The sequence below is a fragment of the Leuciscus leuciscus genome, assembly GCF_965113295.1.
Source record: "Leuciscus leuciscus genome assembly, chromosome: 21".
Classification (NCBI taxonomy): domain Eukaryota; kingdom Metazoa; phylum Chordata; class Actinopteri; order Cypriniformes; family Leuciscidae; genus Leuciscus; species Leuciscus leuciscus.
This window is the reverse complement of record NC_138745.1, coordinates 18677961-18738908: the sequence shown is the minus strand read 5'-3', so window position 1 is coordinate 18738908 and position 60948 is coordinate 18677961. Positions and strand designations below refer to the sequence as shown.

General features: G+C 37.1%; 6 protein-coding genes across 9 annotated transcripts; 3 read left to right on the top strand and 3 right to left on the bottom strand.

The window, feature by feature from the left end:
• Positions 1–11488: 11488 nt before the first annotated feature.
• Positions 11489–12671, bottom strand: ch25h (cholesterol 25-hydroxylase). Its single transcript, XM_082151811.1, has one exon. It carries the CDS (start codon positions 12631–12633, stop codon positions 11878–11880), a length of 756 nt encoding a protein of 251 aa, XP_082007937.1. The 5' UTR covers positions 12634–12671; the 3' UTR covers positions 11489–11877.
• Positions 12672–13825: 1154 nt separating this feature from the next.
• Positions 13826–16327, top strand: ifit9 (interferon-induced protein with tetratricopeptide repeats 9). Its single transcript, XM_082151699.1, has 2 exons — positions 13826–13939; positions 14561–16327. The coding sequence occupies exons 1-2, from the start codon at positions 13935–13937 to the stop codon at positions 15957–15959; spliced, it is 1404 nt and encodes a 467-aa protein (XP_082007825.1). The 5' UTR covers positions 13826–13934; the 3' UTR covers positions 15960–16327.
• Positions 16328–18101: 1774 nt separating this feature from the next.
• ifit10 (interferon-induced protein with tetratricopeptide repeats 10) lies at positions 18102–20479 on the top strand. The gene is made up of 2 exons (XM_082151590.1): positions 18102–18394; positions 18950–20479. The coding sequence occupies exons 1-2, from the start codon at positions 18264–18266 to the stop codon at positions 20379–20381; spliced, it is 1563 nt and encodes a 520-aa protein (XP_082007716.1). The 5' UTR covers positions 18102–18263; the 3' UTR covers positions 20382–20479.
• A 2325-nt stretch (positions 20480–22804) lies between these two features.
• Positions 22805–28359, top strand: LOC309485766 (interferon-induced protein with tetratricopeptide repeats 5-like). Its single transcript, XM_082152796.1, has 2 exons — positions 22805–23426; positions 25692–28359. The coding sequence occupies exons 1-2, from the start codon at positions 23413–23415 to the stop codon at positions 27133–27135; spliced, it is 1458 nt and encodes a 485-aa protein (XP_082008922.1). The 5' UTR covers positions 22805–23412; the 3' UTR covers positions 27136–28359.
• Positions 28360–30709: 2350 nt separating this feature from the next.
• On the bottom strand, positions 30710–38154 carry slc16a12b (solute carrier family 16 member 12b). 3 transcript variants are annotated; one of them, XM_082152783.1, is made up of 7 exons: positions 37971–38154; positions 36815–36977; positions 36435–36683; positions 34717–34820; positions 32830–33679; positions 31550–31809; positions 30710–31281 (listed from the first exon to the last, which is right to left on the bottom strand). In XM_082152783.1, the coding sequence occupies exons 3-7, from the start codon at positions 36542–36544 to the stop codon at positions 31049–31051; spliced, it is 1557 nt and encodes a 518-aa protein (XP_082008909.1). In that variant the 5' UTR covers positions 36545–36683; positions 36815–36977; positions 37971–38154; the 3' UTR covers positions 30710–31048. The 3 variants fall into 3 exon arrangements, with proteins under 3 accessions (XP_082008909.1, XP_082008911.1, XP_082008910.1); XM_082152785.1 differs by having other exon boundaries at positions 32830–33424; positions 33536–33679; positions 36435–36977; positions 37971–38149; XM_082152784.1 differs by lacking the exon at positions 36815–36977.
• A 6717-nt stretch (positions 38155–44871) lies between these two features.
• On the bottom strand, positions 44872–57636 carry pank1b (pantothenate kinase 1b). Of its 2 annotated transcripts, none has more exons than XM_082152818.1 (7): positions 57120–57636; positions 54967–55319; positions 54516–54769; positions 52499–52675; positions 52277–52400; positions 51722–51847; positions 44872–47785 (listed from the first exon to the last, which is right to left on the bottom strand). In XM_082152818.1, the coding sequence occupies exons 1-7, from the start codon at positions 57379–57381 to the stop codon at positions 47726–47728; spliced, it is 1356 nt and encodes a 451-aa protein (XP_082008944.1). In that variant the 5' UTR covers positions 57382–57636; the 3' UTR covers positions 44872–47725. The 2 variants fall into 2 exon arrangements, with proteins under 2 accessions (XP_082008944.1, XP_082008945.1); XM_082152819.1 differs by lacking the exon at positions 57120–57636 and adding an exon at positions 56223–57099.
• Between the last annotated feature and the right edge of the window lie 3312 nt (positions 57637–60948).

Sequence of the window (60948 nt, the reverse complement as noted above, 5' to 3'; positions counted from 1 at the left end):
GGATATCTATGGCCGCTAACACGACACCGTTTTAACAGGAAACTCTACACAGACTTTAAACGTGAAACCTGTGAGAACTTTGATGGCGTGCACATGCGTATTACGAGTTCAGTCTATTGGTATGCGCGTTTGAATATATGTGCGCAGGTTTGTAATTCCCTACAAACCAAGCCTTAAAAAACTACTTGTCTGGCCTTAACATTTTGATACAGAATTTTATCACTTCGGGGTAGATACGCAAAACGAATTTTCCCGACAACGCTTTATCTGTAGAGTGGTAAAGGGATCCTCCATAAGGAGACACTAGTTGGCACTTCAGCACCCCGCTATGACATCGGGTCCAGGCGCAGGTCCTTCATCAGATCTGGATACAGCCTGGATCCGGCAGGCTGTGGGAAAACCTTGGGATAAACAAAAACACAAAAATTAGCGTAGATGCCATTCTTCTTATGATGTAACGAGTACATTAGGATTTATGGGGAGTGTTCCCGGTTCCGGCTGACCTGATCTATGCAGCCTAACATTGAATTATAGAAGTCTATAATGTGTTATATGTGTGATAACATAAAACAATACGGGGAAACCAGTAATAATTATAAATAAATTAATGAGTAAATTAGGTTTTATAGTGACACAAGATGTATATAAGTTCAATATAACCAGGTTGACAGTCAGAGTGAATGATGGAGAGAGTATGGGTTGGAGTGGGTTGTTGGTTCGCAGACATTGGTTATTACATATCTTATATGGAAATTTGTAGTCTAATAAACTATTGGAAAGTTTGATTCATTCATTTAATCAGTTAAAAGAATCATAAAGGTTTCAGATTCGATGTGTTGAAGTCCCCATAATGTATAGTGTTCTAGTTCAGTTTGCTACTCCCACCCTAATTAATCCCCTTATTGTGTTTGTCACATAAGTGATGGAATATTTGTACTGGTAATTAAGAAACATGACAAATAAGTTGTTTTTTTAGAGGATTGATGGCTTTCACAACGATGTTTGTGAAATGGCCGCAAAAGATTCAGTTTTTCTGCAGTTAAAGGTTAAAGGTTGCTAAAGGTTGACAAAAAAAAAAAAAAAAAAAAAACTTTAAATGGAAGTATTTGGCCTGGGCGATGTTACATGAACCCTACATTCATATTTTGTACTAAAATAAAAGCCTCTTTAAGCAGACTGCTGACTGACTGCAGCTGCTTTCACATGCCTGTCTTAATTTTCTACCACAGTAATATATCTGAAGTTTTTTGCAGAATTATTTTTGTTGGACCACACCTCAGTTTAAGTGTTACATGATTTCCCCTTTATGTCTGTAAAAATGCTGGATATACAAGACTTGGTATGTACTGACATTGTACTGACAGGTCACATAACCAGTTACAGGGGATTATCGTGGGTTTTTATCATTACACATGTCAATCTCATTAGCTTGTAGAGAAAAAAATCCCCCACAGCTGCGAAATGGTTTCAATCATTTTAACAAGCCTTGCACTGTGAAAAGTTACACTAGTAGAATTTTGCATAAACTGCTTAGAATAGTCTTATAAGTTAGTAATAATTTTCCTTCAAGACGAATGTGGGAAAGTACAATTTTAATATTTCTCTATTTTATTAATATTCTTTGTAAATCCGTTACATGAACAGGTAGATTGGTCAAATTTGTATCAGAAAAGTAAGACCGATTAGCCCTAACTAATTTCTAGTTAGTCAGACTAGTTCTTAGACTAGTTTAGTCTTAATTAAGGAGCTATGTTTATGCAACTGGCCCCAGGGTATTACAGGCTGTTCCAATGACTAACAGGGGCCTGAGGGTCCAGGGTGGTATAGAGGGCCCCATCAACAATGACAGAAATGTCGGATAAGGCCATTGGACAATGAACACCAGGGGCCCAGATGGAAAATTGGCTCCGGGGCCCTTTCATGTCATGATTCAACCCTGAAATGATGTTTGGTCATGGAGTGAGTTCATAGTAAGCATCACACTTCAGTCAGGGGCGTTTTCTCTGAGGAGGCAAGGGAGGCAGTGCCTCCTCAAAAAATTGAATGAGACAATGATCCATATTACAAAAATAAAACCATGCAAATGTGTACAAAATGTATAAAATGTGTATAAATCACTTGTTTTTCTAAGGTAACGCTGTCCAACAGCGACACCAGCAGGTAAAGTTACAGCAGGAGGCGTGTCACTCTTGCCTCCCCTGAGCCCATTGAGTTTTAACAGACCCCCTAAAGCGTGAATGGGGGAAAGTCACATGAGAGGAGGCAGTTCATCCATTGCGCTATATGATTGGATATGATTTTTTTATGATTGAACATGATTGGTTAGTGTGATCATATCCAATCATAAAAATTCCCCCTCTTGTTATCATGCGCGATTTACGAATCGGTCTGAATAAACAAAATTACGGCAATAATGGGATGACTAATTAAAAAGTAAGTAAAAAAACTCATATCACCGTCACATCACAATCAAACTCGAAATGGCCTGAAAAAACATGATGACTGTGGGGTTTTTTTTTGTGTGAGAAATCAGCTTGGGGAAATTAAAGGTCCGTGTCTGTTATCTTCATGTCTGTGACCAGTGTTAAGCTTGATGACTGATGAAAATAAGTTGACTATTAAAAAGAACAGGTGAACATCAGTTCACAAATAAAATATATAGGTTAAATTGTTATTGCCTTTAGTTATTATTTTGGAATGAATGTAAACATGCTTAAAGAAAAACTAACTTGATGAGATTTATACTTGATTTGATACTTGAAATACTTTAAATATAACTAATTGCATAGTTAATATATAAACTACAAATATTGTATTTGGTTTCTCTCTTTTTTTGATGTAATGTTTATTTAACCAGTTTTACCGGTTTACTTGGACATACATTTTTCATGTCATATATAAAAAAACTTTTATAAATGTATATATATATATATATATATATATATATATATATATATACACACATTTTAAAAAGCTGTGAGGACTTTGCCTCCTCATTTCAGAACACCACTGCACAGCACTGACTTCAGTATGACAAATACAGTGATTATTCTCTGTGAAAGTAAAAATAGGTCCTAGTGCTGACAACACTCAATATATGTCAGTTAAGGAGTGTTTCAGTAATTTTGATTTAGTGTTGTATTTTAATTAAACTGGGTGTAATATCTTGTTGTTTTCAAGTCACCCACGCTATTTATAGATTCCATTGGGGTTAAAAGCTCAAGGCTCTTCCACCTCACTCTCATTGTTTTCCATTTTCATTTGTGGCTTGCCAGTCATTAGGTTCCCCCTTTGAATTTCCTTCTTCAACTTGCCATTTCCTTCTGTTTTATGAGTTCCTAAAGAAAAGTGTTTATTTTTGCTGGCATTTTACTGACTGCAGAAGGCATTTACCTCAGGAGTGCATTAGATCCACACTTATATTAAAAGGTTTAGTCATTTATTTTAGGTTTAAAAACATTCCCTTATTCCAGTTTAATAAAATGCAGAAAGAAACTATAAGTCGGCTTCCAGGTTGACTAATCGCAAACTCTGCTTCTGTGGCATGATCGAACAGTCCTTATTTTTCTGTGATTTGAGAATCCAGTGGACACGGTCCAAAGCATGACCCACTTAACCTGCCATTAGTGCATGCCTTTTTCTGCCCATGCGCTATATCTGCAGCCTCAGTGTTTCAGTGTTTCACCTGTATAACTGTTTGCTATTTTTATTTTCCATTTAGAGGGTAGATTAGCCTATACTTACAAATTGTAGTCGGTTACTGATTCCAAATTACATGACAGAAATTGTAGTTAGTAACATAATCCAATACATTAGACATTTAAGACAATATAATCTGACTACCTTTTGACCTAATTTATCACCTAATTTATTTTTTTGACCTAGTTTATCACATTGATCCGAGTAGGATAATCTTGTACCATATTGATATAAAAATACAAAGAGAAAGACAATCCCATTCTTTGTTAACAACATGAAGTACATTATTACATTACTTCAGGGCATCCCAAACTGGAGTTCGTGATGGAGCAGGGGTTCATAAGTTGAATAAAAAAAAAGCTAAATTAAATCATTAAAAAAATTAAAATATTAAAATAAAATACTTAGAGATGAAATATTTTAATTTGTTTACCTGCGCATGTCATGTGACTATTAACTGACATCAGAGAACCATTAACTTTTTTTATTTATTAATTTATTAATAATTAATTTATTATTTTGTTATTAACTTAATGTTATTATTGACCTAACTTATTAACTTAGAATTTCAGGAGGTACTTCAAGTAAATGTATTTCTGTTTGGGTCTCATGACCAGTCACATGACCAGTGGCTGGTCTGTGTGTGCAGTTCCAAGCCTGAAAAAGCAACATGGTTTTTTTTTTTTAGAGATGTCATTGGGAATTATTTTGATTAAAGATTATGAGGGCACATGATTTAAAAAAAAAAAAGAGAAAAATGCAGGGATAATTTATAATAAACACTGTGATATTCCATTAAAAATTGTCATTTTGTTTTCGTGAAGACTTTAATGTTATATTGTGCATTTTAAAAAATGATCTAAAAAATACTGACATCACTTTACACTTTAGCGGTCACGGAACAGAAGGAAACAGACAGGTAAATAAGTATATTAACAAGGTCTTTATTGAGCAGAGGGACGGAGTGGGACAGCAATTGAGACTGGTGAGTATGTAGTAGAGAGAATCACTGTACGTTCACACCGCCGCCGACTTGAGCTTCCAAAGTTACCGGAAGTCATTCATTTTCAATGGAAGCTGGCTTCTCTCAGCTGCAAGGAGCGTCAAATCCATCGGCGTCGCGTTTTGGGCGTTTTTCAACTTTATGGTAATGAGCTATGACGCGGTTCAGCGGCAAGCAGCGGCAAACGGCAGCAACCAATCGGAATATAGACGTCCTTCGCGCTGGCTGATTCCGGAGAAACATACGATGTAAACTTTCGTTCCTACCAAAACATTAGTTCCGAGAAAATGGAGGAGAAACTGATAATCGCTGTTGCTGGGTTTCCTATCATTTATGATATGACGTTATTTTCATATAGGGACCAGTTACAAAAGAGAGAGAGAGCCCCGGCCGCGCGCGCGCACTCACCTTCACCGTTTTCAAACAATTACATCTCGCTCTCTCTCCCTCGCGCATATTATAAATATTTTTTTTCCCGACCAAATCGGTTATAAAAATGCTGTCATTATAAAAGGTTCCTAGTGTCAATGTATTGCTTGTTTGTTTTTTTCTGTTTACATTTCATGGTGTGACACAGACTTCAGAGCGGCCAAAGCGTCAACAAACTTCCCCGTACTTTTTTGACAAGCGTCCTTGACAGGGCGGCCAGAGCTTCTTTGCAGTTCAAGTCGGCGGCGGTGTGAACGTACAGTTAGAGTTGTTTGAAGAACTTAGCTGAGTGTTAATCTTGGTTACTTGATTGTAGATTGTCGAAGAGGAGGGGGCAGGGGGCAGGGGGCAGGGGGCAGGCAGAAGGCAGAAGGCGTATCATGGAGTTCGGTAAAGGAATCCTTGAGGCAAGTATACACGGGTAGGTGGTAGGTATCATCTGTAAGTGTACATAAGAACAAGACCAGACAAGGAAGTGAAGGAGAAGTGCCTCTGTATAGTGTGTGCTGTTGATGATGTGCAAGTGCAGTGAATCATAATTCCAGGGAGAGTGAACGAGTGGGCGGAGCGTGCTGATCTGGTGACTCTGTGACAATAGCCTTATCTTCTTTTTAGACTGGCACTGTATTAAGCAATTTCATGAAATAAAGTGTTTTTAGTTACTGCGTGTAAAATGTAAATGCCTAAAAACATTAATAATCTAAGATAAAGACAGCAATTACAGCGAAAGCGGCATACGACACTCTCTCCAAATCCTTAGGAGAGACTCAGCAACACATCTTGCCGGACACACCTTTTCTCATTCCAAACATCCAATCAAAATTTATGTGAAATTATGGTGTGTTCAAGTCATGTCGGAAAGATCGTATTTACTGTACGAGTTGAACGCACACGAATGCCAAAGTCATAAATAACTAGTTGGAATCTCTGGATTTTCTTTGAGCCCCGAGTTTATGGTTAGGGGCTTGTCAGTGAGAAACATGGTGGAATACCACAATAGGCCTACTCATAGGTATTTAGCAGTGACAGTCTCAGGCTTTTTTATTTACAACAAAATAAGCTATAATTGCCTGCACAAAATATAGTAGTATTGTAATATAACAATATGCATATGTGGCCTACCGATAAAGTTTACAGTGGCTTCATAAATTAATTAAAAACAAAAAAGCAAAACACATCTGATGCAAATTTGCAAACCTAAGCTGTGCTGCCAAGTTCTTTTTAGAGAGAAGAGGCTTTCTCCTGGCATCCCTTCCAAACAAGCCACACTTGTTCAGTCTTTTTCTAATTGTACTGTCATTAACTTTAACATTTAACATGTCAACTGAGGCCAATTGCTTCTCTAAGATCATTGCTGATGTCCTTCCTCACATTGTGTTAACACACACCTGAAGGCTCCAGACCTGCAAACTGCCAAAACTTCTGCTTTTATAGAGGTGATCACACTTGAAGATGATCAATAAATCAAGAGCATTTGATTAGCAGCGCCTGGCTGTTACTTACCCTGTTCATTCCTGTGGAAGCAGTAAGGGTGCACTTAGTTTTTCTCACATGGCTTCTCCATTTTGGCCCAGTTTTTGTTTAATAAATAATGACACGGTGTAATATGGTGTGTTGTTGTTCATCTGGGTTGTATTTACCTAATTTTAAGACCAAAGAACCAGATGATTTTTTATAATGTCCTGATACGTAAACCCATAGAATTAAAAAAGGGTGCACTTTCTTTTTCACATGACTGTAGTGAGACTATGGAGCACCTCAGTTTTATTTAGAGGCCCAAACTGAGCAAAAACATGCAATTTTGTGCAGTTGCTGTTATTTATACGGTCAAAAAGTAAGATGAAATTCTGATGTAATACATCAGTAATGACATCTTTATAACAGTGTAACAAACTATGTACTTGCATAAAAAGTATAGAAAAAATCAGCTCTGTATGTCCCAATAAATATCTTATTTAGATGAAATTTAATTTCTTAGTTGTATGATCAATGCTCCGTATTTTTCATTGTGGGGAGCAAAACATCCAGTGTAATGCAATGCAATATAATGCAATACAATAATGATTGTGAGATATAGAAATAAACATTCCTTAAAATGTTTATAGAATGTACAGCTATGACGCATTTATGATGATGATGGCATCCTGGGAAACTCTAATCCTTCACAATGAACAGCTGGTGTATGGAGTTCATTAAACTGGTGTAAAGATTTGGCATGGCCTACATCTTTTTAGTAGGCCTAGACTTCACTAAAGAATTGTGTTGTGACAGTGCTCACTAAGCATGAAAAATGCACAAAGTGGGCTCAGATATTTGTGTGAATATCTTAGGATCAGACTGCCATTCTCCGGGTTCATCTGTTGTGCAATTTGAACACTACTTTATCCATTGCATCTGCATGTGCTTGTCCCAGGAATGCTGTTTTAAATGGCTCAAAGCATCCTTTTACAATACTCATAAATTTTAAAAGGGTCAAACGTTTCTCAACAAAGTTTTCAGTGAAAGTGTTTTTCATTACACAGAATTGGAATAATTTGACAATTAAACATGTTTAAACATTTTACAGTTGATACCTCCGTCAATCAGTCCACAAATGATTTATTTTTTAAATGATAAACTGCCTGTAGAAACTTGATATGCGGTTCCTGATATGCTGCCAAATTAGAGCAAGTGAAATGTTCTCGGGCGTGGAAATTTGTAAAAAAAAATAAAAATAAAAAAGGGTGCTGGAGCACTTTCAATTACAATGAAGACTTTTGGCAGATTTAAAAAAAAATTTGTACAGAAGCATGATGATTCACCTTGCTCACGTCACAAGTTCCACATTTCACAATAAGACCTGACAGTCAGACATGTGGGGATAATTGTCTCCACACAGAACTTGAACATTCCCTGGCTGAAAGTTTAAACTCAGTTCAGTATTCACCTCATTTTTAACACAAGAGCGAATGAGGCCATTTTTAACTTGAATGTGCAAGACTTCTGGTTTCAGCCACTTCTAGTTATTTTAGCTGTACGAAACAGCCCGGTATGTTGCTGGCCCATAAATGCCTGATGCAAGTGTGTCCTGATTCTGGAAACCCCCTTATGCAAGGACATTACTTAGACGATTGATTATTGTCTGAGCACAAATAGGCTACCTTATTTCTGTTAAAAAATTACCCTCACTGCACAATCTGGAAACCGCTGTTTTATGTCTGTCTTCATTTTCCTCAAGTATTTAATGTAGAAAACTTTTGGTTTTTCATCAGATCAAACCACAGTTTAGTAGGAGTTTGGCTGAGAACCAGTGTTTTCCCCTGTGGTCTTTAAGTTATGTTTCCTGCCCACAACAAAACCCCAATACTCAAGAATTCTGCTCTGACATTTTCTGCAAGTCACATAACCAGATGCAGGGGAATCTTTACCCATTACCATCAACGATCCCTATCTTACAGTGGAAAATGTGAGAGATGTTTGCTCTTTCTTTGCATCACTGTACACATTAGATAAGGGGTCACTAACCTTTATCAAGCCAAAGACCTCTTAGATGGAACAGTTTAAACCTGACCTATAATAACATATGAATATCATATTCATGTATTTACAAACTTTGTCAGGATGCTTGCACTGTCATTAATTCAAATAAAATATTTACATTTTTGGCAGGGGCACGAGACATTTAGCTGAATTTTAGCTTCTTATCTACGCTTTAACATTAGCTTGGGTTGAACCTAATATTGCCTGACGAATCTTGGTTAACATTAACATCGCTTATATGTATAGGAAGCACAATGCAATTGTAATCAAAGTATGTGTTTGGCTATGACTAAATGTCAAAATCCCCCCCAAAAAAAATAGAATGCATTTCTTTGTGTCCAAAAAAACCAAAACAAAAAACGAGTAGAAGCCAGATCGTCTTTTACAGAACTTTTACAGACTACAGAGTCTGTCTGTACTTGCACAGGAAGTTGCACAATGTGTCGTTTTGATTCAGCATCCCCTAAGGCAAGAACAAAGTCCAACCTTTTGTTCTCTAAGTACTATGCAAGTTTCATGATTAATAAGGATGTGTGTTTTGTGCTCAGAGGAAACTGAATTTTTAGCATACTCTCATTTTTTTGCGGTTTCTTCTTGTTGTCTTTCCTCTTTCACTTTTATCATCTTTTGGACACTTTGGATAAGAATAGCTGTTCGTTTCTGTCTGATTTTTGAAATGTGTCTTGTAGCAGACTCAGTGACTGTTGGTGCTAGAAGCATCAAACTTTTCACACGCATTTGGCATATTAATTTTACAGTTTCACATTCTCTGATAAGTCATCAGAACTGATTTTATCTTTTTTTTTTTTTTCATAAAGCTCGGGGTTTTGTCTTCTAAAAAGGATGTGCGTCGGAGTACCCCATACGTCTGAAAACCACACACCTGGGTCTATACAGATACAGATATCAGACGAGACATAGGGCCAGTTATCTCTTTTCTTTTATATTGTAGACTTTTTAATTTTTTTTATTGAGTAGGCCTATTCCAATTTTTTTAAACTACACCTATATAAAAATACTATTTCAAACCATGTATTCTATTGTACGTTTTAATTTTTTTATGTTGTTGTGTACTGAAAACAATTAGCGATAAACTACACTTTAAGTGCTTTTAAATGAAAAAGAATGCATACCTTTTCAAGATGTTTGTTAGCACTTAATTATGTGTCTGTATCATATTATAGAAGGCAATACATTTACAATAAAATATTGTTGATATTGTTGAAGTAAAAAATATGAAACCCCCTCATTCATGGGGAAAGGGGCATTCTGAGAAATTCTGTGCATGACACATCACATTTATTCAGAAGAATAAAAAAAAAGCCTTTGTTTCTTATTTTTTATCATTTACGTTTATCAGGGTGTTTTCTATTTTATTAAGGTATTCAATAAATGTTGATAGCATTCATTTCCTTTTATGTGTGTTTCAGCAATGGTGCTTTATCTTTGTGTTGGTAACCCCATGCTCTGTCTGTTATTATTGGCCACCAATGCTGGAAATTAATCACCAAAGCTAATCTGATGAACTTTAGTCCTTCCATTATGTTATTAATAGAACATTTTACAGCTAAAACAGATTTTAACAGAACAGAAGTTCAAATATGTAAACATATTAACATTAAATTATTAAATGACATATACAGGTCCACCAAAATTCTATCTAATAATGCCTGTATTTCTATTTTTGTATGATAAATTAAAATGTTCACTGCATTGAGATCTGTTTCAGGTTACTGAAATCAAGAGTTTACAGTGATGATAATCTTGACAGGTGTACATGCTGTATAAACCTGCTATTTCCTCTGAAATTCGTGGTGAGTGATAAACTTGAAAGCATTCAATGTCTTCTTTCCATACATGAAATGCTTTCTAAGGAGTGTACAAGATAACCAATTAGTTAAAGGGTATTTCACAGGCCGCTAGAAGAATAGGGCAGAAAAGCATGTATGAAGATGAACAGGTTCCACAAGGCTGATTGGAAATTCTGCTGATAAAAAATGTGACTGCTTAATGCTTATACATGCCCAAAAAAAAAAAAAAAAAAAAAAGAGTGAGAACATTAAAGTGTTGCTGTTTACATGGAAAACAGATGGATTAGAAGCGAGTAAAAAATAATAGTCTATATTCAATGGCCCAGATAAAGTAATTGGACACTTTAACCTTAGTTAAAAATCTATGTGTGTAAAGGTATCTAAATACTGTTTTGGGCCATCCATTTATTATCCAATCAAATACTAAATATTAACTCCATCTACCTAATAATCAAAGGCAAATAAATGCTTGGAAGTCAAGTGTATGACGGGAATTATGGAAGTTATGGGAATTCTCACTTGACTTGGGAAATTCTCCATTGTCTTTTTCAGGATGTACGTTCACCGTCAAGGGATATGAGCGGGATCTGGAGTTAATGTGAGGAAAATTACGACTCAGTCACTGATGTTTATCATTTCAGAAAGTTCCATTTTAGTATTTTAAGTTATGCATCTTCTTTGCGTCACTGGGAATTTTTTGTAGCAAAATTAAAGTGTATGGAATCTGATAAAATATTTCTTTCTTTTTTTTATTTCTTTTTTTTCTATGTATGGTGATAGAAACAGTTCTAGTGCCACAATTTCTAGGACTACGATGTCTTAATTGAAGTTATTAATACTAAGTTATTTTAATGTTGAGTTATTTTAGCTAACTTCTTTTTATTCTCTATTATTCTCTATATATTCTCTAACGTCTCTTCCCTTTATTATCTATATTATCACTTTATTCAGACTTTACTACTGCGCTATACATTTTTTTATTAAAGTATTCTTACTGTGCAAAATGAAAGTAAACACAAACACTGTATTTATAGTATTTACTTCATAGTTTTATTTCCGTTAGTTTCGTCAAATCTGTTCTTCATGATCCACACACATTGCATGTTCCAAAACATTTAGTATCAAAACAGGCTTTAAAAAAATAATAAAAATAAATAAAAAGCAGGTTGAGGTTAACAAATGTGCTTCATATAGTCCTTACACATAGCATTTTCATATCTCTTATAATTTTTCTTACAGTCACACTTAAATACAGATGTTCAATAAATAGACAGTTTCATTAATTTAACACATAAACTATAATGCAACTTTTATAACAGTTTTAGAGTCAAAGGTATTCATTCATGGAATGATAATGCACTTTTTACAAAAAAGACAAATGAAATCAGTTCATGTAGCTTGTTCCAGTTATTCAGTTCATTCAGAGTGCAGTGTCCCAAAGAGCTTGTCCCAGTGAGTGAAGTATGGAGCGTAGTTGGACTTGAACTTCTGATGGTGGACATCATGGTGTGGAGCTCCTCCATACAGTCCAAAAGGCACCAGTCTGTGTGTCGCCCATGGCAGGTCATAGCCACAGTGGTCCTCAACTGACAACCACATGTTCAGCATATGGAAAAGCATCTCTGTCATTGGATGAACCCCCAGTAACATGGGATTCACTGCAGCGAAGAAACCCAAAGACAGAGTCTCCCAAGCTCCTGAGTACTCAGTGGCCAGGGCGAAGGTGGACGTGTATTTGTGATGCACCTTGTGGAAAGTGCGGTAGAGCCAGGGTACTTTGTGATGCAGAAGATGCCATACAAAGTACTGGAAGTCAAAGAGAAGCAGGCAGGCAGCGAGGTCCCAGATGACTCGCAGGACCCCAGGTGCCATCGCTGGGTAGCTGACGGGTCTCCAGTACCAGTTCAGGACGCTCAGCGGGAAGATGTACACAGCATGGTTGTAGAGGGAGAGCGCGAGGCAGCTCCAAATCATAGTCCAAGACACGTTGGTTTTCTGTTGAATCTTGTATCTCCTTATCAGTGCTACCCTAGGAGACAGGGCATCCAGAATGACAAAAGGCAGGCAGAAGCTCATGTAGACTGTAAAAGAGAAGAGCACAGGGAAATATGGAGACCTTAGCATGGCCTCGTACTGCATAATGCAGCCCCAGATGTGCTGTAGTCCAAACATTTTAATTTCTTTGGCAGTTCTGTGTCTGAATGGCAGCACATGGCTTCTGTGGAGCTTATGTAGTCTTGTAGTATTAAAGAACCGCCCCTTTACTCTACGCTCTCTGCCCTAAATGGTTCTTCCTGTTGGAATTTCCAGGAAATTTTGTGGTAGTGTTTGTGTGTGTGTGAAGATCTAAGAGAGGTTATCTGCTTAGCTCACATTAATCAGATAGGTAATGATAAACCATCATTTATAAATATAAAAATCCTGAAATGCTGTAGAGACTGAAAACTACTTTTTTTATACAAAAAAATAAAAAAATAAAAAATGGTTTACTACAACAATTGTATAATTGAAAACGAGGATGGAAAGACAGTGTATTTAATTCACAGTACAGACATAATAGCGAAACAAACAAAAAGAGTAAGTTAAAATTCAGAACCTGTAAACGAACTTACGATTAGTCAATGGCACAGCTACCAGTTATTCTGTTTAGAAAGCAGCTCAAGGAGTAAATATCGCCCAGTCCCACTTCATATTCATATTCCACACTTTGGTAGCCTACTGTAAACCTGGCGAAATATTCATTAATCCTACGAAAATATGAATTTACGTGCGTCACCTTAACGTTTGTAGAGTAGCCTACCTAGAGGAATAGCAATGAGACAGTGGGACAGTTATTTTAGTTTTACCATGTAACACCGCCTCCTGCTGTTTATAACAGGCTACTGCAGATGCTGAAACGAGTCCAGATTTTTGCTACGTCAGTTGGAGTTGTCACACACGGACAGTGTGTGCTTGTGAAAAATGTGTAGGCTAATGGAAAGACAGACAAACAAACAAACAAACAAACAAATACTATAGGCTAGTTATCACATTAAAATATAGCCCACTAAATGCGAGAATGTAATTTATTAAGTTGAGTTACTTATTGATAAAATTGCACAGGCTATTGCCCACAGGGGAAAATTTGCAGTGTGCCTATAGCCTAATATGAAAAATAAAAATGTATGATATCCAAGTGATTTCTATTTTAGATTTATCTAGGCTATTTAAACAGTGTTTAGCATCCTACTTTACTTCATTCATTTCATTCATTCAACATGATAACCGACAACCGGACAATAAATGGACAATATAGGCTACCGTCATTATGGGTTTATGACATAAAAAAAATCAAAAGTGGTTTAGAACAACAATTCTTTTACAGCGTATCACGAAAGCGAAACTTATCTCTCTTTTTTTGCTTTCGTTTTCGTGACGTCGAATCTTTCAGAAGGCTATAGCAGTTTCAACAGAAAAGAACACATCCTCGTGACATGAGGTAGGAGAAGCACCTATTGCAACATTTATCAACTAAACGTGTAGTTAAAATGTATCCTATTGCATTTGCATGTGCTAATAAAATAATGCTGTCTAAAACACGCCTACGAAAGACCGAATAGCAGAATGTCAACATATAGCCTAATTTCTATGTTCTTCGATTAATATAGGCCTATATATCGTAGTTATTATATGGGTAACACTTTGCAATAGCCTAATGTTCATTAGTTAACATTAATGTTTTTGTAATTTGTTACAGTATTAATCTTTGTTAATGTTATTTAATAATAAAAAAAAACTGTTCATTGTTTGTTCATGTTAGTTCACAGTGCATTAACTAATGTTAACAAATACAACCTTTGATTTTAATAAGATATTAGTAAATGTTCAAGTTAATATTTACTGTGATTAATAAATGCTAAAGAAGTATTGTTCTTAGTTCATGTTAACGTAGTTAACTAATGTTAACTAATGAACCTTATTGTAAAGTGTTACCATTATATCTTTAGCATATCTAAATTAGTTTGCAAAATAATATGAGCATGGCTATGCTATTGTTAATCCTAACAAATTCCTCAGTTATGAAAATATTGTTTATTTCTTTTTCTCATGTCTCCTCCAGCAACGAAAACATGGAAGCAAAGCTCAGGCAGCTGGAGTGTCTTTTTACATGGGGTGTAGAAAAATCAGACATAAGGGATTTGAACAGCTTACCAGACAAACTCCATGACAGGGTCAAATTTTTTCCACAAAAATACCATGCCACGTATTTCAACCTTCTGGCTTTTATTAGCCACTTGGAGGGTAAAACCGAGACTGCGCTGGACTACCTTCAGAAGGCTGAATTGGCATTAAAGGAAGACAAGCAAAAGGAAGCTGAGTTCCTGGTGACATTCTCCAGCTTTGCATGGGTGCACTATCACTTACAGAGGCTAAATGATGCAGACGATTACTTGAACAAAGTGAAAAGTATCTGCAAGGACATAACGGGTTCATCAGATTACACCTGCAGCTTGCCCGTAGTACATGGTGAGAAAGCCTGGAGCTTTCTGAGACTTGGAGGAACATTCTATGAGCAAGCAAAAGAGAGTTTCTCTAAGGCTCTTGAGGCAGAACCAGACAACATTTTGTTTAATGTGGGCTACGCAACAGTGCTTTACAGGATAGACGGCATAAACAAAGCAGAAGACACTGGAACAGTCACCCAACAGCTTAGAAAAGCTCTCAGCCTGGATCCCACAAACACTGAGATCATGGTACTTTTGGCTCTGAAACTCCAGAGGTCAAGAAGACAGGAAGCCCAGAACCTTATAAAAGCGGCCCTCCGGATGTCTCCTGGTGTTCCACAAGTAACCAGATACGTTGCCAAATACTTCAGGGCTGAGGGATCCATTGAAGAGTCACTGTCTGTCCTCAAGATGGCAGTAGAGCTAGCTCCAAACTCCTCCTTTCTGCACCATCAAATTGGCCTTTGCCATAAACAACAGCTTATTCGGATGTCTGAGGAGAGGAGGGCCGGGAGGCACATTCCTGAGGCTCAAAAAGCCTCTAAGGTGGCTGAATGTATCCATCACTTCTCAAAGGCTGTCGAGCTGAAGCCTAGCAATATTTATGGCAAAGTGAATTTAGCAACGGCATATGGGGAGAACCGGCAACTTGGAGAGGCAGAGAAGATCTTTAGCAGCCTGATAGATGACAAAGCTCTCAGTGAGTCTGATAAGCAGCACTGCCACACATGCTATGGTTCGTTCTTGCTTTACCAGAAAAAGAACGAAGACAAAGCAATCGGTCAGTTCAAAGCAGCATATATGATTCCAGCCAACACCTATGAAAGGAAACAAGCTGGCAAGAAGCTCAGACTGATAGCAGAGAGGAATCTCAAGGCCAAGAAGAAAGTCAGAGAAGCATCTGAGATTTTGGCCTTCATATCTTCTCAAGACAAGCAGGAGACGCAAGCAAAAAAGGATTTGCCCAGCAGCAACACTACTCATAATGAGGAGCTGTCAAAAAACTTGTGCTAAGGCACTGAAATCTTAACTAATTTCTTGCTTGTACATATATTTATAAAAAAACAACAAAAAAAACGTATATAAGGCTATTAAAATATAAGGCTACTAATATTTACTTATTCATTTACATTTATTTATCAGATGCTTTTATCCAAAGCAACAAATGAGGAACACTGCACACTATTCATAAGAGCTAACAATATTTGCAGGACACAGTGTCATAAGTTAGAACAGTACAAAATAGCAGAAATAAAAGTAAAAAATAAAACATTACTTAGTCTTACTAACCCGACTAACTCTACTAACACTAACCAATCTCAGACCAGCACTGCTTCTCACTCAAACATCAAAATAAACCAAATTATCAAACAATCAAAAAATACCAACCCGTTCTCATACCCAAATCGTCACTTTTTCGTCACTTTCAACCATGCTTCAATATCCGACGCACAAAGCACCCTTTAGCGTCCATATGAGACGCATAACCCTACCACATACCTAAACCTACCCATAACCGAAGTGTCACATATGGACGCTAAAGGGTGCTTTGTGCGTCGGATATTGAAGCATGGTTGAAAGTGACGAAAAAGTGACAATTTGGGGTGAGAATGTGTTGAAAATACATATCTGGAACATTGGGATCAGGAAACTAAAACACAAAGTAAATTACAATTGACGAAACGCACGGAACGTTCTTAAGAACTTCCGCAATTATATAAGCTAGCTTGAAAACTTGAAATGTCACTTTTTGGTGTGTCGTTATCTTCAATGTCCTGAGGGAGCTTTAACAGCATCAATAATGTAATACTTAGTTTATAATCAGAATAAAGTCACTTTAATATTCAGGCCTAGCATTACTAGCATGAATAGTCAGGCCTAGCGTTACTGTGGAAGCAGAGCAGGGCTGAGAGCCAGAGACACGTTGCTGTTTTTACTACGCATATATAAGTCAGCCTCTGCCGCTCCTTTTGCTTTGTTTTTTATGCATATTTTATGATCAAAGTTACGATTAAATAATATCTTATTATCAAATTACCTTTATGATTGAACTAGAACTTTGTTACAGTAAAGTGCACTCTAAAAAAATTCGTAAAAATAGGGCACAATGTACTGTATTAATTTATCAGAATTTTCCGTATTTTTTTTATTTATTTTTTATTGGTGTTTTACCTGTATTTTTTTTATTTTGCACTTCAATTACGTTGTGTTTTAGGGATAACTAGGGAGATACTTCTGCATGTGACACAATTCCGAGTTGTACTTAAAAGCTGAGGTGTACAGGGTGAACAAGACTGGGGAGAGTGATGCAGTGCTGTTTTACTTGGTCAAAACAATCTAAAATATGTTTGAGTGTGGTGAAAGTTGTTATAACGTGATTAATTTGCATTAGCTTTGTGGCTGGTATGAGACACTTGTTGCACACATTGCAGTAAGCTAGATCGATATTAGAATATATAATAATAAAAAAAAAAGCTGCATGGCTTGTGTTGCTAAATGGAATGCAGTTCATTGTAAAAAATATATTGTGTGGTGGAGAAAACTCTGTATTACTGTTACTACAAATAAAGCTCTTTCTGATTATGCTATGTTAGCCACTTGACAAAATAGTGTTGTCTCTAAAGCATGGTACAAACATGTTACTTGCGCTAAATCAAGTGATTTAAACAATATGACTTCCGCGTTGAACTATATAACAATGCATTTTTTCTGTCTATAAAAGTATCCATAGTTGCTAACCTGTCTAATAAAATGCATAACATATAAAGCGTCTTTGTTGTTTCCATGGTTTCTACGAAAAAATCAAGGGTAGCATGGATATGACATCATTGACAGGCGATGCAATGACACAGGCCGTTACACTGGTTAAAATAGCTGATTTCTCTGGATTTAAACATTGTAGGAAACATTTGGGATAATGTAAGTACACAAGTCAACAAAATAGCCTATATAACATTGTTTGTGTTTTCTGGATATTTTAATCCAAAAATATTTTGCCTTCAACAGATATCAGAAAGTAACAAATAAAATATACAGTATCTATATTATATATATATATATATATATATATATATATATATATATATATATATATATATATATATATATATATATATATTTATCTGTTACTTTCTGATATCTGTTAAGCCTCATATCTACAGTATAGCTGAACATGACAGTAAATGAGAGAATTAGATATGTAGAAAAAGCATGACACCAGATACCAGATGACTGAGAATGGTTTACTTTAGACCATCCTTTGTTTAACTAGCAAATATAACACATCGCCTGCGGCAGCCTTTAGCTCTCTCTTTCCAAATGTATTCAGCCAAGGTTTCAGTTTCATTTCTGAGTTTGACCCTCCCATTTCTTGGAGAAGACAATAAAGCCTGCCCGCACTATCCTCATCAGACTTCTGAAACATTTCTCGCACAGACATCGATGTTGAGGTAAATATGCCTACAATTACAAAGTTTTTGCAGTTGTTCAACACAAAAGTTATTTATTTAGGCTACGTATTGTTGCATTATTTTCCTGTTATCACTGTAAAGACGCTATGAAACAATATTGTAAAAAGCGCTATTTAAATATAGGTTACATTGACTTTTGATTTCATATCTGATGCCATAATAAGTAACCCATTTATTTATTTCAAATCTATGATACAAATCTGTAGTAAACCGCACAGCATATAGAAATATACTTTTGCAATTTGAAAATACAGTTTGCTTAAGCCCTAAAATGCCAAAGTTTAAAATGTACTTTAAGGGGCAAGAAAATGTCCAATTTAAAAACTTTTGAAAATATTTTGGTGAAAAGAAATATATTAAAATAAAAAATATATTAATAAAAATAGCCAAAATACATGTGGAAATACAAGTAACTATAAATAATATACTTTAAAATCGATATTAGATCTCTATCTATATCTATTTTTGGAAAGTTTTTGCATATTTTGAATATCTTTCCATATGGGAATTTACTTATCTTTTAATTTTTTTCAGTATGGAACCTGAGAGAACTTTGAGAACAAAACTTCACCAGCTGGAATGCCACTTCACCTGGGCTCTGATAAAAGATGATATAGATCAAAAGGATGTTCTCAATAGACTGCAGGAACAGATTAAAATGGACCTTGGCAAGAAAGAAAGACTTGCCCGAACTTACACTGCTTTGGCATATGTCCAATTCCTTCTGGGGTTTCACGAGGAGGCACATAACAACCTCATGACATCCGTGGAGCTCCACATAGAATGCCAAAGGGATGAATTTCACAAGACTCTAATTGTAACTTATGGAAATCTTGCCTGGTTAAACTACCACATGAAGAACTACACAGAGTGTGAAAGTTACCTGATGAAGCTTCAGAAGATTAATGAAACATTTCCAACCGAGTCTTCATCTGTTCCAGGGGTGCTTGGTGAGAAGGGATGGACTTTTCTTAAATTCTCACAGAAATATTATAACAGAGCCAAAGAATGTTTCAAGAAGGCTTTAGAATTGGAACCAGATGAAGGCGAGTGGAACACTGGTTATGCCATTGTTCTGTATCGCACCGAATTTGAGAGTACGGAGTACACTTCGGAGGATTCGCCAACAATCAAGCAACTGAGACGGGCCATTGACAAGAATCCAGATGACGACGTTCTCAAGGTCCTCTTAAGCTTGCGACTGATTGTTTACAAGAAGAACAAAGAAGCTGAAAGATGGGTAGAAAAGGCTTTAGAAAGATCTCCAGATCACCCACATGTAAACCGATATGTTGGGAAATTCTTCAGGAATCAAGGGTCTACGGACAGGTCGATCACTCTGTTGAAGCGAGCGCTTGAACACTCACCCAATTCAAGTTTCATACATCATCAGTTGGCTCTCTGCTATAAGCAGAAGAAAATCCAACTTCTGCAGGAACAAAGTCACCATGCCAAGGGTTCAAGAATTCAACAGATTCGTGATCAATGCATCTACCATTTAGAAAAGGCTACCAGCCTGACGACCTCCTTCGTTTCTGCAATGAGCGACCTAGCGCTGCTGTACGGAGAGAACCACGACATGCCTCGGGCTGAGGAGCTGTTTCAGGTCACTTTCAAAACAGCTGAAGAGAAAAACGATAATTTACATGTGGTTCATTTTTATTATGCTGAATTCCAGCTACATTGCCACAAATGTGAGCCATTAGCTATCAAACACTACATGAAATGTCTGAAGATGAGCCCGAATTCAATCGAAGGGAAGAGAAGTGGCAAAAATTTGAAGTGGATCGCTGAGAAATGGATTCGGAGAAAATCGCAGGAAGGGGAGGCTTATGGGATACTAGGGTTCCTTCATAAGGAAAAAGGAGAGACACGTCAAGCCATTGAGTGCTATGAGAAAGCTCTGAGTTATGAAGACAAAGATGAGTTCCTCAGTAACCTTTGTGCACTCAGGTTGTCCTTATAGTAAAGTCCTCACAAATTATATGATTATACAATTATGCAATATGCATTTGTGTGTGCTTCATGAAATGGCACTTTATGACTATTTATGACTGTATAAGATTAAGAAAAATATTGTCAGAATATATATAATATAATGTATCTTTATGTTTTAAGATTTGACTAACATAGGCCTACATAGTTGTAAAATATTAAACATTATGTCATTGGCTACTTTTAACTGTCATACTTTATTCAAAAGGCACTTTAAACTAAGAGTTTGAAAGTTGAAATAAAATAAAATTAATAATGTATACAATGCTTGTTTGTTTGTCTGTTTTTTTATTTATTGTCCATACAGATCAAAACCTATGCTGCAGTTACAAAGCTTAATAGTTTCCTTTCAAATCCCAAAGATAGTGTAACGTAATGATTGCATTTCAATGTGGCATGCATGTTCTTCCATACATCAGAACACCCTGGAGCAAACAAGTAAAAAAATCATTAATTTAATGCTATTACGTGCCCTCCATAAAAGAAAACATAAATCAGGAGCTGGTAAAAAACAACATTTGCTTGCAAAAAGCTACCTTTAAAACTACCATCCAGACCTCGATCAATCCAATCCAAATGACAGCCTCACCCACGGATATTCAAACACATCCTAAATATTTAATATTTACTGAGTGTAACACAGTGCTGTATTTTGATTACATTTTGAGGTGTAGATTGAGTGGATCATATTTCATTCTGGCACAAATTCTACATTGTAAACTCAAGTGTTGCTTTTTAATTGTGGCACAATTTCTTCAGGTCCTTAATGAAAAAGCAATGCCATAAGTCTATTGCATTTAACATTGTTCTTTCTAACAATATTTACATGTTTTATCACTGGCAAGTAGGCAAGTTGTATAGCTCTGCTTCCTCAAATGTACACAAAAATGATTTTAAAATCATTCGAGGGACTAAAAAATTAACCGGAGAAGATTTCAACAAAAAGAAGGCAGAGCCTCTGAGCACACCTACCTATTACGTAATCGCCAAGGACCAATGGAGGTGTTTACTAGCCAGAGCAAACTTTTCCAGAAAGTTAGCATTGGCAAGCTGTTTCGAACTCCTGAATGAACACAAAACAAACTTGCCTTGCCCTGATTTTGTTTGAAATGACGCAACACAAGTTTGTTCTTCGATTTCGCTTGAAGTAGCCTATTGGGGTCTTTAGGGTAAAAGGATTGGGATTATAGGTCAATATAGAGCCTACGGTCACAGAATTCGGTGGGTCACAGAATTCGGAACAACACCGGTATTCCACACACAAATAATAATTCCATGAAAACTTGATAAGGACCCAAGCCTTCTCATCAGGCACATCGTGATTAAAGGACATTTGCAATAACAAAGAGTTGCATTTGTGAGGTCCTGCCTTCATCCCGCATCATAGTTGTGCTGAAGTTTAGTCAGATGAGCTATGTTTGTCTGATTTTCTTATTGCATGTGATCCAGCTGGGCCAGTTCATTGAGAGATTTGTCCTCTGTACAACTGCATTGGGTAAGAAGTTAAGTGACCCAGAATGCTGGCTTCAAATCATGATCATATTAGCATTTTTACATAAAGAAAACAAATAAAAAAAAACATAACTAAGTAAGATTTATAAGCTGTTATCATGGGGACCAAAAATGTCCCCACAAGGACAAGCATGTGATCAGTTGAAGTTTAAAAAAATAAATAGAAGAAAAACCTGAACCAAGCAATTATTATTACAAAAAATGTTTTATATTATTAAATTAATAAATAAATATCTTACTATTGCAACATTTTACAGTAAAATAAAAAATAGAGAATTTAATAATAATAATAGTAATAATAATAATAATATTTAATAACAATATATGTTATAATAAAACTAACATTATTATTTTATTATTATTAATAATAACAATAATTATTATCGCAATTATTATTATTTTATTATTTTATTTTACAGAACATCATTAAAATTACAATACTAACATTTAAAGTTGATTTAATTTCTCTGCTTTCAAACGTTTGAACAGATTTCTAAACGATTCTTATTACGAATTTGGGAAGATGATTTGCGCATGTTGTGTTCCCAAATGCAAATTATAAGCGACTCAAACACACTGTGAAGTAGCATTTACTGTGAATTGAAACTGAAAATGAACATGCTGAAATATGCAGCGCGTCACCCTATGTTTATGATTACAACAGCGATTTGATGATCGCACTGAGCCATATCACATTCCCACAACCACGCAGTGTCAAAATTCATTAAAAAGGGTGTCGCGCAGATGACGCCGTTTTCAATACTAATCTGCAGCGTACCCTCACATTTTCTTGCGTGCAATTAAACGGATAATCACCATACAAGCAGAAAGTTCACACAAAAAAAAAAAAAAAAAAAAAGAGCGAAAGGTCGATCTATAGTAGGCTAGGCTATTATATCTCTCTATATTAAAACATAGCCTATAGGCTACTTTAGGCTATTTAATCCACAGGAAGACAAAACTATCGATTATTTAAAAAAAGGTATAGCTCTACAGGCTATAGGAGCTACACTCTTCCAGCCTAGGGTGGAGTCATGGAGCAGCTACATTAACAACGTTTTGGGATAAATACAATGTAACTTAATGGAAAACTATGAGAGCACTCTGGCGCTGCATAATTTTGAACAGCTCTGCGTTTTTTCGTACAAGTGTGACGAACTTCAATCTTAAAATAGCACGGCACGCAGCGGTCGCAAGTCAAAATATATGTGTGTTTTTTTTCCAACAAGAGGTTAAATTAAATTTCACACAGCATCAAACTGCCAGTGTATCGAATTACATTTTGAGGTGACATCCGGGGTGGCCAATCAGATGTCAGGAGCGTCCAGTGCCACTATTGTCTGCTCTGCCTCCAAAACTGCTCGGACACAAGCAGGAAACTGATCGAGCCTGGCTGACGCTTCTTTCAGGAAACGAAAGTTATACGCAGCATACTGAGCTTGTGCAGCAGAGCTGTCCCGTATCATTTCCCGCAAGCTACAAGAAAAAGGATGTCAGAGATGAGGTGAATATTGTTTCTATATATTATTTGTCTTGATTATGAAACTAAATTACAATGGTTAATGCTATATAACAGTCTGGAAAGCTTTGAAATCTGGTCGAGGAGACCGAGGGAGAGAGACATATTTACACAAAAATGCATAGCCTTATTTGACTTACAAATACGATTTACAGGACAAAAACCAAATATGTGGTACGAAATTATAATTTATTTTCAAGTTTAAAAGGATGTTGTTAAATTGGTTAAATAAAGAATGGTAGGCTATCATCTGAATCTTATGTTGATATAACCACATAAACTTTTCATCTAGGCTCCATGTAAAAAATAAAAATAAAAAAAGGAAGAAATGTAATGGCTATTCACACAGACTCTTTCCCATAATCAGCAGCTATGACGGTGCAGCTTTCTCTTGGTTTCTACTGAATATAAGCAGGGCTGGGCCAGGTAAATCAGAGGCTGCTCACTGCAGAGCAAATGGGTGGAGCTTATGTCTAGCTCCCCCTCACTAGACGTCCAGCGAGGAGGAGCGAATGTAATTTGGTCCTAATAGGTGGAGATACAGTATCCAACCACACCCTAACCCCTACCCACAACTCTATCCCTCCACCCCATTAGACGTCCAGAGAGGTGGAGCTGGGTGACATTTGACTCTGCAGTGAGAGCCACTTGGGTAAATCCCTTGATGGCAAACTTCTTGCAAACTAAGGCCACTGCTGGAAGAAATATTCCTACGGTCTGCAGGGGGCGCACTCTTTGCATCCACATTTACTAGTAGAGTGGTGGGATATACTGATGAGCCATTATGAGTCTATGACCTGTCAGAGATAAAGCGAATATCGTTGATTATCTCCTAACAAGGCCACATATTAAGGTCTGGTTAGATTAGATGGTAAGCAAACAATCAGTTCTTGTAATCAACGTGATGGATGCAGGAGAAATGGGCCTTTAAAGTACTGAGAAAAGTTGACACAGGCAAGAGTATCTCTGAAACGGCAAGGCTTGTGGGTTGCTCCCGGTCAGCAGTGGTGAGAATTTACCAGCAGTGGTCCGCGGAGGCATAAACCACAAACAGGCAACAGGGTGTTGTGCGCCCAAGGCTCATCCATGCACAAGGGCAACGACGCGTATCCTGTCTGGTCCGAGCCAACAGAAGGTCTACTCTAAGGTCTACTAAATCTCACAAAATTGTATTAATGGTTATGGAAGAAAAGTGTCAAAACCATATACTGTAAAACAATATGGACGTAATGTCCATGAAGTCACCCGTAGTTTTCTGAAGAGCATTTTTGAAGCCCAAAGTGGGCGGAGCCAGCCATCGCCATCGCCATCTTGGCAGTGCGTCACCGCGCGTCATTCCTGGATAACCGAAAATGGGCAAAGGGGCGAGAATAGCTGAGGGCTAACTGACAGCAGACAAACGGCTAGTAGTGACAGCAGCGGCAATCCACCTGTCACTCGAGTGGCCACGCCCTCAATTATGCAGAACTTTAAGGCTTAATATAATTTAAACGGATGAGTTATATATTAAAAAAATCACCCCCCTCACAGTTGTCATGAAGGGCAGAATTAGTTATATAGACCAAAAGCACTTTTTGTACCAGGCTGTAAACATATTTTTTGTGCTGTAAAGTTGGGCATAATAACATGGGGGGGGGGGGGGGCTATGGGATTGACTCTCTTTGAATTCATTTTCCTGTTTTCACTGTAAAGCTGCTTTAAAACAATCTGTATTGTATAAAGTGCTGTATAAATAAAGGTGACCTGACTTGACTTCATGACAATGGTGTTCCCTGGTGGAAGTGGCCTCTTTCAGCAGGGTAATGTTTAAAACTAGATTAAAGTCGCATCTCTTCAGCCAGGCATTCATATAATCCTACAGTTCAAACTACAATCCGGCCTCTATCCAATGCCAGAGGAGAACTGGCCCCCGACTGAGCCTGGGTTCTCCCAAGGTTTTTTTTCTCCATTAAGGCACCTGATGGAGTTTTAGGACACCATTAGGTCACTTGATGGAGTTTTTCGGTTCCTTGCCACTGTTGCCTTTGGCTTGCTCAGTTGGGGATATTTTGGGGATATCTAATTTAATTTTATCAATCAATAAATTCCTCTTGAAACAAACTTTGTTGTATTATTTTAATTTAATACTGTGAAGCTGCTTTGATGCAATCTGTATTGTGAAAAGCGCTATACAAATAAACTTGACTTGACTTGACTTAATGAGTTGTTCATTTCATAATGAGTTTGCTAATTCATTTGTTTTCTTGTCAGTTCAATCCAGGAGAGTTTACAACCAAAACTGGATCAGCTGGAGTGTCACTTCACTTGGAACATTAAAAAAGTTGATCTAGTCTTAACAGATATCGTCAAGAGGCTTGAGGAACAGGTCGAGATGGGTCTAGGAGGGGAGCTAGGAGTCGCACGAACTCACTGCTCTTTAGGATATGTGAAATTCCTTCTTGAGCACAAAGAAAGGGCCCTTACCCACCTGTTGAAATCTGAGTCACTCATTAAAGAAAACCTTGGAGAGAACTGTGACAAGACTCTAATTGTCACCTATGGAAATTTAGCCTGGATAAACTATCACATGAAGAACTACACAGAGTGTGAAAGTTACCTGATGAAGCTTCAGAAGATTAATGAAACATTTCCAACCGAGTCTTCATCTGTTCCAGAGGTGCTTGGTGAGAAAGGATGGGCCTATCTTAAATTCTCTCGCAAATATTATGACAGAGCCGTAGAAGTTTTCCAGAAGGCCGTGGAACTGGATCCAGAAAATAGCGAGTGGAACGCTGGTTATGCCATTGCTCTGTTTCGCATTGAATCTGGTACATCTTGCACTGTGGATTCACCTGCGATCAAACAGCTGAGACTGGCCCTTGACGACAACCCAGATGATGATGCCTTGAGAATTCTTCTAGGACTTAAACTTTTGTTATGTTCCAAAAAGTTGATGAATGAGTCTGAGAAACTAATGGAGACAGCTCTGAATGGCTCTCCAGAAGATCCACATGTCATGAGGTATGTTGGGAAATACTTCAGGAATCAAGGATCTGTAGACAAGTCCATTGAACTGCTGAAGAAATTACTTAAAAGATCACCAGACTCAGGTTTCATACATCATCAATTAGCAATGTGCTACAAGACCAAGAAAATTAATTTACAGAAAGAAAAACGACTAGACAGAGGAAGCCAGACTGAGGTAAACTATGCACGAAATCAGTGCATTTACTACTTAGAAAAGGCAACTTCTCTGAAAGCTTACTTTATCATTGCCATGTGTGAGCTTGCACTTCAATACGGAGAGAAAGGTGAAGTGTCCAAGGCAGACAGTCTGTTTCACAGAACATTTAAGACAGCTGGAGAGAAAAATGATAGTGTGCATGTAGTGCATTATTACTATGCTGAGTTCCAGCTGTACAGCTTTAGATGTAAGGACTTAGCAATCAAGCACTACAAGGAGTGTTTGGAAATGAATCCACATTCTAGTGAGGGGGAAAGAAGTGCAAAGAAACTGATGAACATTGCCCAGAGATGGATCAAGGTTCGCCCAGGTGATTGGAAGGCCAATGAAATACTGGGATTCATTTATAAAATAAAAGGGGAAATGTTTGGGCACACCAAAAGCTATTCGGCCACTTCAGATAGCGAAGAAGATGATGAATACCATAGTAATCTTAGTGAGTACCTTAAAGGATGCACAATTAATGATTAAAAAACCAATGGGCCTTAATTGCGCTCAGAAAACATGTGCATAGACACATAAATGTGTTCTTACTTTCGCTCTAATGAAATCCTGGTGAATCCTCATGATGAATCCAGGTGATTCCAACTGAGGGTGTCCCCGCAGCTAATTTGCATAAAACATGCCCAAACTATGTCCATATAAAGGCATTGTGTCTCACATCTCTCTTTTTCTTGCTAGCTTGCTCCCTCTCTCATGCAAGCTCACTTCCGCTTGAGAGGAAGATCTTTGAGTAAAGCGTTGTATTTTCAAAACCAGATAAAGACATATGGTGAATTCAGGTAAAGTGGGCTATTTAACCTCTAGTAATTGTACACAAATTCATTAATAAATTGACATTCACTGGTTATTTTATAATTTACCATGTATAAAAAATAAAAATAAAAATAAAACCGCAACAAGTGTCTAATCAGAGTCAAAGAGGATGACTCCAACTGTAAACTGTGTTTTAAGAAAATGTAGAATTCATTAATTCATTAATTCACATATTCATTAATTTTGTTAGCCTATTTTTTGCATCATATGTTATAATCCATTTTTTTACATGTTGTAGAGTTAATTTTCATCAAAATTCTGTTACACTTATGCATGTTCTACATTTATGCATTTCACAGATGCTTTAAAGGTATTCTCCTGCATTCTCTTACGACAGAGCCCATGACCCTGGCATTGTTAACGCCACGCATTTGAGCTACAGTTGTTTCACAAAAGCCAGATATACTATACTTGCAAATAAGTATACAAATTTAACAGTCTGAAGGGTAAAAATCCAAAACAGTTCACGTCTCTGTAAGAGCAATTCAATATCGCCCCCTCTTTTAATCTTTTAAATTCCTAACCCGTTTATACACAATCAACGGAGGATGCTGAAAAATTTTGCTCATCAGAAGACAACAAATGCCAGTGCTTTTTCATTTTGAAAATGAAAAGTTTCATTTGAATATGGTGTTCAGTAATGAGTATTTTAATGTGTCATTGTAGGGAACACATTGTAGGAATGTTGGATGTGTCATTATAAGTGCAATTATAATTTGTGTTAACATGTGGGCTTTAGTTATACATTAAACTTGTATCACTTTTACATATACACAACAGAAAATATTTGATGCAAAATCTTTTTGTGTGCTTTTTGTGTTTGAAAATTTAAAAAATGACCTGCCTGTATTGATTTTACCAATAAATAATGTCACTTGATGTCATGTATCATTCTGTAAGTTCATTTGAGCAAAAGGGTTTGTTTCACAGGATACACTCATCACAATCATGTTGGTTGTCAGACTGATGTTGGTATTGTATTATTAAATTAAATTGAACATGACACATTACTGACAGTGGCGTATTTTGTCTCTGGTACTACCGTGAACCAGCTAAAGTATCACTGAAGAACTGTTAAAGTGTAGCAAACTCATGATCATAACAAAAGGCATTACTGAGCAAAAATACCATACGATTTTAAAACCCTTTGAAGAACAGGAGCAAAGTCCTCTGGAGTTTTATAGAGTCCCCCTCAGCATTAAACGATATAATGAGGCGATATAGGAGCACATGGCTACGTCATAAATCTTTCCACCCCATGATAACAGCACAAAAATACTATTCAAATTATAATTTGAAAAATACTTTAATTAAAAAAGCCTTTATATGAACTGCCTGCAGCACAGGTATTTGACAACCATCTGTGGTTCCCAATGGTTTACAACACACAGTTTAGAATTATGTAATTAATTTACAACAAAACAAAGGAATAATGCCTTTATCTCAGTGCCAATTTATTTTCTGCCAAATAATTTTTGTAAATTAGAATGTGTGCAAAGGATTGTGGTGATTGGAGGACACAACGGACACACATGTGAAATACATTTTCATACAATTACAGTAAAATTATTTTTAGTGAGCAATTATTGATTTATCATAATTTTGATGTGAAAACGTTCATACACAGATTTAAAGTTGTGCAGAGTGAAGGAGACTCAATAACAAGTGACGATAGTGGTTAGTTACCTCTGATATTTTTCTTTTTACTTTACAGATCTGTTTAATTTATTCAGTTAGAATGGTAGAATTTGTGCATCTGTGGGGAAAACAGTTAAGTCGGTTGTCTTACTGAACAGAATGTTATAAAATATATATATATAAAAAACATGTCGCCAGATCTTTGTTCAAAATGGAGAATCTCATTTATTGTTAAATGAATTGAAGGTGGTCTTAATAAATTTGTTTTTCAGTAGCTTCATATAACATTGTACACATAAGGATGTTGCATGTTTAAAGGGATAGTTCACCCAAAATGAAAATGTTGTCATAATTTTTCATTTAAGAATACATATGGAAGAATGTTGGTAACCAACAGTGGTTGACTAAAAAATAAATAAAAAAAAATAAAAAAATGTAATGGGTTTTATATAAAACCCTTGGGTTCTGGACTCAATTTTAAAGAGTCATTTATGCAAGAAGGAGAAATGTCTTAAACGATTGCATAATTTTTCATGTTTAATGGGCTATTTAAATTTTTCTAGAGGTAAAGTATGTTTACAAGCTGTTAAATTCATAAAAGTTTATTAAAATAAAAAATGGATACAATTTATTTTATTTTTTTATTAAATTGATGGGAACCCCTAAAAGGTTCTATATATGAAGCACCTGACAGAACCCTCTATGGTTCTGAACCTTCTCTTCAAGAGTCATGGACAAAGAAACCCCACAGACTGTCATGTTTATGGACTTTCAGTTGGTTGTCATGAGTTCTCTTTGTTTTTAGTTTGTCTGTCTTTACCTAATTTCCCAGTTTGTTTGATTAGTCATTTTGTTCACCCGTTTAATTAGCTAATTTCCCTGGTGTATAAATACTTCCTGTTTGGTTCAGTTCAATATCGGTCATTGTCAATGTTAGTTGTGTTTATGTTACTGGCTACCTTCCTATTCAAGTTTGCTATTAAAAGACTATTTTGCAAGATATCCTGTTTCAAGTATCTTTGGATTCTAAGACCCGTGACACAGACAGTATAGCTATACATTTTTAAACCTGTATTTCTTTGAGAAATAAAAACACTGCTTTTTGTGTGCATTGTGTGTTAAGAAAATTGTTTTTACCAGTAACTAATATCAATTGTGAGATGATGCAAGCAACACTTTATACTCTTGAAAATTAAAAATGGAACATTACCACTATATTTTTTTATGGTTTTATATAGTCTAATTTTTTAACCCAATGAAATCGATGAAATTCACTATTACTAAAACATTACTAAACATTTAGTTCAGACTGTTGACATCAAGTTCTAAAGGTTATAAATTAGTCCCACGCCTTAGTAGCATCCGTTATATCTTCAGTCTCTTGCAAAAGCGTTGAAGAACTGCTTGTAGCAAACTCATGATCATAAAAAAGGCATTGCTGAATAAAAATATCAGACCTTTACAAACCATTCGCAGAACAGGGGCAAATGTACTACCCTTGAAATCTGAATTATACAGCAGCTCAGACTGTCCAGATATCTAGGGTTCAGCACTGTCCTCTACTGACTTAAATAACGTACTACAACTGAGCTTCAAGTATAATAACCTACATTTGTAATTTCATGTCCACAGAAAAAAAAAATGTCCACAAGAAATACTGACACATTATTATAAAATATGAGACACAAAAAAATAGATAAAATGTAAGTCTTGTGTTGTAACCCACTTTCTTTAAAGCATGCAATTGTAGATGAGAACAAATGCTTTTGAACAAAAAGTCAAAAAAAAGGCATGAGAATTTTTTTATACACAAACAATTATTTTCTCAATTAAACATTATTAATGACTCTATATATCTAACAGTATTTCATAAAATTGATTAAACAAAGAAATAGTCGTTTAAAAAAAAATACAAATTGTTATTCCGATGCTATGAAGTTGCTGGTATAATTATCATCAAGTCTTTATTTTTAGAACTATAATAGTCCACTTGTTTGCCTTCGCATGACACCAATTTTGGGTCTTTGCTCAGGCTGTTCTTTCGGTTTCTCCGGCAATGCCGAATGACGGCAACTGAGAACAGCAGGAGAGAGCTTGCGATCAGGGCGAACCCACTCAAAAAGAATGTCGCCGTGTAAGTCCCTGTGGTGTCAACCAACCAACCTATATAACATCAAAAAAAAAATCACATGATTACCTCACAGCTTTTTTAAAGTAACATTTATCCTACCAAGAAAATAACTGTTTTTAATATGGTGAATTGGAACAGTTTTGTTGGGTAACATGTCTCTGTACATTAACAGTTTACCACTTATTGGGCTATTTTAATTTAGGCACGTCATTACAAAGCGACAATTGTGGTTAATGTTTTTTTCTTTATAATTCCAGGTAGTTTTTAACCTATCAAAATAAAATAATTTGAGGCCTTTACCTCCAATGGGTGGGCTGACCAGATAGGGAAGAGCGTGGAGGAAGTACACAACCCCGAGAGCTGAAGAGAGGTATGTTGTCCCTACAACATCTGATGTTACCACAGGAATAAGGGCAACATAGGCTCCATCAAAGTACCCATAGAGCACAGAGAAGGGTACCAGCAAGACAAATGTGCGTAAAAGGGGGATAAAAAGACAACATAGTCCCTCCATTCCCACAGCAAACATGTAGCATATATTCCTGTACTTCTTTAAACACCTGGGAGAGATACAGAAAGGGTTAGTCAGCATGATCTGGCCGGTTGCATAAACATAGCCATTATGTTAAGACAGTGTGTTAAGTTCTAGTATGACCCACTAGCAGTTAATAAGGGGCAGTCAGTCCTAGTTTTAGGTATCAAATTAGGCGAATCTACGTTTTTATGTTACTGATTTAAAAAACGAAGAACAGTCTTAAAGAAAAAAAGGTTATGTCTAACTTGTAATACTAGTCTTAGAGGTTTATGCAACCGTCCCCATAAGCAAACGATCAACATTCTGTTTGGTTTCCAAAACCCTGAGGGTGTTTTTACACAACTTTTTACACCATTTAAAAAGGCTTCAATTTAATGAATGCCAAAAATGTCACCATAGTTTCCTCATTCCTTGAATACATGTATACACATCTTAAACATTATAATTAAACTTTTAAAAGTTTAAAATATTTTTTAAAGTTTTTTTTTTTTTTTTTACAAATATGTATTGTTATTTTAATTTATAATTCATAATTCATTACAAGTTTTTGGGGAGTCACACAACATGACATTTTACAACCTGATATTTTAAGAGACTTATTTACATAATCATGAGGGTCTGCAGGGGTCTTCTCTATGACATAATTTCCTGTTATGTATTAATTTCTGCTTGTTGGCCGTACCACATGACTTTGATTAGGCAATTAAATGTTTTTCAAATATAAAAAAGAAGTGAAGCTTTTTTGTTAACTTTAAAAAAAAAAAATAATAATAAACGATGATGCTAAACTACTAGGCTTATGACCCCCAAGAATTTAATTAATCTTAGAATAGGTGTATTAATGTCACTGTATTGAGATCTGGACAAAAAAAAATAGTGTCATGCCATTGACCCAGTTGTTTATTGGATAACAAAATCGGTTCTTAGAAAAAAACAGATAATTAGATCTGAAGAAAAGAAAAAACAAACATTTGCCTTAGTCAATAAATGACCTATTCCTGTTTTTGACTAATGCAATATTAACACAGTTCACAAAACAACATACCTCATGTCAGTGAGCCAGCCAAATGTGATGTTGCCAACGATGTCAATGACCCCTAGTATGGACATCAGGAACGCAGCATGCTGATGACCGACACCTACATCCAGCGCGTAGGGCACTAGGTACACAAATGGAAGACTGCACCCACTGGCCAGCAGCAGGAAGGAGCCTGACAACACCATGAAGTCAGGCATAAGGAGGAAGTGGTATTCTTGCATGGACTGAAGGCAGCGTTGTTTAGCATTCACTTCTAATTTATCGCCTGCAGCATTCCCCGTATGTACACCATTTACTGCATGCGACTTAATGCTATACCCACACTCTGTGTCCACTGCAAGAGGACAGGCCTCCTCTTCCTTTAGAATGATGGGCCGTAACAGAGCTCCACATACACACAGGTTAGACACAAAGCCCCCTAAAATGAGGAGGGCCCCACGCCATGAATAGTGTTCGATTAGCAGCTGCACTACTGGGGCCAGGATGAAGGTCCCGATGCCACTGCCAGACATGGCAATGCCATAGGCCAAAGCCTTCCTCTCACAGAAATAGATCCCGACCATGGCGATGGCTGGAGTATAGCAAAGGGCAAAGCCAAGCCCTAAAAAAAAGAAGGATATAAAATAAATCTGTAAACATGCTGAACTTGCAACATTCGAAGTGCCGTGCATGGGTCTGTAGATCAGTGTTTTAGGGATTTTGGGGCTCTTACCAGTTACCGCTCCCAGGGTAAGGTAAAGATATTCCAGACTGGTGGCGAAGGAGCTGAGGACTAGTCCTATTGAGGCCAGGAATCCTCCTAGTATTACAGCTACACGGCATGACAACTGATTCCCAATCAGGCTTCCGAGTGGAGCTGCAAAAGTAACGTGAATAAATGTTGTGCTCATACTGAACAATATGTTCGAAATAATAAAAGTCATATTTAAATAATATTTATTGTAAGCAGGGTTTCCATCCACAGCCACTACTTTGTAAACATTACTGTCATTCCGTGTCAACTCAACCAGTTGTCCCCGGCTCAAATTTTTGATTTTGATCATTTTTTGTCTGGTGAAAAAACCCTAACCCTGTTAAACCTTTTATTCATCAAAAATTGTTAAAAAAGGTTTCTACAAAAATATTAAGCACCACCACTGTTTTCGACATTGCTTATAATAAGAAATGTTTCCTGAGCACAAAAAACAGCATTTTAGAATAAATTCTGAAGGATCATGTGACAATGAATACTGGAGTAACTGCAACTGAAACCTCAAACTTTTGAACAGTAGTGGGGTTTTTTAACAAATTTTGGAATATTACAAAATGCGCTCATATAATTGGTCACTATTACCGCTATTATTAAGCTGCTCTCTCCTATTACATGACAACATACAATATTACAACATACAGTTTATGATTTGCAAACTATGTGCTTCCACAGACCCCTGACAAAAACAAATCAGCCTTGTGATAAAAGAGAACATGTCAGCCAAACATGAAATTGGAAAGCTTTATATAATAACAGCATTTTTTACGTCTTTTGTTTACTAGTCAGCAGCCTTAAGAAGGCCTTTCCTTTGCAATGTAATTCTTAAGATTGCTGCACTGTCAACAGCAGACAGCTCCGGGTGTATAGGAAAGCAAACAGGCCTGTTTTTTTGGGTCAAGCTTGCGACACTGGCGTGTCCTCTCAAGATGTTCGCTGTGTGTTGCTGACTTCAAGAGAACGTTTTGAGCCTCCCACAGGCTGCAGGTCTTGCTTAGTTTCTTATGCAACAGTATTGTCTCAGATGTGCAAAAACTTTCTCCCTAAGTTCTGCAGATGGAAACCCTATTTTAGACCAGCCAATGATGATGATTGTGATGCGCTAATGTGTGATGGTTTTAGTGTCAAGTATGACGTTTCCTTACCACACAGCATGGTTGTGCAGTCCACTAATGAATGAATCCATGCCGTCCCAGAGTAATCTCTTCCAAAGTGCATCTGAAACTCAACAAAGAATATAGAGATGCATCTGGAAAAGAGAAAAAGACAAAACAACTCTGATCAGACAGAACACACACAAGTTTGTGGTCTTTAAAGGACCATATTGTGACACTTCAGACTAACAACACACTTTAAAGTCCAGTGCCATTCACAACCAGTTACTATGAACAGCCGTGCAGATCGTGGGTGTCTGGATATGAAAGGCTGAGACGGGGTAATGAGGCACAAGCCTCTGCAGTGCCTGTTCAGCACCTGAACAAACAAAACTAGATCACTAGGCAGGTCACTCGGGTCAGAGCATTCAGTGTGGTTATGACAGCCAGCAACTCTCACGTCTTCCGCCACTGATACAGACGTGTCTGGCCATCGGCCATTAAAGAAGGAGATGTCCTTCAGGCAACCATTCCACAATTAGTGTGAAAACGCCATTGGCTTAGCCAAGGTGCAGACTCAAAGGGTAAAATCTTACTTTAAGACTAAAGTAAGTCACACATGAGTAACACACATACTTGAATGATAAGAGCTTTTTAAGGGGTTGAGGGCAGAGAACAGAACATCCATACGATAAAAAAGAGGTTAAAAAGGCACATTTTCCATCTGAAAACCACTGGCTGCACTTTAAGCTCAAAAAGAGTTTCATCATCTGGTAATCCTCGGGTTGATTATTACCACTTATCTCAGCAGGACTTAAGAAATTGACAAAAGAATGCTTGTTTCAGAGGTGAGGTCAAATGAACTGTTTTGTTCTTGCCAGCCTGCTTGCAATTTCATCCTATTAAACGACAAGTCTTTGCAGACCTCGTGTTTCACACCTTTACCTGTCAGATGATGTACCTGCACATTTAAATTTATGATGAAATAATTACAGGGTTTAAACAGCACAGTCGGTAGAATACAGTACGTTCACCACCCCAGGGGTAACATCAAAATACTGCTAAATGGAACAGCTCGTCTAAAGCAGTATAAAAGGAAAACTTTACCTCTCACCACATAGTGCTGTATATAGAAAAAACTTCAATATAGCAACAAATGACACTTACAACAGCTCATTACAAAATAAACACACAAATGTGTTAACCAGTCAAAGCAGTAAAAAACACTTCTAAGAGGCTAATATGTAAAAACAACACTGTGTTATCTATATCCAAGTGCGAACGCCTGGAAGTTGTTTACAAGTCAGTCAAATGTAACCTGACCCCGAAGGCCGCAGCAGAAACACCAGATAGCGCTTGTCACTTTGTGAACCAATGACTCATTATAGGTAATTCTCAGTGTGAACTAAATATAGCATTCTGTTGTGCCACATGTACTGAATGTACTATTTGACAGGTTAAACCCATTTGAGGAACAAATCCAGACATTTTTAAGGACAGAAGGTTTACGAGACTGTTTGTTCTTATTGTATGTTTGCTTTATATTTGCATTGTTTTTTTATTTAAATTTTTTTAATTCAATAGCAATTTTTGGTCACTAAAAAAAGAAAGTTTAAGTGCGACAATATTCTTCAGCTATTCATTTTTTATTAAGAAACAGACAGGTTAAAACCTGTGGTTTAATTATAGCTGAAAACAAAACACCTATCCCTATATCAACATGTTCTAGTTCTATTTAGCAACAGCATACACTCTAAAAAAAATCTTACCTTGTAACAGCTCTTGTGCAAACAGTTACCACAAAGCAGCCAGCCACGATCATCCATCCCCACCCTCCATCCGGAGGAAGGACCCCACCTTTCTTCCTTTCCTGAGCCATGGAGTCTGTCCTTCCCACCAATTTTATTTCCTTCAAACTCCAGAACTCCCAGTCCCAAACACACGCTACACCTCTCTGCCGCCACACTCACTGGTCATGGAATTCCTTCTGCAGATGTGAGGCCCGGTCAGTGAGTCCGCTGAGCGCAAGATGACACACACAGCAAAACAGGCAGGAATAAGTAACAAGCTCAGCTAAAATGATTAACAGGCACGATGGCGATAGGTGATGCACATCTTCTGTTAATACGCAGAAACTGTGACATCTTACAGGTTTGGAGCTGCTTTTTGGTCCCAATTGAAAAGCTGATCTATTTTTTTTTATGATTTTAAAATAATTTTGACATAGGCCTAGCTCTTTCCCAGACAGCAACATAGTTTCGCCCAGATCCAGCCCACATCTGGTACGTGTGGAATCCACATGTTTTTGGTGTCTGAAAAAAAAATAGATGTTGACACTAGTTACTTTCAATCTATTAAAATCAGTGACACCGGTGTGGAAAATTTGATGCAAACTAGCCATTAAGAGCTAAAAACAATAAATTGTGTCATGTGCAATGTGCTTTGCACAATGTACACTGTAAGGATAAGATGAATCCAGTTGTTTTCCCTTATTATGCAACTGAACTTGTAGTTTATGAGTCTTCTAGTCTAGATATCAGCCGACTGTGGGAACAGTCCCAATTCCACATTATTTGACTGCAGCATGAAAAACACACGTCAGCTCAATAGAATTCTTTGAAATTAGGCTTGTCTAATTGTGACAACTGATGATTTCAGGGCTTATGCACCCCTCCTCTCCCTCTATTCAAAGTATGCCATGTCAGTATTTAGCTAATTATATGTGTCTCTGTCTCAAATCTGATCTTTGACATGCAAGTCCAGTCACATGCTAGGACTTGCAAAGAACCGCATTGGTGGATTTAAAGAGGATCCCTTCAGAAGTTGTCTACAAGAGAGGTGGAAAAAACAACCAATATGGGATTCACTGGAGAGCTTTATATTTTTATTTTTAGATTTGCATTCATTTCATTTCGCACCTGCAAGTTTTAAAGAACATTTGTTGTACATTTGCCTAAGTGTCAAATAGGTTAAACCTTAGAGAGTTTAGTGTGAGAGCTTTTTTTATATTTTTTTAATCTAAAAGTAATACATTACATCTGGCACACAACATATTATTACTATTTTTTAGAGGTTTATTCTTGACATTTGTTAACATTTAGCTAAATAATTGTTTGTCTTTAAAATAATACAACAAATGTTAAAGAAATTAATAATAATAATAATAATAATGAAAGAAAACTGAGAAAAAGTTTTGTTTTTCTTTGAACAGCTGAATATAAGTTCACAACTGCAACATGACTCGCGTGTTGTAGCCTACCAGATGTTTGGAAAAACGTCTTAAATGGGGAAATTGAGGCACTTACCATTTTATAAAACAACCGCAGACACGGTCCAAACGGTCCCCATTCAACTCTTTTGCAATCAAATGAACTGGTCCTGACGTCTGAAACTCTTCTGTTCATTAATTTAATTGAGTTGGTGCAGCGTTCATCGTCATCCTGCGGCTTCCGCCAATGAACAAGTTTGCAGCTGCGGGAACGTCACGGCCACTGCATTTGAACGTGTTTAAGCGTGCGAGCTGTGAACCTACTTACCTCAGTTTCCACTCCCCCTTACACGTGAAAAGAAAATTATGCAAGTATGCATGGCAGTGTGTCGGATTTCCTACTCTCACTTGAAATACGGGCTGTTTGGGAGTTGCCCCTACTGGTTGTGGGGGAACAACGCCACTGTTTACAAACATGCTCACATACCATTTAATAGGCTAGTTGCTAGTGTCAATCAAATTGTTTTGATTACCATTAAATAAAATTCTTCAATAGACACATACAAGATAAGTCAATGCATTCATCATCGCAGGTGATAAATAAATTAAAGTTACCATAAAATTAAAATGGGCAATTCTTATATTTACATGGTAAATTCCACTATTCATTACAAATGATTTATCCTTGCACGTTATTATTTTTTCTTTAATTGAAGGGTAACTAAACACTAAAACAACTTTTTTTAGTTAATGATCTTTAAGACTGGGGCTTTATTAGTGCTGTTCATTGATTTGAGTAATTTTTTTGACATTATTTTGGGTATAAAGTGTTTTAATTCTATAATATATGGTGTAAAAACATGTGAGTGCTGCCCTCTTCAGGTTGAACGGTGGCTACTGCAGTTGAATTTTCCTATAGGCAGTTGTGGTGCCCTGTGACGTAACTGGGTACCAGCTCACCACGCCCTTGGCAGCCCCTCTAAAAGCATCTTGTTCCGTCAAAACCACTATAGCGAGTCAGGAGTTGGAATTGCGAGTATTGAAAATTATCAGGATAGCGTATATTAGCATATAGCATTTAGTTATTTAGATTATTTCATGTAGCCTAGTTAATTAGCAGTTAGTGTAGTATTATTAGAAGCATAGTTAGTTAGTAGCATAGTACGCTATTGCATCAGTTAGGATCAGGGGGCCAATGTTTTGGAAAACATCGAAGCTTCCCTGGGCGCCGCCATTGATTAGCAGACCATCACCTGCTGTTAGCATTCCATTGACTCCCATTCATTTTGGTGTCACTTTGACAGCGAATAACTTTACATCTGAGGCATTTAAAGACTCCATTTGTCCATTATTTATTTCTAAAGAAACACGAAAATGTATAAAAGGCTCCATTACCTTGTATCTTACGTTATGGCCCCATAGAAGCCATTTTTGTAAAAATAGGCTAACGATTGCGTCATAACCACGCGACTCTCTGTCGCACAGTAGAGAGATTACCGTATGGACAGGAGGAGAAGCTCATGGGCAATCAGGGGGACATGGAGGCAGATTACAAAATAATTATACAGAATACTTAGCAAAAGTTGCTCCTGCTCCTAGCTCATGGACTCCTCCTACTCACACTCTCCGTCTCTGCAAGTTTCGGAAGGGAATGATTCAGATTTCTCTTGGCACAGCTACTAGAAGACAGACGGGTTGCTCACGTCACATCTACGTCGTCAAGCTCAGTTTGAGTCTGCGCAGTATGCTCAGGCATCAGGAAGTGAGTGCTTCTAATTGACTTCACTTTTCTCCGTTGAATGCAATGGGGTCGCTGTGTCCATTTCTTTTACTGTCTATGGTTAGGATAGCTTCAAGTTTGCGTAGATTTTTAGCATTAGCTTTATCTGTATTTAGTAGCCTACAGTGATTAGGATGGGACGTAGTAGTGTTGCTGGTTGCAACAGCACTGCTCACGCTGTAAAGCGACGCAGTGCCAAACGCTGCTCCTCCTGCATGGACTCCATCACTGCAGCGGCTTCTTGATGTGAGTGAGGAGCATATTTTAGTCACAATTTATGTTCCTTCCTATTAGGCTAAACTCGGGGGGTCAACAAATGCGCCGGCGCATTTTGTTGGATTTTTTTCACATAGCAGCAAAATAGACTTAAAATACTCTGTTAAAATTAAAATTAAAATTAAAATTAAAGTAAACTGTTAAATGTCTACTTTTTATGTGTCCACTTACAATCGAAATAAAACATTGTGCTTTTGTAAGATAAAGAAAATAAACAGGGTGTGCTTTCTGCCTCTCCGTCTCCGCAAAACTTTTTTTCTGGAGCATGTCTCTAAACTTAAACAAAACTCAGCGAATAGTATAGTAGTCACACAAGCATAAGCAATATATCTTTATAATCATTTAAGTCTCTTCTATTAAAATATCTAATTCAAAACGAAAACAAATATTCTCTGTTTGTGTAATCTGTATGAAAAGATAGAGATGTCAGTCATTCTCATGGCAACTTGTCTGCTAACGTTAACATGCCTACAGAGAGCTCGGTGTGTTCGACATCGGCTGCGGCTGGATGTAACCGATCGGCAGGAGTAGCCACGTGCATAGACAGTAAAAGAAATGGACACAGCGACCCCAGACTTCAACGGAGAAAAGTGAAGCAAATTAGAAGCACTCACTTCCTGATGGCTGAGCGTACTGCGCAGACTCAAACTGAGCTTGATGACGTAGATGTGACGTGAGCAGCCTGTCTGACAGTTGTAAGTCTTCTAGTAGCTGTGCCAAGAGAAATCTGAATCATTCCCTTCCTAATCTTGCAGAGACGGAGAGCGTGAGTAGAAGCTGTCCATGAGCTAGGAGCAGGAGCAACTTTATGACTCTCTATGGGCTTCTCCCTTGACTTTATGCCTCCACATCCCCCCGATTGACTGCGAGCTTCTCCTCCTGTCTATACGGTAATTTCCAGAGAGTCGCGTGGTTAGGACGCAATCGTTAGCCTATTTTGACAAAAACTGCTTCTACGGGGCCATAACGTAAGAAACAAGGTAATGGAGCCTTTTATACATTGTTGTGTTTCTTTAGAAATAAACAATGGACAAATGGAGTCTTTAAACGCCTCAGATGTAAAGTTATTCACTGTCAAAGTGACGCCAAAATGAATGGGAGTCAATGGAATGCTAACAGCAGGTGATGGCTTGTTAGCCAATGGCGGCCCCCGGGGGTGGTATGCTTTCCAGATGCTGGATTACCCCCCTGGTATTAAGTCGGACAAAATTTCTAACCGGCATGCACTGCTTCAAGTCAGCCGCGATCGGTCTGCGCAGAGCTGCATGAAGTCGAACAAGCCTTTCGAAACGGGTCTCAGGTGCACGCCCCCCGTACAGCCCCGCCCTCTGTTCGTTCCCTCTATCTCCGCTGGGCTCTGCCCACTTTTCCAGCATTTTTCAAATATTCCCAGTGGGTGGAGTCAGGCTCTGACCAGGGGTTGAGTTACCCTTTAAGCTGTGGATGGATGTGACCGATCGGCGAAGAGTTGCCGCTTGCAGACGGGAGGAGCTGAAAACGGAGAGGGGAAGTCGGACTTTCTGCTTCCTGTACTGACGTGCTGTTTTATCACAGCTGAAGAGAATAAATGCACATTTTCAAACAAGTGTCTCGTCTCGGAATCGACCGCAATTTTACTCTGTCTCAGACTCGGGATTTTATTTCAAGATCGGTCAAGACCACAACTGAGGGCATATCACAAAATTATTTGTTAAACTTCCGACCAAAACTTCCGACGTTAAACTTCCGACCAAGAGCTTGACTCATGTCTAATTTTAAATGTTTTTCGTTTTTACTGATTGTTTTACAGTGGCAATTACCCACTTACCGAAATGTATATTCCTCATACATAATATCGACCAATCAGTGTTTTTTTTACCAAAAGAGGTAAAACAGCTGGAGAACAATTGTCACATAACATTTACCTCAGGAAAGCCATTTAATGACCATAATAAATAGCACGTTATTTGGCTAGAAAAAAAATTGCTATAGAGAGTATTTTGCTAAATATGTGTAGGCTACTATATTACATATTTATTATATTTTACTTATATCATTAAATAAAGTTGTTAGTATAATAAAAAACGCATTCTATTTAATTTGAGTTATTTTTAACCCTATATAATACTACCAGCTGATAGGGCTCTCTGTATGTTTACAGCATTAGGTGAGTTTTTTTTTTCTTGAGAAAAATTAACGCCTATCTTGTGTACCTAATATTTATCCAAATGAGTCAATATTGAATCAAATCACAATAATTTAATTTAATTGAAATCGTGAAATTTGTGTCAAGCAATAATAAAAAAACTTAGCTTACCAGAAATTGTACCATGTAAACATTGTAACATGTTGTCACTAAACCTAATAAAATTCTGTTTAATTACTAAAATGTTTTGACAATCACAATACACTTATTGAGATGCAAGATTATTTATTTTTTTACATCCCCCCCAATCCAAACTGGGCGATATTAACCAAAAACATAAGTCAAACCACATGTGAGATATTTACAAACTGCAATCAAAATAAAATACAAATACAGGGTTTCCTTCCCCGTTGCACAATAAAGCTGCACAATATGTACCAACATGTAAATGAAAAATATATATAAAATAATTTGCCTACTAGGCAAGACCTAAAGCATGGATCTGTATGATAGATATTCCACCACCTGTTATTCACATTAATTTAAGATAGGCCAAATGGACTGTGTCTAGATTAATACCTCATCGAGATTAGCATTTTTACGGAACTTTGAGTTTTAAAATGGCCGCATATGCATATTCCACATTTTATCATAAGTGTTTCATGCACTGGTCTCGGTCTTAACTCGGTCTCTGCCTGTCTTGGTCTTGGTCTTGACTTGGTCTCGACCCTTCAAAGTCTTGGTCTTGGTCTTGTCTCGGCCAAGTCTCGGTTTAGGTGGTTTTGACTACAACACTACTTCAAACTGTATGTTTGTACATGAATTAAAGTTCATATGCCTATACTATTTAAATACCAAGGAAGTGGGATCTGGTTTTATCAGTTTTATTTTTGATAAACATGACACAATATAACTTTGTGACTACACGAAAAGAGCTTTTACTGTTATAAAAAATGTTGTCTTGTCAGAATAAACACGAAACACACTTGATCATTGTAATGCGGTGAATCTGGCCAATCGTGGAACAGCTGTGTCGTCATCAGAGCTTGTGCAGCTGCTCTTTAGAAACTGCACCGGCTGAGTCAGCCATCTGCTCTCGAATCACTCTCGCAGTACTTTGATGCCATACGTCACAGTCACGTCAGTCTCAAGTCGGACAAAATTTCTAAACTGAATGCACTGCTTCAAGTCAGCCGCCAATCGTTCTGTGTAGCGCTGCATGAAGCCTGTTTACTGGCGCAAAGGCGGTCATGTGACCATCAGCCACATTACGTCAGTCACATGTGATTGCAGCAATAGCACCATCCAATGATCTAATTAATTCCCTATGGACAAAATTAAGTCCCTGCCTACATTTTTCTTGTTCAAGTCAAGAAGCCATTTCACGGTCATAGGCCCTGTCCCAAATGGCACACTTCAGATGCACTTTTGGTCTTGTGGACTTACAATGGCTGACATGTGCGGGTGTCCGTTAAGTCCTTGAGACCGTAGGGTGTCCCATTTGTCATTTTAGGTTTCAGAAGGGTGCTCGCAAGCGCCCTCTTTCGGTCAATATGCGCCCTTGATGCACACTTTTGCCGAGCACACACTGGATCCCAAATGGCACACTCTGGCCTTGTGGACCTCCTTTGAGTTCACACTTGGTGACGTAAGGAAGCGCAGACCTAAGGGGCACTGGCCTCGAGGTCCACGAGGGCACGCGAAAGTGTATTTTTAAAAAGACGTCCACGCACAAGCTCTTTTGTGAGAGGGGAAAATTCTGCAGAGTGTTGAAGCGACCAGGGAGGACACACGACTGGCAGATCACTGCACAGATCAGCAGGCAATGTGAACTCGCTGGAGATCGCCGTCACACCAACACCTGGAGAGTAGCTCGTCTCGAAGAGTGAAGAGAGAGAAGATCTCAGAATGGCTTGTGGAGTGAAGAATGATCTTGGCTCCGCATCAAAAACATAACTGCATGTTGCCAGCGTACTTCTTTATATACCCACGAGGTGGGGCGGAGTTACGCTATGCAAATTCCGCAGACCCATGGCATTTTCTTGCCATTGGCTCGTTTTGTATCCTTGAAGGTGAGATGCTTTCTAAGCGAAACCCCATTCGTCGTCACAACGTAACTTGTAGTGACCACGAAAGGGAACCACTGCCATTTTTGGAGATTGACTGATTTGTTCTGGACATGCTGGCAACCCAAATCTGCGACCTGGAAGGTCATGATGTGCCTAACTTCAGGGTCGAAGTGTCAGCTGCATAATCGATGGAGATAGGCCTCAGTCTATCTGTATATGTGTGGAAAATTACTATGTTTGTCTATTTCTTAGCCAATCAGAAACTGCAACCTGAAGCAAGGACGTAGCTTAGACCTTGGTGTAGGAACTGCTGTGATCTTTATAACTGTAAGCGGGACGGCCTACAAACTCCTGTGTGAGTCTTGAAGCTGACTTCTGCTGATGAAACTGCAAACTATCTTCAGTACATCTTTTCTTTAATTTATTATAATTCTGACTCCGGGTCTTCATTCATCATATCTAGTTCTGGGTCTTTGACTGTAAAACCCCTTACAGTGGTATCTACCATCATGTTGTATTGGTTTATATCTCATTCAGTCCAACACTGCTGTGCCGTGCCGTGCCTGTATGTGTAAATGAGCACTGTTGGTTTGCTAGCAAACCGGCAACAAATTCCGCGAATGCTCAGGCATACTTGGCCAATAAAGCTGATTCTGACGCATGTTTGTGAATATCCTGTAAACTGGTGTAAGGGTTGATATTTGGATTAAATGAAAGAAAATGAATGAAAAGCCATTAGAGTAAACAATTTTCCACAATTAACACATTTATTAGATATTTACAAAATAGTTTATTGACAAATGAAGTTAACTTTTCACATGGTACAACTCAAAACCAATATAAAAATCTCTTAGTGACATTAATTTCAGAGTATTGTGATCAGTTCATTCCTTACGAGGCGCAAGTAAATTAGGGGTCCCTATACGATCAACATCAAATGTTATATCATAAGAAATACACTTAAAATTTGTGTAGTGATTCTGTTTGAAACTGAAGTTAAAATAATTTTTAGTATAGAATTATACATACTCATTCAGATCACATACATCCGACAAGTTTGTCAGGAGATTGAGGTCATTGATGAGGGTTATTAGCATGAAATATTAACATCTAATTATCTAAAATGATATGATTTATAAATACACAATTTAGCTCTAGAAAAAGCTTATAATTCAGCTGTAATGGCGACTCAGCATTTACAATTTAGAACATGCTTTCTGAAAACTGGGCATCGAACATGTATAGTTTGGAAGAGACAGAATATATTTATGAAAAGGGAGAACGGTTTTGTACAATTTAACATATAGCGCAAGGAATGAACATGCATTGACATTAGATCTGGTTTACAAGAACAAAACCTGATAAAAAGGCAATTTGACTACATAAGATGGAGCGATCCATCCAAGTGCCTAAGGAAATGTCACCCATGTTGAGAAATCGCTTACATGCTTTGCATTGCCCAAGTAAAAATACAATGTACCGACACATGCATTCAATCCCCCCACCCGCCTCTCAAAAGAAATTCAAAACACCTCAAATATACTGTTAAGGATTGATGTATACACATACAGTGACATCTGGATTTAGCATTTGCGACAATACAGAGGATACAGAGATAAAGCCTTGTCTCCATCAGTAAAAGGCACCCCATAACACTTGGAAGTTACTTTTGTGGCTCAGAGAGATGTTGGGGTGCCATTGTGCATAATCCAGACATCCAAAGACAAAATGGCACCCCCCACTGCATAAGGCAATTCTAAGGACTGAGCAGAGGAAGTAAAGCATGAATCAACAGATAGAAGGAAAAGACATAGAGGCAGTGCACGTAATGTGCTACAAATGTTGTCACAAGCAGCTAGAAGACACTTTAATGTCAGCACAGGTCTGTTGTTGAACATGTAGTAGGTTCAGTACATGCACAATAGGTGAATATTTTTTACAGTCAATCCTCCAATAAAAAATGCATTATGAAATTATTCTTAATGTACATTTTACTTCCTCTAAGAAGTTTTGGTCTTGCTTGCATTCACGATGATCAGCAAAAAAAAAAAAAAAACTAAATTACAAGCTTGAAAACTGCTTATTTTATCAGTGCTGTAAAAAATAAAGGATTTAATGTCTTGAGTACATATTTACACTGCTGAAGCCAAATGATAAAATGCAATTGGTAGAAAAATGATTGCTGTCATACTGTGGCTCAAAGTGAGGGAAAGTCAATGATTTTTTTCTCTTGGAAGTGCTTATGTTTCTGATCCTACATATTTAGACAGATTATAATGACTGCAATAACTATTTTGGAATTTATGATTCCAGCTTTAGGAGCATGTATTTAACATACATCTGGTTCTGAACAACAATCTTTACAGTTCACAGTCAGACCCAGCTGTACAGTATTAATACAGAGAGTTAAAAGGTGTTTAGGCATAAAGTTAGAGATGCTCATGTTGATACATGAGGAAAAAAAGGCAAAATATTTTCATTAATAGACAACGTTTAAGCTGAAAATGTTTAAAGGATGAAGGCATTTGCGAGGAGGTTTGACAGTAAATATAAGTCTTGGTTAGCAGTCTCTAATGAAACTTGCATAATGGCATGAATATGACAAGAGATGGTTTGTGCAAATGTTAAATTAAATAAAAAAACAAAACAAAACATTATATACTACAGTGTATATACACAGGGTAAACTGTTAACACATTCAGATCAGAGAAATATTGGCATTAGGGACTGTGAAACCAAATAAAATTAATCACGGTAAGAAAGGACTTACTGAATGTAGTGAACTATGAAAATTCTCCATCTGATGAAGATACTGTGTTTTCCAGTCAATATTGACAATTTGGTCCCAACACAATCAGTGTCAGCTCAGGTGCATATGTTCACTGTTCATTAGACAGACCAGTTAAAAGGAGGTAAAGATATCTTAGAAACTACAGCTACTCATGTCAACAATCCACTAATCGTACAAGGCCCAATGAAGATAAAACAGGTCTACCTGACGATTTTTTGCTAATTCTGCAAGTAATTGAAAAAGTACTGAAATTCAATTGTCAATTGCTGTATTAAAAAGATGTTCGAATTTTTTACTTGGACTCACGCTTTAGTGTCCAAAATGATTTTACGCTTAATAATACAACTTAGCATTTTTAATGTAATACAGATATGATGAATGCTCATATGTGACTAGAACAGGGGGAGAAAAGTCCCATAACACTCACCTCCAAACCCTTTTCATATGTTACAATTATTTTCATAAAGCTCACAAACTGGGTGTAGAGGGAGTATACAGGCATTATATTTAGTGTCCTAAATCATCATCTAATCAAAATATCAATACACGGCAAAGCCAAAGCTGTACTGGATTTATAGAAGCGGAAATGAGGCACACTTAACATGAAGTGCAGCTCATCACACACTGAAAGTGCGTTGTTGTTGCGTCTTTTCCTCTTGGTCACCTGCTTTTGTCACAAGCATAGACGGGCCAAGCGTGTCGATAATTTGAAGGGAAACTCGGATCATTTTATTAAATGGCTTTTCCTTATTAGGGGATGTGGCTTTCCTGAAATCTTACAGCAGCTTCTGGTTTGGGTTTCTTCAGTGTCTCAGGAGTCTTCAGTCATCTTCAGTAGCTCTAGGAAGGCACCAACAGCTCCAAAATATCCCTGTGGAACAGAAGCAGAGCATTCTATTATATTTCCATACATGCTCATTTCATATGATGTGGCATCTGTTAAGGCCTATGATCAATTGATGGCTGATATTTTGACATACTGTATATAAAGTACATTCAAACATTTGGGGAAAGTAATTTTGTTTGGAAAGAAATTAATAGTTTAATTCAGCAGGGATACACTGAATTGATGAAAAGTGCCAGTAAAGACATTTATAATGTTACTAAAGATTTCTATTTGACATCAATGCTTCTCTTTTTTTATAATATAATCCTGAATAAAGGTATCATGTTTCAACAAAAATAAAAATAAACATTGATAATAAGAAAAGCTTTTTGAGCACCAAATTAGCATATTATAAGTTTTTCTGAAGGATCATGTGAGACAATTCAGGTTTGCCACCACAATAATAAATTACAACTTAAAACAGGGTTCTTGCAGGTTTCAGCAAGTCAAATTTAAGACCTTTTTAAGACATTTTACGACCATAAAGTTTGAAATTTAAGACCTACCAAAAAAAAAATTCAAATCAAAGAATTCATTTTATTTCAATGAATTAAGTAATTGAAAAAACATTAATTTAATTTACAGATAAAACGATTAGTAACCTTCCACACCCAACAACGTGTGTCAAATTGTACTATGCATATTATACTGTAAAAAACACATAATTAGTTGATTTTAGTTGATCATAGTTGATCATAACTAGAGATGAAATGGCATGAACATTTCATTTCAATGATTATAGTGACAAAAATGACCACGGTGATCACAGAATCCTGTTCAAAAAGTACTAATACTACACAATGTCGAAAACCAGCAAATAACAAATAAAATTAGCATCAATATGCACTTTTTGTTTACATAAACATTAAAATAATACCATTAAAAATGATAGCCAGATTTTAAAAGTGTCTTGCAACATGTTATATATTAACATACAAGTTCAAATAAAGTTTAGACAAAAAAGTTGTTTTTATAAAAAGATAAACCTCACATATTTCAGACTTTAAATACATTTTTATAAAAAGATAAATTACTGACATTTACAATGCACTTTAGCTTATCTTTTATTATTAATAGTAAAATTCGGTCGGATTTTCCCGTGGCGTCTGTCGTTGCAATGCAACCATGCACTGCGCTCTCCACAATGCATGAAAACAGGTCAGGGGTAAAAAAGGTGAGAAGGATGTGGCAGCAAAAAATCCAATCCAATCAACTTATATATATATATAGTGCTTTTTAAATGTTAAATTCATCAATCTGGTGCAAATTAAACAAAGAAAAATTATTTTAGTTACAGTGTCTGTCTACATTACTACTACATAATAATAGTTACAATATTAATCCCATGATAGTAATAGCCATATATTGTAAAACAAATGCACTGAAAAATAAAGGAAACTTTCATAATTAGTTTCGTACTAATTTCTATACTTGAAAGAGTATATTTCTATACTTCACATTAAAGGTGTGATTGGGCCAGCCCAGTGTCAATCAAGAAAAGAACCAAATGGGCCGCTGATCTACGTGTTTCATGGGGTGTCAGAAAAAAAAAAAACTAACGCTGACTTTTTATTGACCAATGCATTACACACTAATTACGCACTAACCCAGCGCCGCCAATTAAGCAAAACAAAACGAATGGGCCGCCGATGCACGAGTTTTATGGGCCGTTAAGACAAAAAACGAAACAAAAAAGTATGAGATGTATCGGCCCAAAAAGCACGTCGGCCCACCGGGAATCTCCCGGTAGTCCCGATGGCATTAGCCTACATGCCTGGACGTCACACAAAACAAAATACTACCTATAGCCTTTCACCATCCACTTATTTAGCTGCTGTTGCATCAATTGACATGCCATCTCCTTTCCCCTCTTTCTATTTTTAGGTTTAGCCCCCGACAGCTTTTTTGCATTATCCATCTTTTTCGACGACAACTCACTACTCGTTCCTGCTCGCTCCGCGCTCACGGCGCCCGCGCCCGCTCGCGATATTATCCCGCCCACTTCTATGTCAAAATTAAAAATAATGACATTGGCAACATCGCTGTCTGTATCTGACAGGACAGTTAACATTGTAAGCTAACTTACGTTACCTCAGGCTTGCTTTCCGACGTGCGGTTCTTTGTTCGGCAGTGTGTCATCAGACTCGCGGTGTTAAAGACTTTGAAAACAATTCTGCCCTACTCTGACTCGGATTGGCTGTCAGGTTTCGGCATTAGGAATGATGATTGGTTTTTTAAAGCTGCTAAGTTTATGGTAACTATAGAGATATACCGGGTAAATGCTGGCCACGACCACGTCCATGCACGGCCACGCTTGCTGTAGCTCTGCTACAAGATTCATTTACGGAGAAGAGAAAAACACCCGTAGTGTTTGGGTGCACCCGCATCCTTCCAGTTGAGTGAGCTTTCAATGTTGTTACGGAAAGGGGCGAAGCTGATTGGTTGGTTCTTGTCACATGACCTGCGGTGCGTTTGCGGCATTCTGAAGAGTTGAGATTTTTTTTTATCTCGCTGCGCCTGGAAAAAAACGAGTGCGTCGCTTCAGTTATGAGCGCGCGCGCGCCTACATTTGAACGAACTTGAGCGCGCAAAAGATGTGATATGTGAACGGCCTGTTGGCGAGACCTTTTTTAGACCTGACTAAATGAAATTTAAGACCACGGATCAAAATCTGGCTGTTTTTAAGACATTTTAAGGCCTTAAATTTAAAGTTCAGAATTTTAGACTTTTTAAGACTTTTTAAGACCCCGCGGGAACCCTGTTAAAATGTGTCAATTTTTTTTTTTATTGTAATAACATTTCACAATATTACAGTTTTACTGTATTTTTAATCAAGTAAGTGCAGCCTTTGTTAGCATAAGAGAAAATATTAAAAACATTCTAAATATACATTTAAATGATAGTGTATAAAACATATAGAATTTAATAATATCTTATGAGACATACATAACATAGCTGAACCTAAATGGGTTATTTTACATAATATTTTCTTAAAGTGCACAATATTTGACAGCAGAAATCAACATTATCCATTGACAGTGGATTTTGGATCTTTTGGACACAAGGGGGAGCTAAAAGTTCTGTTAATCAGCAATGCAGTCATGCAGTGACAAGCACAGACTATTGCAGGAGAGGAAAGACAGGCAAGTTCATATATTCAAATTAACCTTTATTATATACCTACAGTATATATTACTCATGACGGCTACTCATCTGTTGTTGTTTTTTATTTTATATCCTAATACAAAAGGTGCTCATTTTCATCGTAATCCCTAATATTAAAATACTCATATTCATCTTTAGTAACACATTTCACTGTTATTTACCATCTTTTCTGGTCTCATTTTCTTCACCTGTACCTATATCTGAATAACGGGACTGGACAGGACTGAAATGTACAATGTGAAAAAACTTGAACATCTTGTTATAATCAATGAATCTGCCTACATGTCTATTAAAAATGTTGGAGTAAATATATTGAAATTAACTTCTAAGTGAGGAGTTGTGACTCAAAGAGAAGTTACATCAGCAAAATTACATTTTTATGGAATATTCAACGAATTTTTATATTTCAAAATTTTTGTCCAGTCTTTAAAGACTTCAAATTTTAAATGTGTATGAAAATAAACTAAAAGCCACAAAACTCAAATTCTGATTTCGTGGGGTGTTTCAAAGCATCTCATTTTAATTTATAATCTATAATGTCTCCACTATAAATAATCTCATGTGTATCAAAACAGTGTTAATAATATGTGTGTGCTTATTGGCTGATTCCAAGAGTTATAAAATGCCATATACTGGCTTGGCTGATACATTGATTGAACACTATGGAGAATGTTACGGTAAGTCTTTATTAATTAAACTAATTTTAGCATTGACAGGGAATTAAAATGATTTTTTTTTATAAAAGTGTTTACTTACTTCATGTTCTAAGAAAAGGGCTTTCAGTTGACCGTTAGACCAGAAGTCCATGGCATAAGCTAGCAGCTTAGTTGATACAGTGTTGATCCGAAGGAAATTCCCAACAAAAACCACTTTATCGATATTCTGGAGGATATAAAACACAAAAACAGACAGTAAGAATAAACAGTGATACTGTTCCAAACTTGAATTTGATGAAGAGAAAACATGTCACATGTTGACTTTTACACCAGAGTATTTTAGGGGGGAAAAAAAGTTCATCCATCTTGTGGCTGTTCCGTGTGCTGTGATAGCCCTGTACAATGCTGCTTGATCTCCATGCCACAAGACAACACTGTAAAGAAGCTCAGAGCACACAGAGTTCAGGCCCATCTTTAGTACCACAGACTTGGTCTTGATATTGTTTGTGTCAAGGGGTAATACCCATTGAAATAAACGTATGCATTTTTAATAAAACAAAATCAATCTATGTGATTGGAAGCCTGGAAATATAGCTAGAAACCGTTATTAAACATGATAAGTGAGCTTTTGCATTAAGAGAAAATGTTTTCAAACCTCGTTCACTGCACACATGCGGGCGATGGAGCCGATGTTGTTTGTGATGGTGACAAGAGTGGCCCTGGCCAGGTCCTCTTTACTTATACTATCACGTTTTTCCTTGCTCATCATATGACCAAAACTAACAAATTAAATAAAAAATAAAAAAAGTGTAAAGATTTTTTTAAAATCACAAATATGATCATTTTTACAAATTAATGCTGGCAAATCTGTCTGTACCTGGATGCAACGGCAGAACCCTGGAGACCGAAGCGTTCATAATCGCCACCGTAAATGTCCTTCACAAGTTTGTCCACATTTGTGCTGTCCCCTTTAGCTGCCATCTCTAAGGCTTCCTCAAATGTATCACAGCCGGTCAGCAAGCAACAGAGGCCTAGAAACGTACCACCTCCTAAACTGAATCACAACCAATGAAGCAAATGAATGTCAGAGTATTTAAAGATTGTTGCATTGCTTTAAGTAGGTTCATTAGATATCTTGTTTTTACAACAAATGTAACAATTTTCATTACAAAATAACATCCACAACAACAAAAATCATCATTTATCATTTTAACATTAATAATTTATTTTTCATTCATCATTTTTACTTTACAGTTAAAGGAATAGTTCACTTAAAAAAATGAAAATTATGTCATAAATTACTCACCCTCAAGTTGTTTCAAACCTGTATGCATTTCTTTCTTGTGCTGAACACAAAAGAAGACATTTTGAATGTTGGTAACCAAACAGTTGATGGACCCCATTGACACCATTAATATTTTTTTCCTACCATGGAAGTCAATGGGGTCCATCAACTATCTGGTTACAGACATTCTTCAAAATATCTTCCTTTGTGTTCAGCAGAAGAAAGAAATTCATACAGGGTTGAAACAACTTGAGGGTGAGGAAATGATGACAGAATTTTCATTTTTATGTGAACTATTCCTTTAAAGCTGCACTATGGACTGTCATGTGGTGTCCTTTCATAAATTATCTTCAAAACCAATTATAACTGTAAGTGGAAGAACTGATGCTGGTGTCAGGTTTTGCTTATGATTTACTGATCTTATTCCCTCTTTTTTTATATGTACACAATGTATTTATGTATGCTATGTTGTTGGGTGTGTTGATGTGTGAATATGTTTGTTGCTGATTGTTGTTTTAAAAAAAAAGAAAAAAAAGTGACATTTAAGACATTTGTAATGTAAAAAAAAAAAAAAAAAAGCTGCACTATGGAACTTTAGCCTCTTTATCGCCATCTGTGGTTGAAACATAAAATTGCAAGGGGGGTTTTGATGTTGTTGTTGTTCATTTGATACTGTGGCCATGAATTTAGAATTTGTTCCCACAAATTATTAATTCATGTCCACGATTTCTAAATTCTTTCTTTTGTTTTAGTTAAATCGTTAACACGATTTAAATAAAACAATGGAAAAAAATAGTACAACATGGCCATGATTTAAAGGGATATTTCACCCAAAACTGAAAATTCCATCAACATTTACTCGCCCTCATGTCTTTCCAAACCCGTAAGACTTTCGTTCATCTTGAGGTTCATTCTCGTCTGTTTTGTGCAGGTTTGTGCTTCCACAAGAACCAATGAAGTTTGTTCCTGCATGTCATGCAAGTGCGGTTGAGCTTCTGTTTATGTTCGCCGATCAATGTTTATCTGTGAATAAAAGCCTAAATTCAATCAGTTCATCATGTGTGTGATATGTGATCGTCAAAGTGATCGTGATCACATCAAAGTGATCGTGACTCTTCAGAAAATTTGGACTAAACCACTCAATTCATATGGATTCGTTTTACGATCTCTTTATGAACTTTTTGAAGCATCAATGTGGTAGTTGCGTAGCTGTCATTGGAGGGACAGAAATCTCTCCGATTTTATTAAAAAAAGATCTTAATTTGTGTTCCAAAGATGAACGAAAGTCTTTTGGACTAAAGCGCTAAATTCATATGAATAACCCTTTAACTAAAATGACAAGTAAAAACAAGTAAAAAAAATAGCTTTTCTCCGTAAAGCAATGTACTTCTGTGGGAATAAATATGATGGTTGGAGGTTTATCTATGGTTCTGAAATAACATATCTGATAAAAATGTCATCAACTCAGGAAGTAAAATATCTGCTGCTGTAGTAGCCAGATCTTCTTTTCTCACGTATGCAAGTCACGTATACAAGCAAGGATAAGTGACATAAACCTGAAATGAACACGTTTGCTTAGCTACATAAAAAAGATGATGCAGGAATTCACCTAGTGCCCGTGACCCGCTTGTAATCATCCTTGGAGTAGACAGCCAGGATGCTAACCCCCGAGCCAATGTTTACCAGCAACATAGGGAAGGGGTTCTCCAGGCTAAATGGCCTCTTGACACAGTTTTCAGGGTCAGAGGGATTTTGGAAAAAATAACACTCTGGATGGCCATTGAACCCGACTGAGTCAACATAGAGCAGACCATGAATAAGACAGTCCAGTTCATCCAGCTTCTGCAGCTCCAAACTAGCCACCTGTAGGAACAAATAAATACACAATCATATATGTGAAAGGGCGTATCCGATGTTAGCAATTTCTTGTCCTGATAACAGTAATAGGATAAGTGGCAGCAAGATAACCAGTCATTGTCAACAAAACACTAGCCTGGCACGGATCAACATATTTTTCGCATTTCCATTATTATGTTGCCATTCCTCTGTGGATCATGTACCGTTCTGAAGTCTTCCTCAAACTTGTAGGCACCCCCACCCGTGGCGCACAGCGTGGTGTGCAGGCTGGAGAAGTTCTTGTCTTGGCCCATTTGGATGAAGCGGTGCATGTCTTGAGTGGGGAACCGAATGAAGTGCAGGTTGCCTTTGCGGCCACACATGGTGAGGTTCTTCAACTCCAGGTGAACGTCACGGATACCCGTGTTTCCATAGGCTACGTTGGAGGTCAGGTAGCGGCGGATGCTCTTCAGGCTCTCCACTTCCTCTTGTTCTTCTTCAGCAGCGATGTCCTTGGGCTCAAAGTAAACCAGTTTTACCAGGGTGCCTCCGATATCCATTCCAAACCATGGAAAGGCTGAAACAAAAACAAGTTTTAGAAAGGGAAATTTCAATATTCTTTCCAAACAGCATAACCTGAATATTTCTGTGTGGTATCAATTGGTGTGAAATGGGACTCAAAAAAGTGATGTTGGATTATTGGCAATACTTGAATAATTTTTTCAATGTTTTTACGATTTTAGTTTCATAAGTATATTAATGATACTGTCTGACTGCAAAGTACTATGACTACTTTGGCAGAGGGAAAAAAGAGATTATTTTGGTCTATTCACACTGTGGCTTGTGGAGCCTTTTGTTGCCATGGTAACAGCAGTTTCAAAGAGATTGCCTAGCTATTCAGAGAAACATCCTGTCTTTAAAATAAAAGTTACCCATCTCACACAATCTTTCCAGCATAAAAGTATATCTTTTAAAAACTGTTTAGACTTACCTTACTTATATAACCACAGTATTTATTTTAGTAACCTTAGTGAATCAGTGAAATGTTTTTTTTTATTGTTTGAGAGAAAGCAGTTTCTTATGTCATTGATTAGTTAAGGCAGTCAGCGTTTAGATCATTGATGATAATGTAGCTGGCAGACATACATGTGGGTGAAAGGTGTGTGTACTCCTTGTCTCAGAGAGCAAAGTACTCCAAAGTCACCAAGAACACAGTGACATTACAGCAGATAGTGCACAAAAAGTGAGGTTACAGCAGTTTACAATAAACATTTTAAAACAATATTGAATATCAACAACACATAACTATATACTTATACTAGCTATGAATGAATGCATTACTGTTGCTGCAACTACTTGATTAGTAGGTTTGACAGCAAACTTCAAAAAGATGCAAAAATCTAATCATAAAAAGTTTTTATTTTTATGTTTTTACTGTCTCGTACAGATGCCATTGATGAAATATCATGCAAGACCTTACCTTGCTTTTTCACAATTAGTTTCATACTTTCAGGTGAGACAGACAGGATTATGCAGACAGCAATGAAGCACGCAACGATCTAATCAATATATGAATATATCATTCAAAGGCAGCTGTCAGAAGAATAAATGTGTTCATGTTAGCTGGCAGGTGTGCTATTGCCTTTTTATGTTTATTTTACAAGACCTGTAAAGTCTGCAAGCTCATACGGAGCGATTTCCCCACCCCGTTGTGTGATACTTCTCTCTCATTGGCTGATCAAGCATGCCTTTCATATCTGGCGTGTTTTGGCCACACCCCCTGTTTCTGATCTGGCCAATGGAATCCTCACAGCAAACATCACATTGATTTCACAACACTAAATAACCCGGTCTTTCAGAAACACATAAACCTCTTAATACAGGCAAATTTGAAATGTGTATACATTTTAAGCTATTTCTCTTTTAAATGATCCTCTTCTTCTTGTTGTTTTTATTTTTTTAATTGCGAAGAAAACAATAAAATTGGTTCATTACTTCCGGGACTTCATGACACTGAACAGGCTCTCTCATTTTCAGGATCTTGATACAAATATGAATAAAAACGTAATGCGAAAAATTCAGATTCATCGTTACAAACACTTTAATCAAACAGTTAGAAAATAAATGTGACATTTTAACGTACAGTAAGATAACCTTTATTTATTAATGCGTCGATTAAATTAAAAGAAAGAAAGAAAATTCAAGTGTTATGCCCCGGAATCGTTTTTAGTTGCTTAAATTATAGATTCTAAAATAAAAATAAAAATAAATAAACCATGCCTCAAAAAATATTTATTTACTGTATGTCTATGTTGTGTTAATTGTCAATGTTCCGTTTAAGTTAGAATTTAATATGAACGCGAAAAATCCGACTTACGTGGTCTGTTCTTCTTTCCCGAATCCACGCGTCTCCTGAGTCTGCAGCGCTTCGCAGGCGAACCATTGTTGTGTACATCCTGATGAAGATGGTGGAAATTTTCAATACCATTATGGCCACCGCTACTGTCACTAGCACCCAGACCAACTCCGCTAGACGAAATGCAGTCCCCGTTACCGGACTGCGGGGTGTGAAATCCGTTCACTGAACCGTTCGTGTAGTGCGTCGTTCCGTTTTGATCGGATGTTTCAGCATTTTCCATTATTTACGTAGCAAATGTATACGCTCGGAAGACAGATGCGTATAGCGACTCGACGTTTCGAAGGCGCTTCAAAATGTAGGCTACAATTGTTTTATCGGAATTCTACATAAATGCTGATGTGTTGTAAAGAGATGAAGACAATAGATAGGTCTTCAACATCTTATTCGAGGTCACTGTCGGTCATTTCTTCTTTACACGCTGTATGGCTGTTTCCGAGTCAAACAGCCGGCACATGCGACGTCACTAAGGAAAATGCCTCTCCCTCTGCTGAAACGTCATGTTTCAGAGCCGCCTACTTACATGTAGCATAGGCTACTATTTCCTAATGTATCATACAGCAGGCATTTAAAAGCTGACAAAGCGTTCGCGTAACATAGGCTAAGTAGAATTAAGTAGGCCTAGTCTTGATTAATTTTAGAACACTGGGAGAGAAAGTCTTCTTCAAATGTCGCTTTTTAGACTGACTGGTCTAGGGAAGGCTATTCAATGGATACCATATGTTGTCAAACCAGGTATTAAATAAACTGCACAACCAAACATACAACACCAGCTGACAATGTGCACGCCATTTTAATACAAGAGTTCGCCCTCTTCAGTTTTTAAATGTATTTAATATTCAAAGCAAGATTCTTTTGCATCACTCAGTTATGATGACTGTTAGCCTATATGTTAGGGTGGAAAAATTATCAAAAAGAGCAATGTTTGGATATCAGTCTTCAACTGGGCCACTAAAACAGAAGTGAATAGGAAATGAATTCTCCGCAATTCCCACATAAGAAGAAAACAAAAACAAAAAAAGTAAATAAATTGTATGGTCAGTATCACCATGCAAACCATTAAAAAAAATGATACCTACCTATATTCAGTTTACCATGCTGTATAAAAGAATCGTTGAGAAAACCTAAAAAATCTGCATAACCCAATGCATTCAGATTTTTAGGTTCTCTCAACTATTGTCTTAAAAATATCCCAAGTAGCCTACTTTTTTCAATTTGAATTGGTTCATTCATTAGCCTACAAGCAAAATGCCTAATGCAGGCTAAAAATTCATAATGGCAACAACAGACTTCATGTTCAAAAAATTAAATAACACAAATCGAGCTAGCCTATAGGCATATATTTTCGTAGATATATATATAGAAAAAAATATTTAAAGGTTGTACATAGACCTCAACGCCTGACATACAAAATGCAAGGACAATAAACAAATGTAAAAAGATGAGCTCTTCACTTCATAAAACAACAAATAACTAACAATAATGACAAAACAAAAGTTTAAAAAAGGCCATAAAACAGAGAAACAATAATCCCATAACAGTAACTGCCCAGTTTTGAATGATACAGTGCATGCTGGGAAATCTCTGTATATTGTTAAATTTACATTTTGGGGAATTCTATTGGTCTAACGTGGGTTTTTTTCTTAGTATTTAGCATGTAAAATGCACATTTTGCACACCAGCATGAAATGTAAATCAATTGTTGTTCCGTCTTAACATTTCTTAAAGTGGTATTGCCTCAAGAGGGCACCCGCCTTGCTGCTGAGTGGTTTGCGTCTGTATGCTCCGTATATAGCTTTCTCTTTTGAATCATAATTTACTATCATTCCTTGTTGTTTATATTGCTAAATGTAACTTACTCATCACCACACATTAACCTGACATCGCTAGCTTCAATCTAAATCGTTATCGCTAGCACAACGCGCTAGCAATTCGCTAGCCTGTTAACGTGCCATCCGTGCCTGCCGTCTTTATTTATTCGATTTTTTCTCGCACGCACACGCGCCACCTGTGCCTGCCGTCTTTATTTATTTATTTTGGAGTCCATCAAACAACTGTGGTGAGTAGGATCAGTCAACAAACACGGTGAGTCATGTCCTCTTCTCGTCTTATTGTCACTTCCACTTCGTGTCACATGTATAGCACCAAACTTTAATTGAGGATAGTAAGAGTGCAAGGGCTTTAGATACTGTTTTGGATGCGACTTGCTTAGTGAACTCTGTACATTGTTCGGTTCCGGCTGTAGAGCTCGTGCAGCAGGGCAACTGGGTGACCGTAAGACGCTGTAGTCGCGGGACAAAACACAGCTCTTCCGTTCCAATAACAACATTAAACAGGTTCTCCCCACTCAGTGAAACACCCACTGAGAATCCTGTTGAATGTGCCCTAGTTATTGGCAATTCTATTACACGGGACGTGAAAATAAAGCCACCAGCCACCATAGTCACATGTTTGCCGGGAGACAGAGCGCCTGACATCAAAGCAAATTTAAAAGTGCTGGCTAATGCTAATCGTAAATTCTCTAAGATTATTATTCACGTCGGCACTAATGATGTTCGACTCCGCCAGTCGGAGATCACTAAAATTAATGTTAAAGAGGTGTGTGAACTCGCAAGTACGATGTCAGGCACTGTAATTTGCTCTGGCCCCCTTCCTGTTTGCAGGAGTGATGAGATACTTAGTAGATTGTCCTCATTCAATGGCTGGTTGTCTAAGTGGTGTCTGCAAAATAATATAGAATTCATAGACAATTGGAAAAGTTTTTGGGGCAAACCTGACCTGTTGAAAAGAGATGGTATTCATCCCTCCTGGGATGGTGCTGCTCTTCTCTCTAGTAATATGGCACATAGTCTTAGAGCTCAAACATGAATTGGGGCTCAGGTCAGGAAAGCAGACAGACTGGCTAAACCGACCGTCTGCTAGCTGTCTCACGTCACTGAGGTCAGATAAATCCCATCACATAGAGACTATTTCACCAAGATATCATCATATAGAGACTGTGTCTGTTCCCCGAATTAGGAAATACTAAAAACTCCCAAACACATTAAAGGGTAATAATTTAAATGATGTTCAACAAACAAAAAACAGATGTAACACAGATGAACAAATGATAAAGCTTGGGTTGCTGAATATTCATTCCCTTACTTCAAAAGCACTTATTGTTAATGATATGATTACAGATTATAACCTAGATTTGCTGTGTTTGACAGAAACCTGGCTAAAACCAAACGATTACATTACTTTAAATGAGTCCACCCCCCAAAATTACTGTTATAAACATAAACTTCGTCTGAAAGGCAAAGGGGGAGGTGTTGCAGTAATTCATAGTAATATCTTCAGAATTACTAAGTAGTCTAGTTTCAAATATAATTATTTTGAAGGGTTGGTGCTTAATGTAACACTATATAGTGTAAATAATAAATCACGTTTGAGATTTGTGCTGGCTACTGTATACAGGCTACCAGGGCACCATACAGACTTTATCAAATCATTTGCTGACTTTCTATCAGAGTTAGTACTGGCTGCAGATAAAGTCCTGATTGTTGGTGATTTTAATATACATGTAGATAACGAAAAAGATGCATTGGGATTGGCATTTAAAGACATTCTGAACTCTATTGGAGTTAGACAACACGTGTCAGGACCTACTCATTGTTGTAGTCATACTCTAGATCTAATATTATCACATGGAATCAATGTTGAATTCTGCAGCAGAGCGATGACATCTCAGATCATTATCATATCTTGTGTATACTTAATTTAGCCAAGGCTGCAAAGCCGACTCCGTGTT

Bases quoted from the DNA above. Each gene is read 5' to 3' on its own strand.
- slc16a12b (XM_082152783.1), bottom strand. From the start codon at position 36,544: ATGGCTCAGGAAAGGAAGAAAGGTGGGGTCCTTCCTCCGGATGGAGGG. The intron at 34,821-36,434 runs GTAAGATTTTTT...TCTCTTTTCCAG, and splicing joins TGCACAAGAGCTGTTACAAG to ATGCATCTCTATATTCTTTG. The intron at 31,282-31,549 runs GTAAAGGCCTCA...GATGTTATATAG, and splicing joins GGTCAGCCCACCCATTGGAG to GTTGGTTGGTTGACACCACA.
- pank1b (XM_082152818.1), bottom strand. From the start codon at position 57,381: ATGGAAAATGCTGAAACATCCGATCAAAACGGAACGACGCACTACACG. The intron at 52,676-54,515 runs GTGAATTCCTGC...GTTGTGATTCAG, and splicing joins AAGCGGGTCACGGGCACTAG to TTTAGGAGGTGGTACGTTTC. The intron at 52,401-52,498 runs GTACAGACAGAT...TTAATTTGTTAG, and splicing joins GGTTCTGCCGTTGCATCCAG to TTTTGGTCATATGATGAGCA.
- ch25h (XM_082151811.1), bottom strand. From the start codon at position 12,633: ATGTTTGGACTACAGCACATCTGGGGCTGCATTATGCAGTACGAGGCC.
- ifit10 (XM_082151590.1), top strand. From the start codon at position 18,264: ATGTATTCAGCCAAGGTTTCAGTTTCATTTCTGAGTTTGACCCTCCCA. The intron at 18,395-18,949 runs GTAAATATGCCT...AATTTTTTTCAG, and splicing joins GCACAGACATCGATGTTGAG to TATGGAACCTGAGAGAACTT.